At 36.5% G+C, this 72,089-nt stretch overlaps 2 protein-coding genes and 1 long non-coding RNA gene across 3 annotated transcripts in view; all 3 read right to left on the reverse strand.

The window, feature by feature from the left end:
• Positions 1-6,161: 6,161 nt before the first annotated feature.
• LOC110458355 lies at positions 6,162-11,655 on the reverse strand. The gene is made up of 2 exons (XR_002463787.1): positions 7,446-11,655; positions 6,162-7,412 (listed from the first exon to the last, which is right to left on the reverse strand). It is a non-coding gene; the product is annotated as an uncharacterized LOC110458355 (long non-coding RNA).
• Positions 11,656-13,500: 1,845 nt separating this feature from the next.
• LOC110458363 (long-chain-fatty-acid--CoA ligase 4-like) lies at positions 13,501-47,826 on the reverse strand. Its single transcript, XM_021510026.1, has 17 exons — positions 47,739-47,826; positions 39,543-39,711; positions 38,294-38,506; positions 35,371-35,548; positions 32,609-32,715; positions 29,322-29,463; positions 28,739-28,819; positions 26,164-26,233; positions 25,700-25,758; positions 25,043-25,107; positions 24,171-24,242; positions 22,359-22,498; positions 19,900-20,072; positions 19,216-19,290; positions 16,969-17,157; positions 14,940-15,215; positions 13,501-14,389 (listed from the first exon to the last, which is right to left on the reverse strand). Exons 2-17 carry the CDS (start codon positions 39,675-39,677, stop codon positions 14,235-14,237), a joined length of 2,130 nt encoding a protein of 709 aa, XP_021365701.1. The 5' UTR covers positions 39,678-39,711; positions 47,739-47,826; the 3' UTR covers positions 13,501-14,234.
• A 20,271-nt stretch (positions 47,827-68,097) lies between these two features.
• Positions 68,098-72,089, reverse strand: part of LOC110458351 — a 5,357-nt gene continuing 1,365 nt past the window's right edge. The window contains exons 2-4 of the mRNA XM_021510009.1: positions 70,261-70,309; positions 69,639-69,695; positions 68,098-68,559 (exon numbers count right to left, since the gene is read on the reverse strand). Coding sequence (XP_021365684.1) covers positions 68,171-68,559; positions 69,639-69,695; positions 70,261-70,309 — 495 coding nt within the window. The 3' untranslated portion in view covers positions 68,098-68,170. The remainder of the gene's footprint in view (positions 68,560-69,638; positions 69,696-70,260; positions 70,310-72,089) is intronic.

Below are 72,089 nucleotides of genomic sequence, written 5' to 3' on the forward strand. Positions count from 1 at the left end.
TAAATAATCTTGTATCGCATTATGATTTGTCTTCCAGAATAAATAACTGGGAAAACCAAAGTCATGAGACATTGTATTGTATGTGACGGGAACACGAACACGACCCCTCTTTTTCACATATTTTTCATTAAGAGACAAGTATTCAGAAACAGGTATCTCCTTATTCGGTATGTCGATCCATCCTTTTTGACGAAGGAACTGTATATTTGATTTAAACTGACTGAACGGTTCTCTCACGATTCCAATATACACGGTGTCGTTAGGCAGCATTTCCTGGAAGTCGTCTCTGTCGAATCTTACGTGTGTACAGAAAATATCGATAGTTGCATTTTTCGGTATGGAAAGGATTGCATTTTTTGTTAATGATGAAACACCAGCAGGATCTCTACCTGCTGGAAGCGCAAACACAAGATTATGCTCATATCCGTAGCGTAGAAATATATTTTGGACGGTGGTGCTAGCTGCTTTGTGGACTTTTATGAATGCTATGTGTTGGACGGGGTCGCCTTTCACGCTGTATTGAACCTTTTTGGTCGGTTCCCTTTTCCCAAAGGTAATTTGCTTCTCTGACAGTGCCGTTAAAAGAACGTTTAATGTATTAACGTAGTATAAGATATTGAAATAGATCACCAAAGTAGGCAGACAGCAAAACCCAATGACCATCATCCTGTAACATAGAATACACCTGACCTAATTATAACTAGTTAACACTATTTTGTGTTCGATTGAAGATTTACATGTGTTGTTCTTGTTAAAGGATTTACTGTCTATGCATATACATTTTTACGACTCATGATTGTTTGGATGACATCATCTACCCACGGGTCTATTGAGAGATTACAAATGGGTGTTTCATACATAATGTATGATGGAGGGTTTATAACAGTATACTGAATAAAAGCAGTATGTTTAATGTCTGAAAAATCCTCAGTCGGCACAAATTGCATATTTATTCAACACATCAACACTTTTTCACTGCAGTATATCCTCTCTGTCTTAAAACGGGTTGAAAAATAGTTTCTGGTGAAGGAATTGATTTTAACATGAATAGCGCACTTGCCTTTTACCAAGGCGACCGGGGTTCGATTCCCCACTCGAACGTTTAAAGGTACAAGGTCACTTGCCCGACCACGTGGGTTTTCTCCGAATACCTCGGTTTCCTTCCACATTAAGACCCCCCGCGCGCTAACATCTGAGCCAACAAGAGTGATTAATATAATTTGAGATAACTTGTTTCATTATTGTTGTAAAATAAATAAAGTTTCACTGAGTAATTATGCTGTTACATAATTGAATTCAATACAAGCTGTATTTGAACAGCGACGCTGAACGGACTTAAACGGGAAATCATTTCGAAGACAAACGCAGTTTTTGAAGATAAATCCAAGGTCACCATCTATATGCATAAGTGTCTGTGTCTGCCAGGTATCCAATTATAGCGAAATAATCTTTAATTAGGAATGCTGTACCGATTAATCGTAAAACAACATGTTCCAAGTTATCAGTTAGGAGTTTTTTGCTGGTATCCCATGTATATACTAGTATACAATTATATATATCCCTTTATATTTACAGCAGGCTTGAACTCCACGATTGGATATTTTGTTGTTCGTTTTTATTTATTTGAACTGGTTAAGGCTAGTATTTGACACGACTGTTTTTCTGAATGTCTGTTTCAGATTTTGAGAGTATCGTTACTTTACATCGAAATAACGATATAAAAAAGATATATTGGTTCGCAAAAATGCTGCGATAGGCAATGCAGATAAGTTTTGATCTTAATACAGGACTTAACTTTAATATTTTTCTGAAACCGTTAGTACATATATGCTCTTATTACATTCAATCTCTCATCAGGACGTTCAGAACTTCTTCAATAATTAAAATAATCATTAAATTTAAAAGCATGCACATTATTGATTAACAGAGGTGAAGACCTATACATGCCAAATCAATAGTACATTTGTCCAAGAAATATTGACACCTAAATAAGGTCGTGAGTGTCTCCCTTCGGATTTTTTTTTTTTTTTTTTTTATTAAGTCAGTAAATCCTTTCTTAAAAAATCTTAAAAGAAGTTATAACTATGTTTTTTTCTTTAAAAGAACATGTTTAAATGTTTCAAATTCAATAAAAAAAAAAAAAAAAAAGATTGACTGAGTATTCCAGGTCAATCCATATATCATCATAAATAAATGCAAATAAACAAATAACTTATGTTTTCATTGGTTTTTTCTTTGAATTTTCAATTTTACAAAGACTATTTTGATTCAAGATTATGTTGATGCGTACATTCTACAGTGGAAATAATTGGTGCGGTGTGAACATGTCTGCGTGTTTCGCGTTGAGTAAACTAGAGTGAAAATAACCACACGCGAATAATTATTTAAAGACAATAGCTAAATAGAAAACACGAGTCCAAGATTTCAGAGTCATGCCAAAGTGAACATTGCCACACTGCGATCAGTTTAAAAGGTCACAACGCGATTATTTCCACACACGAAAATTTCAACTTTTACAGTACCCCAATAATCTTATTTCCACATATACTGTTTGAAATATTGAATTTTAACTTTGACTTTAAATAAACATATTTTATTAACCAGAAATGGAAAATAGGATTTGGCACAAGTTATTACAACTTTGAGGCCATCTCCTTACAACAATAATTCAAAACAACAGATGATGATATAGACTGTCAATTACAAACCATAGTACGTAGTATGAAGCGATTTTTAAAGTAACACATACACATCCATACCCCCCCCCAAAAAAAACACATATCTAAAGTCAAGTTCATAATCGAAACATGTTGAAATATTTCACTGGATCTAATACAAGTGTGCAGTTGTTTGAATACATCACAATTTGTTCCAAAACCACATTTTCATTTCCAAACAGTAATAATCTCAGCGTTAAATGTACATTTAAATGATTTATTTGGTCAAAAAGTACAGTACGAGCATTTGTGTAAGGTTGACATTCAAAGAAGAAGTGATAGGCATTTTCGCAATGGCTATCACTTCTTCTTTGTATGTCAACCTTACCAATGCTCGTACTGTACTTTTTGATCATATAAATCATTTAACATTTGATCCTGCTTTTTATTTAACCGTTGGAAGCACGGTGCAACTACAAACAGAACACGTTACATCTCCAGCACACACGCAGGCATACACACAAAGGGAGATATTAGCCAGGTGGCATAGGACTAGTAGTTAGCGCCTGATAAGGCAGCTCCTGCGAATTCCTCAAAATTGTATTGATTAATGTGTATGTTAATTGAATAAGTTGTATATCTATGCACTTTGTACTGTAAAGCGCTTTAAAGTGACTTTAATTAGCTAGATAGGGCGCTATATCAAATGCTGTATACTATTATTTATTATTATTATTAACTAATGAAACAATGTACAACAAGATGCATCTGATGTACTCACGTGCGTTACAAAATAATTCGTTCGAACGAGAGCTTTTAAGACTACAAGATACAAGACACTTTATGTAACGTCGCGTACATGTAAACAAGTAACATTAGCTCTTGAGAGCTATAATTGCGACAAACATATGACTGAAGTGAAATTATGATACTAGCAGTAAAGTATGGAATGAGAAATGCATTAATACAAGTTTAAAGCGCATACAAATACTTACCATTTAAATCTGTAACGCATAATGGCTACCATTTAGTTCAGTGTCCTAGGAACAGCTGTAAGGGAGATTTCGCCTAATGTGTCACTACTGTGGTGTATCCGCACTCAGCTTGTCGCGTCACGTGACCTAACAACTCCCGTTACACGTGTCACTCTGGAATAAAAAAAAAGGTATTCTCTGTTTTTGGAAAAAAAGGGTATTCTTCTTGACAAAATATGGACCCTGTCTAACCCGTTAAAACAGGAAAATTTGTGCTTTATATATAAACAATGGTTTTTAAAGAAATGTTGACATTGTGATTTTGCGGAGAATCAATGCCGTTAAATGGTATTATACTCATCTCTTTGCAAAATACACTATAAATCAATTTGTAGTTTTTTTTGAGGATTAAAGTGGCCCTTCATTTATGTTTGAACATTCAAAATACCTATTTCAATGCCAAGGGGTAATTTTCATTTTGACTTCTGCACATTTGTGTTTTTGTTATCATTTATAGATTACATTTACTAAATCAAAATTACATTAAAATTGGAGATATTCGTATCACTGTTGCTGCTCGCTATACACTATTATAACTAGTGTGCACTAACGCAACAACTAAATATTTAGTTTGCTGACAGGAGAAGGCGACCTAGATAGTCGCATTATTTAAATTAGTCTCTTCAATTACGGTTGTAAACATTTATCACGTTTTCTGGACCTAGAGCCATGGTTTTGTAACGTACTACTTGGATGAGGATGTGTGATGAAATATTCAGATAAGTACATGCGCACTGGTAACCACATACGACTAAGCAAATTCGTTCAAGACAATCACGTGGAAGAACATAAATAATTGTCCAATATTGCATATAGTACATATATATGTAGGTATGCAATAATAAAATATTTCGTTACATCGCCGACGAGGTGGAAATTAAATTATCAAATATGTCATTGCAATGTGTGCTTAACAGGTAGTGTTCGAGAACATTTATTTTATATAAACCGATGTAAAACACGCATTAAATCATCATCAACAGTATCGATTTGTTTTGTTATGCAAAACGGTGCAGGTATGGTGTTATATGAAAGTGCATACTTTCCTGCATTTTACGGGCAACATCCGAACAGATGCAAAATGTGGTCACTGTCTGATTTCGGCTTCGCGACTAGTGATGTTTTCCGTTTTGTTTTGGTGTTTCCTCGTTTGCCGTTGTTTATTTTAATTGAACTTCACTTCCATTCTGACCTTGTGTCGATTTCGTGTTAAATATCCCTTTCTGCCCGACCTCAAGTTAAAAGATTTTTATTAAGCGTTTTACTTTGTATCATCCTCGATATCCAGGGGTTTCGCTCACTTTCGCTCTCTACAACCCTGGAATATGTCATGGCAAAATTGAAGGCACGAAGATAATTGTTTGATTGGTAAAAAAACTGACCAATCGCTAGGCTGATACCTCTCCTTTGAAGATTACAAAGGAGAGATGCCCAACTTCAAAGCCTGTCAATTTTTACCGTTACATGACCGCGAGATTCTTTTGATGTACATCAAAGGATCGAACTTGTCTCATCAACAAGGTGGTGTGCACCGAGCCTTCAATTTTGCCATGACATATTCCAGGGGTGTAGAGAGCGAAAGTGAGCGTAACTCCTGGATATCGAGGATGACTTTGTATATGTGTGAATATATCAGACATCAATTAACATAAGTTTAGTATCGCGTTTATTATGAATATTGATATGATTTGTTTATAAAGAAAAGGTGATAAAAGACAGCAAGTGGAATCGAGAAGACACTACCTCGAGTAAAAGACATATAATGAACCCCACCAAGTGGTAAGACATTACAGCATTCGAAACAACAAGAGAATACCAAAGTGTCGACAAAACCATAATTTGAACTCAAAATCGATAAAACTAGGGCAAAATGCAATCAAAGGACAGGTTAACGCCGAGACTCTTGAAAAAAACCCAAGGAGAATAAGACCAGGAGTTCCGCAGGGTAAGCGTCTTCTGCTTCATCCACGACACCCTCCGTGTAAATCTTTGTCGAATCCAAGTAATGTTACAAGTGAACGTCCTCACATTGGGCACTCGGGTAGTGGCAACAGAACTACAATACATTCTAATGAGTATAACCAAAACCATCGACCTTCAAATCACACAAAAAAATAGCTTATTTCACTACGATATCCTGACGCCGACCCTAAAACATGTCCATAGTGTACATCAAACAGCATCTTTGGAAACCCTGTGTTGTAAGTTTGCCCGTCAGCAGTCCGATGCAAGCTTTTGAGTATCGAATCAACCGAGACGTACAAACAGCGTAGGAAGGGAAGCAAGGATGTAACTATCAAGGAAGGGAATGTTCGCGATAGGAAAAAATAACGAACAAGTTTTCTTTTCTCTTGGTAACATTTAGCATAGTAAAATCAATAAATAAATCACCATATGGTAATGGTGGGCTTAAAAGTTAACCATCACTTCAACGTTTGTTTCGTTGATGAATCAACACAAAAACAATGAATTTCAAAAGAATATCTTTATTTCACTCATTGAAAGCACCGACAATTTAAATGCAATGTACCAAGCTTTGGAATGTCCTAAATACAGGTACATTTTATTACAAAACATGCTATATTGCTACGTAAATGCTTACGTTAATATTGCATTTTGATCACAAGCAAAGCTTTTGAACAACATTTCTGAAATGCATTTTTTTTAATCATAGAGGAAATTAGGTTAAGTATATGCATAATATTCAAAGTTAACCTAAGTCGAACCTCGTTTGTCGAACAGAAAAAAAGGAATATTAAATACTCCAGATTAATAAAACGGGGCCAAGATCTACATACATATTGTACTGTAGGTCTTTGATAAGGAGCAGTTGCTTAACTTAAAGTGAAACATGAATGTATTTAGGAGAACTATTCTTTTCAGTTGAATTTAACGAAGTTCCACCACTGCAAGTTCCTGTCTTTATTTTAACCTGCCTGATTGTGCAGATAGGCTCATCTCATTGTCTAGAATACTGTCGTTTGTGTATGTAGTATTCGAGTGATGTCTTAAAAAGAGTAGATAAAATAATGTAACTCTCTAAACATTCATTACTAACGTTTCATTAAGAAAAGAATCAATGATAAATCAATTGGATACAGTCTAAACCTGACTCAAAATGTACACATTAACATCAGTATACTTTCTTTCAAATTTGCAGTTACACTCATGTAATCTACCAAGTGTAAGTGACATTCTTCTTTTAAGGTAATACTTCTTATTTTGTTTTCCTTATAAATGTAAAATCTCAAAAATGGAGGTCTTATTTAGTAGTACAACTTATTACAATGCTACTATAGTCTAACCATGTTTTATGATTTATTACAAATATCATGAAGTCAATCCATTGTGTGTAACTTAAAACAATTCTACTCTAGTTAAAACCGTACTTTATTTCAATTCTACTCCAGTTAAAATCGTACTTTATTACAATTCTACTCCAGTTCAAACCGTACTTTATTACAATTCTACTCCAGTTCAAACAGTACTTTATTATTTAAAACAATTCTACTCCAGTTAAAACCGTACTTTATTTCAATTCTACTCCAGTTCAAACCGTACTTTATTACAATTCTACTCCAGTTCAAACCGTACTTTATTACTGATAACAAGTCTACTCTAGTTCAAACCGTACTTTATTATTTATAACAATTCTACTCCAGTTCAAACCATACTTTATTACTGATAACAATTCTACTCCAGTTAAAACCGTACTTTATTACTGATAACAATTCTACTCCAGTTCAAACCGTACTTTATTACAATTCTACTCCAGTTCAAACCATACTTTATTACTGATAACAAGTCTACTCCAGTTAAAACCGTTCTTTATTACTGATAACAATTCTACTCCAGTTCAAACCATACTTTATTACTGATAACAAGTCTACTCCAGTTAAAACCGTTCTTTATTACTGATAACAATTCTACTCCAGTTCAAACCATACTTTATTACTGATAACAAGTCTACTCCAGTTAAAACCGTTCTTTATTACTGATAACAATTCTACTCCAGTTCAAACCATACTTTATTACTGATAACAAGTCTACTCCAGTTAAAACCGTTCTTTATTACTGATAACAATTCTACTCCAGTTCAAACCATACTTTATTACTGATAACAAGTCTACTCCAGTTAAAACCGTTCTTTATTACTGATAACAATTCTACTCCAGTTCAAACCATACTTTATTACTGATAACAAGTCTACTCCAGTTAAAACCGTTCTTTATTACTGATAACAATTCTACTCCAGTTCAAACCATACTTTATTACTGATAACAAGTCTACTCCAGTTAAAACCGTTCTTTATTACTGATAACAATTCTACTCCAGTTCAAACCATACTTTATTACTGATAACAAGTCTACTCCAGTTAAAACCGTTCTTTATTACTGATAACAATTCTACTCCAGTTCAAACCATACTTTATTACTGATAACAAGTCTACTCCAGTTAAAACCGTTCTTTATTACTTGTTACAATTCTACACACACTACTCCCTGGAATATTTCGTGTCAAATCAAAATGCTCTTTATGCCACAGCTTGCGGATGTATCAAATTGCACATAACCAATTGATAATCAATTATGATTGTTATTTTTTAAAGCTAATTTACATTTTCTTGTTAAAAAAAGTAACAGATTTTGAATTAATCAATCTTAAGTAGGTTGAAGCTTTGAATCTGTATATCAACAACTCTTTCTATTAGTTAATTACTGAACACACTGGTCACAAAGGAGTGATTATATAAGCCTTTAATTTCTAGTCGTGGAGTTGCAACTTGCCTCTAAATAAACCATATTAGTTAAAATTCATAAGAATTACACTAGATTTTTTTTTTAGATAAAACAAGCTTAAGCCTATTCATGCAGATGATGCCGTGTCATTCCTAACCTGACGTAACAATAAATCTTATTTCCCCCCATTTTGACATCAATTAATTAGTTATATTTTTTTACGACTAGTTTTCAATTATTGTTGAATCATAATATCATGTTCTAAGTTTTAACCACAGTTTATGACTTATTACCATTCTCCTGTAGTCGGACCATAGTTTATTTGCCACTTACATTACAATTCCACTTCGGTCATAGTGTATGACTTATTACATTTCTACTCTAATCAAACTGTAGTTTTTCGTATTATAATTATGCTCTAGTCAATCCACTGTGTATGAACTACAACAATTCTACTCTAGTTCCAATCATACTTTTTACTTCAGTTAGCATAGAATCAAGCGAAGAGATGACAGTGGCAGCTGGGATTTATCAGCAACTGTACTTCAATGCTTACAGGTGTAAACATATAGCTACAGATGTAAGATTTGGGCTGCTGATATACTCTAGTTGATGTCGTTGATGTCATATATGTATTCATGTTATGGCCGGCATAGTAAATTTCCTTCAGTAATCCGTTGATTTAGGGTCGCTATGATTTACTAAAGCTATTTACCGTATGTTGGGGTGGCTATGATTTACTGAAGCTATTTTCTGAATGTTGGGGTGGCTATGATTTACTGGAGCTATTAACCGTACATATGTATGTTGGGGTGGCTATGATTTACTGGAGCTATTAACCGTATGTTGGGGTGGCTATGATTTACTGAAGCTATTTACCGTATGTTGGGGTGGCTATGATTTACTGAAGCTATTTACCCTATGTTGGGGTCGCTATGATTTACTGAAGCTATTTACCGTATGTTGGGGTGGCTGTGATTTACTGGAGCTATTAACCGTATGTTATATCTTACACACCATAAATTGTTTAAATATTTCACAAATGAAATGTTCTCATTGCATCAATTTAAATCCAACAGATGTGAAGACAGAATTCCAATCAAATTTCAACTAACAGGTAAGTCTCATTTAATTTTTGAATTAATCAACAATGTCTAAATAATGCTCCGACAATTACTATGATTTTCTAATTTTGAAGTTAAATGTAACATGGCATAGTAAAGTAACATATATATTCTAAAGAACGTTCTCAATAATATTTCTTGTAAAACCATTATTCTTAATCTACGAAACTAGAGTCTGCTTTCCCTTTCATTAAGGGCAAAGATCTAAACAGGTTTTAAACTATCCTCTAAAATATGTCTTTGATATTCACCGGAGGATCAAAATGACTACCATTCATTCGGAGAGAATAGACTAGTATTATCAGTAAAAAAGGAGAAAAGGTTCAAACAATAAAACTATGAGTAAACTGTCAGGCGTTAATCGATCACAATAAAAAAAAATTTAAAAAAAAAGTTAAAACATAAAGTATGCCTTCTAGAGTCCGACTCGTTCATATTAAAATTTAATATACACTTACAAAATGAGAATAAGTGATTAATAATCTTATCAATGCAAAAAAAATATGCATCCAGGTTTGACTTCATTAAACTTAAGAATTTTAACAAATATAACGTCTTACACATATAAAGCTTTAGTCAACAAGCAATGAATTCTATAAAACTGTAATGGTTTAGTACCAAGTATACATATAGTATAAAACTGTAACGGTTTAGTACCGAGTATACATATAGTATAAAACTGTAACGGTTTAGTACCGAGTATACATATAGTATAAAACTGTAACGGTTTAGTACCCAGTATACATATAGTATAAAACTGTAACGGTTTAGTACCGAGTATAACTAGGGTATAAAACTGTAACGGTTTAGTACCGAGTATACATATAGTATAAAACTATGTCATGTTAATTAACTGTAAAGTGATCATTCTAATCAGACGCAGATATTATTTCCAAAAACTACAACCTCTTTCCCCCACAAAATCAAAACAAGAATATGCTTCCATATAGCAAATAATTAAAACCTTATTGAAATATAACACACAATATGAACATCAACGAGAAAAATAGTTTTTTTAATAATTTATAACTTTAGAGTATAAAAATATAGTTTGGTGAATTTAGCAACTTAAAGAATAGGCAAAAGTACCATGTAAGCACTCGTCGTTGTGAGCATATATATTTCTATTGGTAAATATGGAATTTTCATTGTGGAACATTGGTAAAACACAGATATTTCAAAAAGAACATTTTTTGAAGACAAAATTTTACTTTAATTGTTTATTGACATAGAGTCAAACTGGACAGTCCTGAGCGTGCAGACTTGAAATAAGTTTAAAGGTTGATTTTTCAACATGGTTTCTTGTTTCAAAACAATTATTTTTTCGTAAAATGTTAATCCTGAAATCAGATCACTTATATTTTTGTTTTCATTATGTGAGCTTGAATGCTTGTATATTTAAATGTAAATGTGAGGTAAACATGTTTATGACTTGAACACACTTCTGTTACAAAGTTTACTAGCATATATTTATATTGTATATATGTATACAATGTATTACAGTTTTCACACAAAAGAGACAGAAAATTGAACACAATCAACAGTTAATATGGACATAGCCATGGAAGAAAACACAAGCCAATAATATATTAATTATGTAGATTAAATAATTATATGGGGGACACCTGGTCCATTAAACTGTATAGCAGGTTATTTCTGTGGGTGATCCACAGAATAATATTACAAGCAGAAAAACAAGCTGCGATAATAAACTTCATGACCATAATGTTGTCATGGAATAGCAAGTATATGGTTGTAACAAATAACTAGATTATTTCACACATCTAATATTTTGGTGTGGATTTGTTTACAAAATATGCGTACATGTTATTGCTCAATATCCTATAATAAATTGACTATTTAACCCTTTATGTGCCAGATGTCCCGTTTCTGTGCTTAAACAATGTGAAAAATTCGTTTCTTCACCTGTCTTTATCGCGAAATTATAGCCTGACAGGTGTAAATTTAATTTTGGTCAAATTCACGAAAAAATTAAGCCGGTGACAATAACCTGTTAAACATTATTCTGTATTTACGTATTGCAGAGTTATCTTCTCTTGGGAGCAGGTATTGATTGTTACGTCACTTGTTTGTGAGAGTAACGTCATCAATTTTTGAGAAAACGACGTAATTTGTTCACACAAACCAATGACATAACAATCAATTCCTGCTCCCAAGAGAAGATAACTCTGCAATACGCAAAGACAGAATACCGGTACATTGACATTATATGATTTACAAGGCAGAAACCTATCACTGTACATGTATAGCGCTTTAAATTTCCAGGGTCAATTAATAATATTAAATTTTGCTGTGCACCCGAATCCCATGTGTCGTTTAGAGTATTTTGAGTGTCATCATGTAAGCGTTAAACCTCGAAATACAGGGAAACTGTATGAAAACTGTGATCTGCCAGTGACTTCACTCAAAATCAAACATGTCCCTTTGAAGGAGTAAACAGTTATCAATTAATCATCTATTGTGTACACATAAATACGTTGTGGCCACTTATACATTATGTAAGTGTTGTTTTCACATGGACTGCCCAGTTGTCCGGTGATAATCTGATTGGAGTTCATTTAGGCTTGCATAAAAGCGTTGGGTTATAAGTATTTTTCAACATGTTTTGATAAGGTCTGTAAAAGTGGTTAACGTTTTCGATTTATTCGCTGGTGTTTAGAATTCGCGGATATTAGTCAAAGCGTGAATATAGCGAAATTAAAACCCCTGCAAAATATAACTGCTATACAGTATACATCTGTACTGTGTAATTACGTAATTACAACGTTTATAACGTGGAAAATATATATATTACATATGGCTGCAACATCATAAGCATACATGTACATTTTTGTATACACATAAGGCTGTCGGAAAGATACCAAATGTCACAACATTAAGAAAATGTAAAGTGGAGATCAAAATTAGAGGTAAAACAGGTTGGAATATCTGGCCCTGATTTCTTTAAAATAGAAAATCATATTTACACTTTTATTTATTATAATTTTTTATCATTTATCATAGAATTCATTTCAAATATAAAGTATAAATGGATAGGTTATGTTTCTTCATTTCAATCCAAATTTAACTGTTGGTTACTGTCTTCAAATTGTCTATGATGATTATAAAATCGATCTTGATTAAAAAATGGCATCAAAATCTTTGTTTTTTCTTGATTTCTGAAAATATTTTGCCTGAAACTTTAATTTTATCAAAATTGAATTAAGTCCTTAAAACATGATTTACTCTAAAATGATAGATAATGAACATGCAACTGCTTTAAGAGCTAACTTTATGAAAACAGATATTGAGCTTACTTTTCATGTCAAGCTATCAGGGCCTGGTGAATAAACACTCTATCATTGACATTTATAGAGCTGGCAAAATTATGGAAGTTTCTTTATAAGTGAGTGGAACACATACACTCAATAAATTATAAACGAATGTGTAGCAAGTAAGAATGAGCTGTGATCTCATCATTCACATCCGTATTTCGGCAATTGGATTTGACTGTTTTTTTTCTTTCTATTTCTAAAATTACAACACAAAGAAAATTGTCTAGAGCACTGACCAACAATAGCGCCATGGAATTGTGCGGAAGAATAGGAGGTCAGTTTAGATAACCAACCTTGGCAGACTGCACACAACACAAGCCTGTATGGTTTTTTACAATGATTAAAGTGATTTTTGTTCGAAGCCATGGCCCTTAAATAAAAAAAAAAACTTTTTTTCAAAACACATAGTCTTATCCTTTATCCTTAACTACCCAGGGGGCTGCCAGCGGTGGCCAAGTGTTTAAGGCGTCCGACATTCTGCTACCACTAGCCCTCCACCACTGGGTCGCAGACTCGAGGCCTACGTGGGGCAGTCGCCAGTAAAAGCGCAGGTCGGTGGTTTTTCTCCGGCTTTCCTCCACCACCAAGACCTGTATAAGTACTAAATTTTCTTCAAGTGTAGGTCATTGAAGACCACGAAAACATCGAAAATGAAATCATTTAATATGTTTTCTAAACTGTTACCCTTCACAATAAAAACTGCATATACAGAGATTTAAAGGATTGTTTAAACTCAGCAATCCGACACCCGAGTTTTGGTGTCCTATTGATATACTTTAGTACCATCATTCAAGTATGGTATCACAATTTATAATGTGTTTACAGAGGCAGTTTTAGAAATACAAGATGTTACAAATCTTAGAAAAATACATTGTAGAAAATCACAGTTACCTCCCTTACTTAGCTATTCATCAGTTAGCTATATTAAAAATAAGCTATTGAAATTATTTGATTAAGACATTAATTTATATTTATCACTGTTTATTATACTGATATTTCCAATCACATTTCTTTTGCCTTTTTTCCTTTTTTGTGTGTGTGTGTGTGTGTGTGTGTGTGTGAGATGAATAAGAAAGCCTATTTTTCACTCATCTTTGACTGTTTGCCATCATAACATCCTCCCTCCCCCCATCTCAACTATAGAACAACCTTCTTTTATCAAGGGCCCCCCCCCCATCAAGGTGGCTTGCAGTCACCTGTCCAACCTGCAGCTGGGGTATTTTCCCCTCAAATGAAAAAAGGGTAGTAGTAGCCTTGCAACCCCCAACTCTCTCTACCACAAAGTACATCCTTCATGTCAGACGTGCCGTGCCCTCCTACTGCCAGTCCAGTAGGCAGTGCCCCTTTATCGCCGGTACATCCTTGCTATGTCAGCTTTGTAATGGTTCTCCATTGCTTTTCGCTTCAATTTGAAGGAGTCCGTGACGAGCCCAGAGTCAGGCATCCAAGGTTCTGGGACCAATGTGATGGCCTGTGGTAGACAGTACTTCTCAACACCGGCTGGAAATAAAGAAAGGAGACATAATTTACTGATATAAATAACATCCTTCTCTGGTTATAAACTATTGACAGACTTTCCCACACTCAAACTGTGTGAATCTGTGCACATAGGATTCTTACAAAAGTCAACACTTCTTTTTCATAATTTCCGTAATTTTGATATTAAATCCAAAAATTCCTGTCAATACATGTTTAAAGTATATGGTTTACTGTTTATTTGTTCATTCTCTCTATATATATATCATCATTCTAACTATTGTCAACATTCTTTCACACAGACACGACTAATGAGAAATGAGCTTTGAAAACAAAATCTGTGAACATCTGACTGATCTATCAACAATGCGAGACTACAATCAGACTCTATCCTGTCACTAAACATTGAGTAATTGTTGTAAAATTATACAATTTAATAGGCAGTCTATAGAGTGGGTCTCTCTAGCTTAATAACTTCACTGCGCAAACTTTGAAAACAGGATGTCAGAATATAAAAAGTTCCAATTTTTTCCAATAATTCGTTTTCAATATCAACAAAAACAAATCCATTTACCTTTTACACCATACTCATTCAACTTCTTCAGGAACTCCTTCGAGAGTTTTTCATTCCGGCACAATTTATCAACATCCTCTTCCTCAATTTTCATTTCTTTTGCTAAACATTTCAGATTCTTTTGATTGGGTACAACCAGGCTTACAGTACAACTATGGCGGCTGTCACCTACTACACAGATCTGTTCTACTAGCGGAGACATCTTGAGGCTCGTCTCCACCTGACTCAAAGCTACATATTCTCCAGCTTGTAGTTTTACCAGATCTTTCTTCCTGTCTGAAATATTGTAGAAAAAGTCTTAAAATGTCAGCTGTTTGTCAAGTGAGTGCAATGGTTTTCAATATAAACAATGTCTATCAGATGGTATTGTAAAGCCTTGGCTAGCTGTGAGCGCCGAAATGGCAGCTCTGGCTGTATGCTCCCCAGGGAGTTGAATAAGAAATTGGCTAGTTGCAATGGCCCTATAACCACGGATAATAATTTGTGAACAGCTTTGAGACGACATACAAACAACTTGTGATAAAGCGGTATATAAGAACCAAGAATTATTATTATTATAATTATAAAGAGTTTATTTGTAAAGGGGAAAAAGAGAAATGCACACCAGGATTTGAACCAGGGACCCTCCGATAGCGAACTCTAGACGGACTCTCTAACCAGTTCAGCTACCTGGTCGCCAGCAAACAACCAATTCAGCTACCTGGTCGCCGTTAACCAACCAATTCAGCTACCTGGCCGCGAGCAAACACCCAGTTCAGCTCCCTGGTCGCCGGCAACCACCCAGTCAAGCTACCTGGTCCCCGGCAAACAACCAGTGCAGCTACCTGGTCGACGGCAAACAACCAATACAGCTACCCGGTCGCCAGTAACCAACCAGTTCAGCTCCCTGGTCGCCGGCAACCACCCAGTTCAGCTACCTGGTCGCCGGCAAACAACCAGTTCAGCTACCTGGTCGCCAGTAAACAACCAGTTCAGCTACCTGGTCGCCAGCAAACAACCAGTTCAGCTACCTGGTCGCCGGCAAACAACCAGTTCAGCTACCTGGTCCCGGCAAACAACCAATTCAGCTACCTGGTCGCCGGTAAACAACCAATTCAGCTACCTGGTCGCCAGTAAACAACCAATCCAGCTACCTGGTCGACGGCAAACGGCAAACAACCAGTTCCGCTACATATGGAACATTTGTAATACATGTATCACATTTTCATGGCGACGTTTTAATAAAAAGAACAAACATGACATATCAAGCCTTGTTACTCAATCTACGACCACGATTTTGGTCACAGACTTTTCTTTATCTTCTTATAAGAGCATTGGTCCACAAGACGATTCACCATTCACCCAAAGTCAGCAGGACAAAAATAAATATTTTTGTGAAATTATTTATTTATCATGTCATGAGAAGTCAATGCAGACTTGAATGGAGCTTGCTAAAACAAAGTGTGTGAGATAACATTCAGAAGTTGCTTCTCTCCTTTGTTATTTTCTGTGCTTATTTATCATAAGAGGGCTGCTGTTTACCACCACATGTAGATATCCTCCTGAAATCTAGATGATCATGAAGGACTGTGATCTGAATATAGAGGCAAATGTATATGCCTGCGTTCAGAATAATCTAGATGATCAATATGAACATACCGGGGGTACTTCAATACATATGGACATTGGTTCTTTCCCCGGCATCAATTCCAGTTTGTGAAAAGAAGAGATACATCCAGACACAGAGATACAGAAGAAAAAGAGACCGATACAGCAGGAGGGTGACAGGGACATAAAGATGTAGGGTGAAGGTCATTGTGACCTCATTAATATGCAATAAAAACCTGATACTGGTAATACTTCTGTTTTTTACCAAAATATCTTCAACGGTTTATAACTCATGGCACACACAAAATGCTTTTTGATTGAAGTAGAACAAGCATTAGTAATTAAGACCTAATAAAAAACAGTGAAGAACTCTCACAGACATAAACCATCCTGGACCTATATCGGAGAAAACCAGTGTTAACTAAACACACTTGGTATTTACCTATGATTCTGAGACATCCATCTTCCTCAAACTGACCAATATCTCCGGTACAGAAATAGCGGATACCCTCTATCTCTGTAAAGTCCTCCAGAGTCTTTTCTTCCATCTTATGGTACCCCTGTACAATATTGCCCCCACCCATTAAGATCTCGCCCCGGGGGTGGGGCTTGTCCTGGTCTGTGTACTTTCCTGTAACATGAGTGAAGGTCACAAGATTAAGCAAAGTAAACACTAACTATTGATTTGGACATTTATCTCAAAGATACTTTACTTGCATGATCACTCTAAACTTCAATACAATGATGTATATAATAATAATAATAATAATAATAATAATAATAGTATACAACATTTGATATAGCACCCTGTCTAGCTAACATAAGCCACTCTAAAGCGCCTAACAGTACATAGATATACAATTAATACAATTAGCATATACATATACATTAATCAATACAGTTTTTGAGGAATTCACAGGAGCCTCCTTATCATGAATAACTACTGGTCCTATGCCACCTGGCTAATATCTACCTATGTGTGTATGCCTGCGTGTGTGCTGGAGATGTGATGTGTTCTGTTTGTAGTGGGACCGTGCTTCCAACATCATCATTTATAGTGCCACCTCACTTGAATGCTACAGCACAGATATTGTAACATCCACCCCAGACCAATTTATACTCCACCTGGGTTGTTGCTCGACCAATCCGCCCATATTCTTTTGTTTTAATTTTACAATGTGAAACAATATTATGAAGCATGATGTCACAATACTTTAACATTCCATCTTATATAAACCCTTTGTGTTGGTATTGAGAAACAGAGAAAGTAGTGGTTTTTTTATACATGAATTACAAGAAAACTTATAATATTTCAAAGTAAAGGCAGATGGCTATTGAAATTTTGGAACTAACAGTACATAGACGTTGGGTCTCACTTACTTTTTAATAGCATCTTAATTTACTAATTTGTGACAAACTATTCTGATTGTATCCAACCTCATTAATTATCCGTCATAATCGACTCACAACCGCTCATCGATTATACTAGCCATTAGCCATCATATAGAATATATTTCATCTGCTGGATAACTATACTACTCTGTCGTGAACTTGACCTAAAACCACTAAACAAACAAAACAGGATGTATTGAGTGATACTCGTGATAGCATTAGCTATCTATATCTACATTTCCTCTACAAGGTCTTTTATGAGCATCACCAGAAGAAATATCATTCATACAGCTATGAACGCAATTCAATCAGCATCATTTTGAAGCTTCTCCTTCCACCTCGAATAACATGTGACAATCTGTTAGAAGCAAACATTTTGGTGCATTTGGCTGTTCCAGGAATATCGTTTACACTGACACTTCAATATTGAAAATATAAGAGAATATTTATATTCAGGTCAATGATAACTAAACATTTAGAATGTAAATATAACGATTGAATGGCATGCCGGTGTCATGCATAAAATGTACCTCCTGCTTAAATAGTATCCGNTTGGTTATACACATATTTATGTATATACATGGAGTATGTATGTATAATCAATTTGCATTCATACCAACATGAAATTGAAAATAAATATGTCGTTCAATCTTTATATGATGGTAAGAGCTGGATGGGGATTCGCGGTGGCCAAGTGGTTCATGCATCCGACATTCTGCTACCTCACTAGCCCTCCACCACTGGGTCGCAGGTTCCAAGCCTACGTGGGGCAGTCCCCAGGTACTGGCCATAGTATAGGTAGGTGGTTTTTCTATGGGAACTTGGGCTTTCCTCGCCAATCAAAACCTGGCACTTTCTTAAATGACCCTAGCTGTTATAGTATAGGTAGGTGGTTTTTCTATGGGAACTTGGGCTTTCCTCGACAATCAAAACCTGGCACGTTCTTAAATGACCCTAGCTGTTATAGTATAGGTAGGTGGTTTTTCTATGGGAACTTGGGCTTTCCTCGACAATCAAAACCTGGCACGTTCTTAAATGACCCTAGCTGTTATAGTATAGGTAGGTGGTTTTTCTATGGGAACTTGGGCTTTCCTCGACAATCAAAACCTGGCACGTTCTTAAATGACCCTAGCTGTTATAGTATAGGTAGGTGGTTTTTCTATGGGAACTTGGGCTTTCCTCGACAATCAAAACCTGGCACTTTCTTAAATGACCCTAGCTGTTAATAGGACATAAAACACAAACAGACCAAACTTTATATGATGGTAAGAGCTTGATGTGAATTCAATGTACAAACCTTCGGGCCAGTCCCGTAGTCTCACTTCACCACAGAACAGGGGTGCACCCACCTTCCCTGTACTTAAGTCTCCCACTGTAACAGTTAACATTTAATCAACAAAAGTAATGCAGGGCGGAACAAGTTATGCCCCTACCATGTCAATCTGACCTTCTTAAAATCCTTCTGATGAAAATATGGAAATGTCGAGAAGAACAGCATTTGTACTGTGTACTACAACTCATTGAAGTTGAGAACTAATTCAGAAATAATGTGTCATACTGTACTTGACCAACTTAAACTGAAGTAATATTTATATTTCATATATCCTTTATGACCTATAAAAAAATATTTTCAAAGGAATTGTCTCCCTTGTATAAATTTCAAACAGGTCAATTTATATCAAACATCAACAGGTCAACAACACATGTACAGTGGGCATTATCTCCAGTTTGGGAAAACATTCGCCACCTAGGACTAGTTTGATATGTATACAATGTCAACAAAGATAATATATAACGGAAAAAGATATTGGATGACATGTTAAACTCATTCACCCCTGAACACACATTTGAACTCTTCCAATTCAAAGGTTGGAATAGTTCATTATGAAATTTCAGGGGTGAATGAGTTAAGTAGCTGTTTATAGGACTCCGAACTGCTAATTTATAATAGATTGTACATAAATGTACCAGAAAGTCCTACCTTCTGTAATGGTCCCGGCACCACAAGTCTCAGTTAGGCCGTATCCCTGTAGTACAGGGCAACAGAAACAGACATTCATGAATCGCTGTGTCTGTTCTGACAGAGGAGCTCCACCACTCAGCATCATACGGATGTTCCCACCCAACAGCTCTCGTATCTTCTGGAAAATTAGTCTGGAAAAAGAGATCATAACAAAATCTTATAATCACCATTAGACCAAGATGTACAAGACCTTATTGGGAATATCAGTCTAAAACAAAGATTACAATAAGTACAAAGCCTGAATGCTAAAGATTTTTCAATGTCACCATTCTATAAGATTGGAGGAACGTCAAAAATCCTTGTTAAGTTCAAAAATATTTTCTGAAAATTAAGTGAAGTAGTATTACCGGTAATCTGGAACCTAATATCTGAATTTCTGGGCAGGACTAATGATCATCTTTTTAATATCAATCATTCTTTATACTGTCTTCTATTTTGGAAACCAACTTCTACCTGTGTTCATTAACATGTTTACAAAAAGAGGCTCAGAGGGCCTGTATCGCTCACCTGGCTACCTAAGCGATCATGGCAAAACATTCTCCATATAAGATCCCAGGGAGAGGGCCAGACCTCAAGGCCAATCCTTGTAGCATATCTGTATTACATTTTTCATTAATTCTAATATCATGACTGCGTTCATCTCTTTATGCCCAGCAATTGCATATTTAGTTTTGGGATGGGGATTTCAACAGTTTCAAAGTTATGACTCAGGGACTAAGTCTCAAAAGGTTGAGCCAGACCCCCGGGCCATCCAGGAAGCATATGTACATTCATCTCTTTCTACTCAGCAATTGTATATATGGTTATAGGGTGGGGATCTAAACCATTTCCAAGTACAGTAAAACCCCACTTATTCGAACTCGCATAACTAAAATACCCGCTACTCCTCGAAAAGTTTGCTTGGTCCCGACCAGTATATACATTGTACCAATATATTCTTTGTAAATTAACCTCAGATTACTTGAACAGCCGTTGCTTGAATACCCTGTATTCCTCGAACTCTAATTTATCCCCGACCACTCAAATCCTTAGTATTTTACCTTAAACCTTAGTATTTTACCTAAAACCTTAGTATTTTACCTAAATCCTTAGTATTTTACCTAAAACCTTAGTATTTTACCTAAATCCTTAGTATTTTACCTAAAACCTTAGAATTTTACCTAAATCCTTAGTATTTTACCTAAATCCTTATATTTTTACCTAAAACCTTAGTATTTTACCTAAATCCTTAGTATTTTACCTTAAACCTTAGTATTTTACCTATCCATTTGTCGAACAGGTAGACACACCTGGGTGTATAGCCGCCTTCATTGACATGCCTCGAGGCACAGGCTGCAGTCCACGCTCATAGTACTAATAGAGATGTCGGCCGAACATCAGATTATTAGAGGATTATATAATTAACGGCAGTGTCATTAAGTAACTGTACCGTTACCCTGTTGTAGTTATTATCATTTTGTGTGCACATTTATTATTTCCAGACGATGTTTTGACATCGATGTCTTGGCAGAAGTGTAAATTTTACAGTGTGTGTAAAACCATATTTTGGCATAACAGTATTAAGCGGAAACCACAAAGCAGATTCTCAACCATCTTTAAAGACGTTTAAACTTGAAAACGTCATGATTGTTAATTTTGTTATCAATCAACATTTTGATATAATAGGCATTCCAGATTTTCTACATTATTAAAATTTTAATAAAGATTTCCGCTTGTTTTGATAGTTTGTAAAGTTAACGTAGCCGATTATATATATAATTACACTATGGCAGATTACATCAAAACCAGTACATGTACGTTAAACATGCAGATTATTTTAAAAAAAATCCTTTCTTTATAACCATGACCATACATTTCATTGTCCAGCTATTTTATATCTCATTAAATGTTGTCATCTGTATTAAACTTTTTACTTCCGCATAGTTCTAGAGAAGTCGTTTATAATAACATAGCCAAACTGCCCCCTTTGGCCCCACCCCTCAGTACCCTAGGGGGTCAGCCCAACCACTTTAGTGAAATTCCAATCAGTGGTTAAAAAGAAGAAGTTGTTTGAAGAAATTGTTGACGTACAGACGACGGATGACGGATGCCACGGTATGGCATGAGCTCACCTTAATTGGTCCTTCGGACCCGATGAGCTAATAAATTAATTTGAAAACAATTGTCTATATACAGATGTTTCTTCTAATGAGGCAAATAAATCAACATACCCTGATTCCAACATACATACATACATAACACACATGAAGGCACATTCTTAAATGACCGTAACTGTTTAAGGATGTTAAACATGTTAACTCATTCAACCCTTAACACACATTTGAACTCTTCCAATTCAAAGTTTGGAAGAGTTCATTATAAAATTTTAGGGGTGAATGAAATAAACAAACTAAAACCAGACCAAACTAATGACTTACTTATTCAAAATAGGTGTGTCGTATCCTCGTAGAAGATTGTTGAGCTTGTATTCGTAGGCAAACTTAAACACAGCCTTAAATACAGGTCCCCGGGATTGGACTTTTTCCTCCACACCTTTGTACAGACGGTCCATTATAACCTACAGCCAAGGTTTAAATAATCTTATACTTAAGCCGTTTTAATTTGTGATGTTACAATCAAGTTAGGCAGAATTTACATATTACAAAATCAACGAAGTAGTGTATATATCAGCAAAACTCTCCATGATTGGTGGGCTGGATTAGGTTACAAGTATCATCAACTGGTTACCAGTATCATCACCTGGTTACTAGTATCATCAACTGGTTACAAGTGTCATCAACTGGTTACAAGTGTCATCAACTGGTTACAAGTATCATCAACTGGTTACTAGTATCGACAACTGGTTACAAGTATCATCAACTGGTTACCAGTATCATCAACTGGTTACAAGTATCATCAACTGGTTACAAGTGTCATCAACTGGTTACAAGTGTCATCAACTGGTTACAAGTATCATCAACTGGTTACTAGTATCGACAACTGGTTACAAGTATCATCAACTGGTTACCAGTATCATCAACTGGTTACAAGTATCATCAACTGGTTACAAGTGTCATCAACTGGTTACAAGTGTCATCAACTGGTTACAAGTGTCATCAACTGGTTACAAGTATCATCAACTGGTTACTAGTATCATCAACTGGTTACAAGTGTCATCAACTGGTTACAAGTGTCATCAACTGGTTACCAGTATCAACAACTGGTTACCAGTATCAATAACTGGTTACAAGTATCATCAACTGGTTACAAGTGTCATCAACTGGTTACAAGTATCATCAACTGGTTACCAGTATCATCAACTGGTTACCAGTGTTATCAACTGGTTACAAGTGTAATCAACTGGTTACCAGTATCATCAACTGGTTACCAGTGTCATCAACTGGTTACCAGTGTCATCAACTGGTTACCGGTATCATCAACTGGTTACAAGTGTCATCTACTGGTTACAAGTATCATCAACTGGTTACAAGTATCATCTACTGGTTACAAGTGTCATCTACTGGTTACAAGTGTCATTAACTGGTTACAAGTATCATCAACTGGTTACTAGTATCATAAAGTAGCTTCAAGTATCACCAACTGGTTACTAGTAGCATCTACTGGTTACCAGTATCATCAACTGGTTACTAGTATCGACAACTGGTTACAAGTATCATCTACTGGTTACCAGTACAATCAACTGGTTACCAGTATCATCAACTGGTTACTAGTATCGACAACTAGTTACAGGTATCATCAACTGGTTACCAGTATCATCAACTGGTTACTAGTATCATCAACTGGTTACCAGTATCGACAACTGGTTACCAGTATCGACAACTGGTTACCAGTATCGACAACTGGTTACAAGTATCATCAACTGGTTACAAGTATCATCAACTGGTTACAAGTATCATCAACTGGTTACAAGTATCATCAACTGGTTACAAGTGTCATCAACTGGTAATTAGTATCATAAACTAGCTTCAAGTATCATCAACTGGTTACAAGTATAATCAACTGGTAACAAGTATTTCTAACTGCACTTTTTCATTTATGACATACAAAAACATTTTTGTGGTAATTTTTGTGGTAATTATTTTTTCCAATCTTTACAACATCTACAAGCACCACTCTTCTTTTTATAATTCTATTCAAGTAGCATCAATAAAGATATTTTCACAGAAGCACTAATGTAACACTTGTACACTGTGTAGTAGAGTAACTATCAACAGGACAAGGTGACTTACAGGCACGGCAGCCATTAGTGAGGGTTTCAGGATGGACAAGTCACCTTTACTTCCTTTCTTGATCTTACTGGACTGTGAATAAAAACAACCAAGAATGTAACGGACAATACTGGGTGATAATATCAGGAATGTAACAGACAATACAGGGTGATAATATCAGGAATTTAACAGACAATACAGGGTGNGGGAATGTAACAGACAATACAGGGTGATAGTATCAGGAATGTAACAGATAATACAGGGTGATAATATCAGGAATGTAACAGACAATACAGGGTGATAGTATCAGGAATGTAACAGACAATACAGGGTGAGAATCATCATCATGTTTATCGTACTAGACTGGGAGTAAACCAATCATGGATGTAATAGATAATACAGGGTGAGGTTCACCAACACTGCTATTTTCTTGTATAATTTAAATTACTTTATTTTCAAGAAAGATCCATTCTCAATGAAACCAATTGTAAATTAAAACTTATGTGACCATCAATTCCATGGATACTTACTAGCAGTAATGAAATAACACACTCAGAATTGAAAATTAAAGTACATGTATTCGTAAATAAATTCTACAAGCATAATTTGCAAAATACAGTACACACAAAAATATAGTGATAGAGTAAAGGCTGGGTGCTTGTTAATAATATATAGCATTACCTATTACAGAAATGGTAAAACCTGGTTAAGTAAATTATGGATGAGTTAAATAATTCTATCTGAAGTAGCTATATAGGTTGTCTGGTCCCAACCATTTTCCAATATAAATGTAAGTAACTTGGCCCACAAGTGTCTAACACTAATGACTGGAAAAGTGCAGTCCTGACCCAATTTCATCATAATTTCTTCTCAAACTGCTAGTTCAAACCCACCTGGTCTGTCAATGTAAGTGGTGAGGAATAGCCAATACAGGAACCACATGCCACACAGGACAACTCTGCCAAAACAAAATACATCAACATTAACAGCAGCCCTATCATAATACATCAACATTAACAGCAGCCCTATCATAATATATCAACATTAACAGCAGCCCTATCATAATATAACAATCAGTAGAATGTCAACATAACAGTGAAGTTCAGTTTTTCTATTAAAAGTAAGTGTTGAAATTACACATGGGAAATTAATTAAAAAAACAAAGTTCATGTGCATCTTTCACCAGATTTTCTTGTTTACAATGGTATGCTAACATAATTATATTGAAAACGATACACTAGATATTGATCTATACCGTAACTGAAAAGTTATTTGATCAAAAGGTCATCTTTACATATCCCAGATTAGGACATAAGCCAATGGGAGATAAGTAAATGTATATTTTGTGAAAAGTTCATACCTGCAGTCAGAACTAAGTTTAAACTTATTTTATTGTGTAAAGGTACAAATGGATTGGATTGAACTAAGCCATGGACCAAAGGGAGATAACTAAAATATATTTTGTGACAAGTTCAAGCTCACAGTCAGAACCGAGACATTGGCCAAGGAGAGATAAGTAAAAACGGTAATTCACTGTGACAACGACATACCTGCACTCAGCTCGAGTACATGGGCCAAGGGGAGATAACCCACATAGGTATCACCGGGGCTGAAATAAGAAATCAAATATGTGCATGTACGTGGTAAGACTACATCAATTACACAAATAATTGAATATCTATATCAAATAAAAAAGGGACATGTGCTGGTTTTATCCACAACAAGGTTGTAGAGTCGTCAAGTATGCAAGCAGAGCACTAAAAGCAAAGTATATTGTTGTCTTTATCCAATCACACCATTAAACTTTAAACAGTCAATTTATTTCAAACATTCAAAGGAACGATCATTCAATATGCATGTATTTGAATATCATATACACTATTTGAAGTGGGTTTTTTTTTACAATTATATCAAATTACCGGTAGACAAAGCAATTTTTTTTTTCGTAATTTTTCGTGAATCTGTTTATGATTTGATGGGTGTACCTGTAGTATTGCTATGATAATTGCCCTACCTGAGTCCAGCTATCTTTTGCACCTGTCCTGCCATTCCACACATGAGGTTGCCATGGCTAATCAACACACCTGCAGAAAAATAGTGTACATATGGATTTGCTTTGGCAAAATCAATTAATCTCATTATTAATATTTAAATCATATCTAGCCAAAGTTCTCAAAACAAAGAAAACGAAAATTTGCCAAAATAGGTGATCTCGTTTAAAATAAAATAAAAATGTTAATATTCAATTGAACTACAAAGTTTGTTTAAAATTAGATTCCAAAAGTTATGTATAAAATTATGTTAATTACATCCTGGGGAAGAGGTGGTATTTCTTCCATTATTAATGTAAAATGTAATAGGTCAATACACCTAAACTTATGATACAGGACTTGTTAAAACCTAGCTATGGGAGGAAATAATATCTAACGATTGAAAAAGATATTACTTTGCATCTATGTGAAACATTATAGGAACTGAGCGGTATTTGTTACTTGTTAGGAGCAATGTGGGACAGCTGATGTAATCTGACCTGTAAGCTAGTTTTTAGGACACTTATAAACCTGCTCATTGTCATTAACTAGCTAGTGTTACTTGTTAGGAGCAATGTGGGACAGCTGATGTAATCTGACCTGTTGGCTAGTTTTTAGGACACTTATGAACCTGCTCATTGTCATTAACTAGCTAGTGTTACTTGTTAGGAGCAATGTGGGACAGCTGATGTAATCTGACCTGTTGGCTAGTTTTTAGGACACTTATGAACCTGCTCATTGTCATTAACTAGCTAGTGTTACTTGTTAGGAGCAATGTGGGACAGCTGATGTAATCTGACCTGTTGGCTAGTTTTTAGGACACTTATGAACCTGCTCATTGTCATTAACTAGCTAGTGTTACTTGTTAGGAGCAATGTGGGACAGCTGATGTAATCTGACCTGTTGGCTAGTTTTTAGGACACTTATGAACCTGCTCATTGTCATTAACTAGCTAGTGTTACTTGTTAGGAGCAATGTGGGACAGCTGATGTAATCTGACCTGTTGGCTAGTTTTTAGGACACTTATGAACCTGCTCATTGTCATTAACTAGCTAGTGTTACTTGTTAGGAGCAATGTGGGACAGCTGATGTAATCTGACCTGTTGGCTAGTTTTTAGGACACTTATGAACCTGCTCATTGTCATTAACTAGCTAGTGTTACTTGTTAGGAGCAATGTGGGACAGCTGATGTAATCTGACCTGTTGGCTAGTTTTTAGGACACTTATGAACCTGCTCATTGTCATTAACTAGCTAGTGTTACTTGTTAGGAGCAATGTGGGACAGCTGATGTAATCTGACCTGTTGGCTAGTTTTTAGGACACTTATGAACCTGCTCATTGTCATTAACTAGCTAGTGTTACTTGTTAGGAGCAATGTGGGACAGCTGATGTAATCTGACCTGTTGGCTAGTTTTTAGGACACTTATGAACCTGCTCATTGTCATTAACTAGCTAGTGTTACTTGTTAGGAGCAATGTGGGACAGCTGATGTAATCTGACCTGTTGGCTAGTTTTTAGGACACTTATGAACCTGCTCATTGTCATTAACTAGCTAGTGTTACTTGTTAGGAGCAATGTGGGACAGCTGATGTAATCTGACCTGTTGGCTAGTTTTTAGGACACTTATGAACCTGCTCATTGTCATTAACTAGCTAGTGTTACTTGTTAGGAGCAATGTGGGACAGCTGATGTAATCTGACCTGTTGGCTAGTTTTTAGGACACTTATGAACCTGCTCATTGTCATTAACTAGCTAGTGTTACTTGTTAGGAGCAATGTGGGACAGCTGATGTAATCTGACCTGTTGGCTAGTTTTTAGGACACTTATGAACCTGCTCATTGTCATTAACTAGCTAGTGTTACTTGTTAGGAGCAATGTGGGACAGCTGATGTAATCTGACCTGTTGGCTAGTTTTTAGGACACTTATGAACCTGCTCATTGTCATTAACTAGCTAGTGTTACTTGTTAGGAGCAATGTGGGACAGCTGATGTAATCTGACCTGTTGGCTAGTTTTTAGGACACTTATGAACCTGCTCATTGTCATTAACTAGCTAGTGTTACTTGTTAGGAGCAATGTGGGACAGCTGATGTAATCTGACCTGTTGGCTAGTTTTTAGGACACTTATAAACCTGCTCATTGTCATTAACTAGCTAGTGTTACTTGACCTTTTTTTTACTTACCTTATAGCTGCAGTTGTATAACAGCCGATGGACTGAATTGCTTATGTAACTTGATATATGGGTGTTCACAACTGGATTCCTGTAGATTACACTTTTACCTTATAGATACCTTAAAGGTAATCTTACCTGTCTTTTTTTTTACATTCAGGAATCTGTGTTGACCACGACAAAGGACAATTAACTTGTCTTTCACCTTTTGGGACTCCTGTGGACCCGCTTGTGTACAACTTGTCTTTTACCTTTTGGGACTCCTGTGGACCCACTTGTGTACAACTTGTCTTTTACCTTTTGGGACTCCTGTGGACCCGCTTGCGTATAACTTCTCTTTTACCTTTTGGGACTCCTGTGGACCCGCTTGTGTACAACTTGTCTTTTACCTTTTGGGACTCCTGTGGACCCACTTGTGTACATGATCACTGCAATGTCTTCTCGTTTTGGTTGAGTCACTGGTGTCTGGACTGCAAAGTAATAGACATACAATGCCATCTGATTTTAATAATACTGACAAATGTTCGCTGCTTTTATATAACATATACCACACTACATCTGTGTAAGTCATCAGCTCCCTAGGAAAGACAAGTACTATATAGTCACTACACAGGATGTCTAGTATCACTAGGGTGACGATAAAATGATTCAGAGCAAAGTTACAGACAAAATTTAACGGCCTACATAGAACCTCCCTCTCTCTCTCTCTACAATTTCATGGCCATTACAATATTAAGAGCAATTTCATAGGCATTAAGCATGCCACATTTTAAAGGGAATTTTAATGCTATTTTAATGCGATATTTAATGAAATTTAAATAAGAATTTAATGAAAACACTTTTTAATCCAGTTTTAATGACCATGCATGCAGTAGAGTAAGTCTGCCCTATGAACTCCTCCTACCTCCTCCCCCCAAATACCCCTAACCCATCCCAGCCCTTTCTGTCTGTTGACCCCGAAGTAAAACTCACTGTTTTCTGGCATGGCTCCCATAGTCTCTACCTCAGCCATTGATAGCACCTTCACATGGCTAGGGAAGTCACTGATCTGTGGGGTGCGGTTACCACCAATGTAAATTAGATGACTAAGCTTCGGCATTTTGTGGATGATACCCTGGGAATGACAACAATTTCAAATGAATGGTGCTACATTATAATAAAAGCATTAATTAAATCACACTCTAGAAAATTATAGTTGAAACTTACGGCGCTGTCCCACCGTAACCTATAGCACCAGAGTATGACACTTTTTTCGAACACACTGGCATGTACCCTAGTGTACACTGATATTCAGTTCAGGGTACATTATGCATAAGTTATATAGGGTAACAGCACAGTGTCACACGCTGGCCTGTACCCTAGTGTACACTGATATTCAGTTCAGGGGACGTTATGCATAAGTTATATAGGGTAACAGCACGTTCTCACACGCTGGCATGTACCCTAGTGTACACTGATATTCAGGTCAGGGTTCGTTATGCATAAGTTATATAGGGTAACAGCACAGTGGCACACGCTGGCATGTACGCTAGTGTACACTGATATTCAGTTCAGGGTACGTTCTGCATAAGTTATATAGGGTAACAGCACAGTGTCACACGCTGGCCTGTACCCTAGTGTACACTGATATTCAGTTCAGGGGACGTTATGCATAAGTTATATAGGGTAACAGCACATTGTAACACGCTGGCATGTACGCTAGTGTACACTGATATTCAGTTCAGGGTACGTTATGCTTAAGTTATATAGGGTAACAGCACAGTGTCACACGCTGACATGTACCCTAGTGTACACTGATATTCAGTTCAGGGGACGTTATGCATAAGTTATATAGGGTAACAGCACAGGGTCACACGCTGGCATGTACCCTAGTGTACACTGATATTCAGTTCAGGGTACGTTGTGCATAAGTTATATAGGGTAACAGCACAGTGTCACACGCTGACATGTACCCTAGTGTACACTGATATTCAGTTCAGGGTACATTATGCATAAGTTATCTAGGGTAACAGCACAGTGTCACACGCTGGCATGTACGCTAGTGTACACTGATATTCAGTTCAGGGTACGTTATGCATAAGTTATATAGGTTAACAGCACAGTGTCACACGCTGGCATGTACCCTAGCGTACACTGATATTCAGTTCAGGGTACGTTATGCTTAAGTTATATAGGGTAACAGCACAGTGTCACACGCTGACATGTACCCTAGTGTACACTGATATTCAGTTCAGGGGACGTTATGCATAAGTTATATAGGGTAACAGCACATTGTAACACGCTGGCATGTACGCTAGTGTACACTGATATTCAGTTCAGGGTACGTTCTGCATAAGTTATATAGGGTAACAGCACAGTGTCACAAGCTGGCATGTACGCTAGTGTACACTGATATTCAGTTCAGGGTACGCTATGCATAAGTTATATAGGGTAACAGCACAGTGTCACACGCTGGCATGCGTAAAGTCCCAAAAGTTTGTTGTGCATGCACAACATTTTTCAACATATGGAATGTATGCTTCATACGTTACTCATACATTATGGATATGTTAGATGTATGTTGACATATGCTGACATACAGGTAGGTTATAGGTATATTACTCATAAGTCGAGATACGTTGGAGATTCGTCAGCTGAATGTCTCATACTTGTAACTTACTTCTTACCTATATGTCTAACGTATCTGCAACGCATATGGACGCATAATTAACTTATGAGTAATGTATTAAAACGTGTTTCTAGCGTACAGCTAGCCTATTATTGGCGTAAATGGTGTTTCTGCATATATAGGGTTCTGGTTAGTAGCTCATCATCACTGCTCAACCCACCCTCAAGGAAGATGGAGGATCCTGAGAGGCTGCAACAAGAATAACAGATAGTCGTTCTCCAACATCAACAGAACCTCATCGAATTGGCGATTTACCAGTTCCATGCCAATAGGAGAATGAGAAGATTGGAACGGAGGTGATCTTGGTCAGACCATGGATCCAGAGGTGACGGCAGTTTGGCCTGTATGACCAGCTTCTGGCGTAACTCCATAACAAGGACGAGACATCTTTCAGGAGCCCATCGAGCCTAGCCTGAAGTTTGCCCTCACTTTGCGTTACCTTGCCTCTGGGAGCAAGTATGTCTGGATGAAGTTTAGGTAGAGGGTCCCTCACAACACCCAGTCACTTTTTGTTCGAAAAAAAAAAAAAGGATATAGTGGCATGTGACTGTCTCGAGGAAGCTAAAATTGGCTCTAATCCAAATGTTCCTCTCGGGTCATCCCAGGTGGAGCTCCATCCCTACTCTTCGGCATGCGAGTGTACGTTTCTTGCAAGGACTTGAACCAGCCCTGGAGATGAGCACTGATCTTGCCCATGCGCGTGGCCTGGTCCTCCCAGATCTTGCTCAATCCTCCGGAAGTCGCTCATCTTGACATTCCGAAAGGTTTTCATTGTCATGCAGAAAGCATGGTTTCATCATCATATATAGACAGGAGACAAGCAGTCTTCTTGGCCCTCTTCTTCTTGCTTGTCTTAAAGGCGTTGAAGCCACAGAACCAGAAACTGATCCACTAAGGGAGCTACAGTCAGGGGATGGAGACAGAGTGGCAAACGGCAGCAGGAAAATCAGCAGCTTGGTCAGACGTATTGCTAATCGTCACACTCGCCATGTTCTTCTTCTTAGGAGGCATCTTCACAGGTCAGTGTCTACTGCCGGCACGATGAGCAGCGCATGATTGATTGAGTGGTCTTATGTCTGTTTCACTACTAAGTAGTTCGGTTATCCAGCAGACGAAACGTATTGCGAACGTCAAGTGATCGTTGTGTATGCACTAAGCACGCTGCTCATACGCTACTCATACGCTGGGTATAAGTTCTATACGCTAGTCACACGCTGTGATACGCTCTAATAAGTTACATATAAGTTACTGATACGGCACTCAAACGGCTGTCGATTTTTCTAGCATGTGCGGGCGTATTAATCTACTATCAATATGTTTTATACCCTATGCATACGCTTGTGCTATACGTTATGGTGTGACATCGCCATTAATAACTTCTAAGAATTATTAAAGAATTATAAGTCTTAATTTTCAGAAGGAATGATAATGAGTTCTTTATCTTATCCTCGAACCTGATCAATGGTCAATGTTAACAACGATTAGAGAATTGATGTAAGTCCAGATACCTGATGAGTATTAATATGCTATTATCAGATGAATGAGGCAATATTTTTCTCTTTCATTAAGTGCATATTTTTCAATAACATACTTTAAATTTGGGTAGAAGGGCAGAGCTTGTGATGACATAGGACACTTCTGATTGGTTGACACCATGGACGATGGAATCCAATCCCAGCGTAGCATAGAGTGTCACCACTACAATCATCAAACAGAACTACATCATCAGAACACACCAAAAAGAAAAGTAGACTTTGTAACACGTAACGCAACAATAGATGTTTACATGTATGGGTACGTACATATATACTTGTATTAATGAAAATCAAGGACATATACCTTGGAATTTCATGTCTTAAATATAATTACTAAAACGTTTACCTGAAATGTTTTACATCTTGCAGTCCCTAACTACTAACCTGGGAAGTTATACTTCAGACATGCCTGTGTAACCCTTGCAGTCCCTGGCTACTAGCCTGGGAAGTTATACTTCAGACATGCTTGTGTATCCCTTGTAGTCCCTAACTACTAACCTAGGAAGTTATACTTCAGACATGCTTGTGTATCCCTTGCAGTCCCTGGCTACTAACCGGGGAAGTTATACTTCAGAGATGCTTGTGTATCCCTTGCAGTCCCTAATTACTAACCTAGGAAGTTATACTTCAGACATGCTTGTGTATCCCTTGTAGGGGAAGTTATACTTCAGACATGCTTGTGTATCCCTTGTAGGGGAAGTTATACTTCAGACATGCTTGTGTATCCCTTGTAGGGGAAGTTATACTTCAGACATGCTTGTGTATCCCTTGCAGTCCATGGCTACTAACCTGGGAAGTTATACTTCAGACATGCTTTTGTATCCCTTGCAGTCCCTGACTACTAACCTGGGAAGTTATACTTCAGACATGATTGTGTATCCCTTGCAGTCCCTGGCTACTAGCCTGGGAAGTTATACTTCAGACATGCTTGTGTACCCCTTGCAGTCCCTAACTACTAACCTGGGAAGTTATACTTCAGACATGCTTTTGTATCCCTTGCAGTCCCTGACTACTAACCTGGGAAGTTATACTTCAGACATGATTGTGTATCCCTTGCAGTCCCTGGCTACTAGCCTGGGAAGTTATACTTCAGACATGCTTGTGTAACCCTTGCAGTCCCTGGCTACTAACCGGGGAAGTTATACTTCAGGCATACGTGTGTATCCCTTGCAGACCCTTACTACTTACCTGGGAAGTTATACTTCAGACATGCTTGTGTATCCCTTGCATTCCCTAACTACTAACCTGGGAAGTTATACTTCAGACATGCTTTTGTATCCCTTGCAGTCCCTGACTACTAACCTGGGAAGTTATACTTCAGACATGCTTTTGTATCCCTTGCAGTCCCTGACTACTAACCTGGGAAGTTATACTTCAGTCATGCTTGTGTAACCCTTGCAGTCCCTGGCTACTAACCGGGGAAGTTATCCTTCAGACATGCTTGTGTATCCCTTGCAGTCCCTAGCTACTAACCTGGGAAGTTATACTTCAGACATGCTTTTGTATCCCTTGCAGTCCCTGACTACTAACCTGGGAAGTTATACCTCAGACATGCTTGTGTATCCCTTAAAGCCCCTGACTACTAACCTGAGAAGTTATACTTCAGACATGCTTTTGTATCCCTTGCAGTCCCTGACTACTAACCTGGGAAGTTATACCTCAGACATGCTTGTGTATCCTTTAAAGCCCCTGACTACTAACCTGAGAAGTTATACTTCAGACATGCTTTTGTATCCCTTGCAGTCCCTGACTACTAACCTGGGAAGTTATACCTCAGACATGCTTGTGTATCCTTTAAAGCCCCTGACTACTAACCTGAGAAGTTATACTTCAGACATGCTTTTGTATCCCTTGCAGTCCCTGACTACTAACCTGGGAAGTTATACCTCAGACATGCTTGTGTATCCCTTAAAGCCCCTGACTACTAACCTGGGAAGTTATACTTCAGACATGCTTTTGTATCCCTTGCAGTCCCTGACTACTAACCTGGGAAGTTATACTTCAGTCATGCTTGTGTAACCCTTGCAGTCCCTGGCTACTAACCTGGGAAGTTATACTTCAGACATGCTTTTGTATCCCTTGCAGTCCCTGACTACTAACCTGGGAAGTTATACTTCAGACATGCTTGTGTATCCCTTGCAGTCCCTGGCTACTTACCGGGGAAGGTATACTTCATAGATGCTTGTGTATCCCTTGCAGTCCCTAACCACTAACCTGGAAAGTTATACTTCAGACATGCTTGTGTATCCCTTGTAGTCCCTAACTACTAACCTAGGAAGTTATACTTTAGACATGCTTGTGTATCCCTTGCAGTCCCTGGCTACTTACCGGGGAAGGTATACTTGCAGTCCCTAACTACTAACCTGGGAAGTTATACTTCAGACATGCTTGTGTAACCCTTGCAGTCCCTGGCTACTAACCGGGGAAGTTATACTTCAGACATGCTTGTGTATCCCTTAAAGCCCCTGACTACTAACCTGGGAAGTTATACTTCAGACATGCTTGTGTATCCCTTGCAGTCCCTAATTACTAACCTGTGAAGTTATACTTCAGACATGCATGTGAATCCCTTACAGTCCCTAACTATAACCTGGGAAGTTATACTTCAGACATGCTTGTGTATCCCTTGCAGTCCCTAACTACTAACCTGGGAAGTTATACTTCAGACATGCTTTTGTATCCCTTGCGGTCCCTGACTACTAACCTGGGAAGTTATACTTCAGACATGCTTTTGTATCCCTTGCAGTCCCTGACTACTAACCTGGGAAGTTATACTTCAGACATGCTTGTGTATCCCTTGCAGTCCCTGGCTACTAACCTGGGAAGTTATATTTCAGACAAGCTTGTGCTGCAATCATCCATTCGGCCCTCGTATCAGAGAATATCATTGTATTTTTACGAGGTTTCTGTCCAAGGGCGAGTAATCCACTTCCAAAGTTGGTGGCCCTTGCGAAGGCTTCCTCGTAGGTTATCCAGTGGTAATCTCCCATCAGAACCTACAACATACATGTAGCTGTTAGAGTAATGCTGCTGTTCCAGCTTGTCTATACATAAAACATGCTAGTGTCCATGAGTTAGCCTGCAGACTCAACATGTAATTTGTAACTACAAGTACTGGTAATCTTATTTTCATAAGACCAGATAATTAAGAAAATCAAACTGTTTTCTTACGACAACAAGATTTTACACCTTTTCCTGTCTGCATCCCTCCAGAATTTGATCATCAAAGAATAAGATGCCAAACAGGTCAATATAAAAGGAAACCTGCTTCAAATACATGTTTACCCGACAGTTTATTGATCCTCTTCATTATTTATGTTATAATATTCTTGAAAATACATTTTAGGAAATTCATTTTGTTGCAAACTACAAGGGTAATGATAAAAATCCCTGACCTAATTGTAAATCACCAGGGCAAATTTTTATTTCACTTTATTTTAAATCCTCTGTGAGATGTTAGATCAACTGTTGATACAAACTAAAACACTGAACGAAACGATGAATTTGGATGAACGGATGATGATAAAAGATGATGAAAACTTTAATTGATATTCGGATGATGATAATGATTGAGATGATGATAAAAGGATTATGATAGGATGATGCAAGATTAATCTGAGATACTTTTGATTTAATGATGATGATGATGATGATGATGATGATGATGATGCTGCTAAAATTTGATGATGTTGATGATAAAAAGATGATGGTAATAATTATCATGATTATGATGATTAAAAGATGATTGCAGCAGAGAGGAAAAATAAAAACAATGAGAAAGTTTGTGTGTATGTGTGTGTGTGCATGTGGATGTATTCTTAAAAATTCTTAAAAAATCACTGACAGGCTGGCAAGAGCCCTGTCATGTTGACCATACCCCCCAGGCCCATGGTCTGTTTTTGATAACAGTGACCTTGATCTTAGAAATTTTTTAAACCCCTGTTGCAATATCTACATGTCACTGTGTATTACCATGTCATTTCCAAAAGATTTGTGTATTGCATTCCAAGATCATATCTGGAAATGAAAGTGTCGATGGACAGAAGGACAAATAGTCAGATGGACAGACGGATGGACACTGTGATTTCTACAGGGCACCTGCTTTTCTGATACAGGGCTCTAACAACAATGACATAGGATGTAAAACCAATACCTTTGTATATTAACCAGAAAAAAACTTTTAACAAACCAGAAACCTATTTTTTGTTTCAATTGCAGTTTACACTTAGGTTATATAGAGAAGGAAATCCAAATATATTGTCATTCCTTGACAATGTCAATAAAAACTGAAGTGTCGGTACAAAAATATAGGTAGGGTCAGGTTAGTGGAAACATATCAAGACTTTTTGGCCTAGGGTTATTTACCTGTCTGCTGGATGTACCAAGAAATATGCTGGGTGATTGGATTCAACGGCTGATAGTTACACATCTGAATAGCTGTTTGAAGGACTCATACAACTAAATCAGCCAATCAGTAAGTGTTTCATACGATTGTAATCCCTGCCTAAAATGTATTCCGGTATACAGTGCCTGTGAGTAATTTAAAGAGGTAATTGTTGACAATTTTACATTGAATGAAATCTACAGATATTGAACTTTAGAAAAATGTATGGTTTTAGTAGATTTTAATATGTGATGGTGGATTGATATGGGGTCAAATGTCAGGGGGTGTTCTCGTCCCACTTCACCGGTTTGGCTTGTAAACCTGCAGTTGTCAAATGCCTGTAGCACTCTTATATATGCCCATAAACTCATCAAAAAATGACTTTTGAAGCCTTTGTCAGGTATGTATCTGTGAATCTAAACAGTTGTCACTAGTGTTGAACTTCAAATATTAAATCTATTACATGTAGCTCAAAAGCTTAGTAAAAACATTTAGTAGTATTAGTAAATGATTTAGTAGTGCGAGTCCTTAAGCATGCCCCACCAGGACCTTGTAGTTACCCGGCCCATACATGTGAAGATTTCAGAACACACAGTGAACAGATATATCTCTCCCACTTGTAAAGAGATAAAGATTTTGGTAGCATACCTGCCATGCTTTTCCACGAGTTAATTAGAGGAACAATTCATGATCATTTATAAGTAGAGTGATTTGGAATGAAAAAAGGTACACTTATTTTCCAAAGTGATTAGACTTTTAGGACTTTCAATTTGCGTCTTCGGACATCTACCATCTTCAGCAATTGCTCTAGATCTACTGTTTACCAAACCAAAAGCAAACAATTGCAAGTAGTAATTGTAATGGGGGACCATTACAGAAGTCCCCCAAACTGCCCCCATAGTCGCAAGGATGCATTTGAAAAGGATCACAATGCCATAAAACACCTACATACTAAATTTGAGTGAAATCGACCAAATTTCGAAATTTTCGAAAACTTGAATGCACAACTACATACATGTATGCCCATTATTAATCATGTGAAGTTTCATCAATATGTGACATGGTTTTCGAAAATATGGTCGGACAAGTCCACGGCGGAAGAAGAAGGAAGAATAATAATAAGAAGAAATGGAAACAGAGCAAACACAATATGTCCCCCACCACTCCTTTTGGGGGACATAATTACTACAGTACCACTACACCAACCTACTGTATACCGCGGTACTGTTCACCCCTACCTGTTATCTGCCAATTGTGGAGTATGTTATAAGATAAAGAATAATTTCCTGAAAAAGAAACACAGATAAGACAGGGGTACCTTTATCAGTTTAGGGACATTGTTGTACAATGTACTGACCTTCTTAAACACTCGTCCATTGGGCTGTTTTTCGTCTTCCTCACTCAGAAGTTCACGTGTGCCTAGACACGGTTTTGCAGCATATAATTGGACGGCACGCACAAACAGGTCATCTACGGTGGAACAATCTGGAAACAGGGACGTGCACAGCTGACCTCCTGGAAGGTCAACAGCTCGATATGGTCCACCAGGCACCCCACCAATGGGTCGGCCCTGTACACATGGAATTGTTATATATGTTTGATTACATTCTACAAATTAAAGGTCAGAATGCTATTATAATTAACACAAGTCCTGAGAGAATACGGTGAGCTCACCTGTCAATAAAGACTGCTCAGGATCACGTAAAAGTTGTCAACATATACAGTTTTGTTGTATAATACAAATTCCTTGCAAAAACCACTCTCAGTCTTAGACTGGTACAGTATATTTCATAACATCTTAGGTAGTTAAACTTTGAAGACACCCTTAGATTATATTTTATCACTGGTATATCAAAAAACTTACATTGTATATCGAATATCGAAAAACTTTTTAACTCAAATAAAATCTATTAAAATATACTTATATTCTTTGCAAAAATGTGAAAGTAAAGAAAGATCAGTATGGGAAATTTAGTGTGCACATACCTGGTAACATCAAAAGTTATCTGTCACTATTCCAATAGCTATTCTAAAGTACAGTAGTACATATAGTGTACATACCTGGTAACACTGCTAAAGTACAGTAGTGCACATACCTGGTAACATCAAAAGTTATCTGTCACTATTCCAATAGCTATTCTAAAGTACAGTAGTACATATAGTGTACATACCTGGTAACACTGCTAAAGTACAGTAGTGCACATACCTGGTAACATCAAAAGTTATCTGTCACTATTCCAATAGCTATTCTAAAGTACAGTAGTACATATAGTGTACATACCTGGTAACACTGCTAAAGTACAGTAGTGCACATACCTGGTAACATCAAAAGTTATCTGTCACTATTCCAATAGCTATTCTAAAGTACAGTAGTACATATAGTGTACATACCTGGTAACACTGCTAAAGTACAGTAGTGCACATACCTGGTAACATCAAAAGTTATCTGTCACTATTCCAATAGCTATTCTAAAGTACAGTAGTGTATGCCCAAGTTTAGAGCTCAATCTACACTAACCTGACCAGCAAACATATACAGTAGCTGTTATGCATCTAAAATGACTTTATGTAGAACCTGGACATTTTATATGAGTTACGTAACTCACCTTGACTCTCCTGGAATATTTTCTTTTGTGGTCAGGACGATTGACAATATAGTAGGGTACAAACGTGATGATGTCGTACATAAGTGCCACCATCTTGAGAACACCCACAAGGGCAGATACCCAGACCTCAGCCATTATGGTTTCCCTGGTCACCTAGTGCATACAGCCTCTGAAATGAATTATCGCATTAACACAACTTTAAAGTATTTTCTTTCAAAAAAGGAAGAAAAGGTGTCATGGGGTTTTGTAAATCTGCTCCCTAGATATCCAGGGTTTCCTGAAGGACTCTTTTTAACTTGATAATGCTGAAAATTCCTACAATATTGTCAGGTGACAGTTATAAAGCTATCCTCTGAAGACTTAGTAGTTTTATCTATTTGACAAAGGCAAATTAATAATAATAAATTAATAATAATTTGAGGTTCTTATATACCTCTTTATCACAACCTAGTTTGTAGGTCATCCCAAAGAGATTCACAAATTATCAATCGTGGTTATAGCTAGCTATAGGGCCTTTGCAACCAGCCAGTATCTTTCTCAACTCCCTGGGGAACATACAGCCAGTGCTGCCATTTTGGTGCTCACAGCTAGCATTCAACGATTCTAGCACTGCCCAACCACGTACTCATTTACAGCTGAGTAGACTGGAACAAGCGGAGTAAAGTATCTTGCTCAAAGATACAACACAATGGTCCATCATTAAGTAAAGGTCTGATACATTACCCACACTGTAAAAAAGAGGTCTTTTGGGCATCAAAAGTGTTGAAATTGAAAATGTTTCTGACAATTTTGAATTGTCACAGATAGAGTACATGCATAAAGTATTTTTAAAGAAAGCATAAAATTATTTACATTAAGTAAGGTCATCATTAAGAATAAACAAAGAGGCCCATGGGCCTTAACGGTCACCTGAGTCCTACAGTATTTATTTTTGTTGTTGAAATACGTACCAATTTGAGTAAAAAATTATTAAGTATAACGTTAACTTAAGTTTGTCAGGACCATATGAGCTGATCATTCCTAGACCGATTTTCAGTTAGATCAGCCGAGCAGAACTTGACTTTAAGTTTGAAATAGTTTGTCAAAATGACTGCCGTGGCTGCCAAATTGGATTTCTGATTGACCCAAAAAATAACAACACTTTGTCAGGACCATGAGTCGATCATTCCTACAAAGTTTCAGTTCAATCGGCCTAGCAGAACTTGACTTTAAGTTTGAAATAGTTTTTCAAAATGGCGGTCATGACGGCCATATTGGATTTCTGATTGACCTGAAAAATAACAACACTTTGTCAGGACCATGAGTTGATCATTCCTACAAAGTTTCTGTTCAATCGGCCTAGCAGAACTTGACTTTTAGTTTGAAAAAGTTTTTCAAAATGGCGGCCGTGGCGGCCATATTGGATTTCTGATTGACCCGAAAAATAACAACACTTTGTCAGGACCATGAGTCAATCATTCAATCATTCCTACCAACTTTCAGTTCAATCAGCCCAGCAGAACTTGACTTTAAGTTTGAAATAGTTTTTCAAAATGGCGGCCATATTGGATTTCTGATCAACCCGAAAAATAACAACACTTGGTCAGGGAGATGTCAGTAACCTCTTTGAACAATGTATATTGTGATGATAACAAAAGCATTATCTTTGTAACTTTTTATTTAGAACTTTAATTGCTTAAATTATTTTTTTTTGTGTTTGTTTGCATCTTCACAAACAACTTAAGAAGATATAGTTCTGCCGAAAAGAGTACATAGGAGAAAAAATCACAAAAAAACAAGTGCAGCAATGATATACATGTACATTGGGGGAATCTTGGCACCCACCATTGTACCATCTTCATTTAAAGTTTGATATTTTCTCTTATCTGTTTGATCAAGTCATGTAAACAGTAAATGCACTGTTTCATATATTTACTAGCACAATTCTTTAAATGTAAAAGAAATAAATCTGATCATTACAATATCAGAAAGATCTCATTAGTACTTCCTGTGGCTATCTTGTTTATATGATCGCTTTCCAAAGGAAACATGTACAACAACAGACCAAGGGGATCCTTATATACAGATCAAATTTGAGAAAGATCCCTCAAGTTCTTCCTGGGAAATAGTAATAACAAACATTCACTGTCAAAATCCAAGATGGCCGTCTGTCAGCCATTTTGTTTAAACGATCAGTCTCAGAATTAAACATGCACAACTACAGACTAAAGGGAACCTATACACAATATTTGAGATAGATCCCTCCAGATTTTCCTGAGAAATAGTGATACCAAACATTAATTCACTGCTAAAATCCAAGATCATCATTATGGGCCAGGCCGCCTCTCATCCATTTTGTTTAAATGATTAGTCTCAAAAGTAAACATGCACACCGACAGACTAAAGGGAACCTGTACATGAAATTTGAGAAAGATCCCTCCTGCACTTTCTGAGAAAATGCGATACAAATCATTCACTGTCAAAATTCAAGATGGATGCATGTCGGCCATTTTGTTTATATGATCAGTCTCAAAAGTAAACATGCATGCACAAATACAGACCAAGGGGAACCTACATATCAAATTTGAGAAAGATCTCTTCTGTACTTTCTGAGAAATAGCGATAAGAAGAATTGTTGAAGGACAGACGACAGATGCACCACAGACGAAGGGTGATTTGAATAGCCCACCATCAGATGATGGTGGGCTAAAAAACAACCCACATTAGTTAACAAATAATCAAACATTATAACTACATGTACTTTGCTAATAATAACACACAGAGGATGTTAATAACGGGACCTCTAGACCTCTTCCCCACCACTACAATCAAATCTTCCCACTCAAAAGTGCAGCAGTCAAATACTTAATTCCGTATCAGGACTAAAAACTTCCTTGTCCGAGTCAACTTTCAGAAATGATTTCACACAGGACAAGTGCTTCTTGACACAGAAAGTTTAACTCAGCAGTCATTATATAACTACGGTTTCAATTGCCAGTCTCTTTCATTTCCAGCTAAAGTGGTTAATTGTTAAATGACTAGCTTACTGGGAAAACTTCAATAGAAAAAACGGAAATCTGTTCCTAAAGCTTTAAACACTGGTTAGATCACAGCTGGACATTAAAACCAAGGCCTGATTAGGCAGAACAATTTATTTTATTTTATCAAAGGTCTACTGTGAACATGGTGGCTTTACTACTGTCCCAACACCTTGAACTGAACAAATGAGTTGCAAACATTTTGCAAACTTCATGTTTTAAACCAACAAATATTTTGAAACCATGGTTTACTGATATGCACCTTTTCTGTGACAAGTTACTCCAACTGTTTGGATATATACAAATGTAAGTTATACCCGATAGAAAATGTATACAAATTATATGTAAGTTAAACCCCATAGAAAATGTATACAAATGTAAGTTATATGCACTGGCCTCATCAAACTTAACAGATTTTAGCACCATTTTTCAGTTGTCGCCACAGGTGTGGACTTGTATTATATAGGCCTCATTACAATTATATAGGCCTTATCACAATTATATAGCCTCATCACAATTATATAGCCTCATCACTATTATATAGGCCTCATCACAATTATATAGCCTCATCACAATTATATAGCCTCATCGCAATTATATAGGCTTCATCACAATTATATAGCATCATAATAATTATACAGCCTCATTAAAATTATATAGCTCAATTATATAGCCTCATCACAATTATATAGGCTTCATCACAATTATATAGCATCATAATAATTATACAGCCTCATTAAAATTATATAGCTCAATTATATAGCCTCATCACAATTATATAGGCCCCATCACAATTATATAGCCACATCACTATTATATAGGCCTCATCACAATTATATAGCCTCATCACAATTATATAGGCTTCATCACAATTATATAGCATCATAATAATTATACAGCCTCATTAAAATTATATAGCTCAATTATATAGCCTCATCACAATTATATAGCCTCATCACAATTATATAGGCCCCATCCCAATTATATAGCCTCATCACTATTATATAGGCCTCATCACAATTATATAGGCCTCATCACAATTATATAGCCTCATCGCAATTATATAGGCTTCATCACAATTATATAGCATCATAATAATTATACAGCCTCATTAAAATTATATAGCTCAATTATATAGCCTCATCACAATTATATAGGCTTCATCACAATTATATAGCATCATAATAATTATACAGCCTCATTAAAATTATATAGCTCAATTATATAGCCTCATCACAATTATATAGGCTTCATCACAATTATATAGCATCATAATAATTATACAGCCTCATTAAAATTATATAGCTCAATTATATAGCCTCATCACAATTATATAGGCTTCATCACAATTATATAGCATCATAATAATTATACAGCCTCATTAAAATTATATAGCTCAATTATATAGCCTCATCACAATTATATAGCCCTCATCACAATTATATAGCCTCATCACAATTATATAGCCTCGTCACAATTATATAGCCTCATCACAATTATATAGGCCCCATCACAATTATATAGCCACATCACTATTATATAGGCCTCATCACAATTATATAGGCCTCAACACTACCCCATAGAAAATGTATACAAATGAAAGTTATACACCATAGAAAATGTATATAAATGTAAGTTATACCCCATAGAAAGTGTATATAAATGTAAGTTATACTCCATAGAAAATGTATACAAATGTAAGTCATACACCATAGAAAATGTATACAAATGGAAGTTAAACCCCATAGAAAATGTATACAAATGCAAGTTATACCCCGATAGAAAATGTATACAAATGTAAGCTATACCCCATAGAAAATGTATACAAATGTAGGTTAAACCCCATAGAAAATGTATACAAATGCAAGTTATACCCCGATAGAAAATGTATACAAATGTAACTTATACCCCATAGAAAATGTATACAAATGTAAGTTAAACCCCATAGAAAATGTATACAAATGTAAGTTATATGCACTGGCCTCATCAAACTTAACAGATTTTAGCACCATTTTTCAGTTGTCGTCACAGGTGTGGACTTGTATTATATAGGCCTCATTACAATTATATAGGCCTTATCACAATTATATAGTATCATCACAATTATATAGCATCATAATAATTATACAGCCTCATTAAAATTATATAGCTCAATTATATAGCCTCATCACAATTAGATAGCCTCATCACAATTATATAGGCTTCATCACAATTATATAGCATCATAATAATTATACAGCCTCATTAAAATTATATAGCTCAATTATATAGCCTCATCACAATTATATAGCCTCATCACAATTATATAGGCCCCATCACAATTATATAGCCTCATCACTATTATATAGGCCTCATCACAATTATATAGGCCTCAACACAATTATATAGGCCTCATCACAATTATATAGGCCTCATCACAATTATATAGGCCTCAACACAATTATATAGGCCTCAACACAATCATATAGGCCTAAACAAAATTATAGGCCTCATCACAACTATATAGGCCCAAGCATAATGGAATTTATCTAAATGATACCCCTTCATATGAATGACGATTGTAGGCCTCATCACTACTGTTAGGCAGCCTTAGAATCACATTTATCAGTAAATATATAGTATACACCATGCCATGATCGTTTGCCTGTAGCTCATATCAACCCTTGTAATCAATATTAGCCTCATTGTAGATTTTGCCACAACCAAATAGGGCTAATTATAAGTTGTCGTCATCAATGTAGGTCTGTTATTACAATTACAATAGATACAGTGTAAGACGTAGGGGAGGACCTAAATGCCAGACACATTATATATATAAATATTGTAAAGGAGATAAAATTTAGCCTACACATTCATAGTATTGATGTTTATACTATTGCATGAACTGAGATCAGACCAAAAGGAATTGCTTAAAAGTAACAGTTCTAGTATAGATTTTGATGGCTAGCTGTTTTCACTCGATAAATTATTCATAACAGTGAAGAAATCAAAAACAACATGGGAATGTAGCATAAAAACCAAAACACCTTTAATGAAAAAAGGTGTTGGTCTAAAGAACTGTACAGCCTACGGCCCCACAAATGAAAGATACAACCTCAGTCAATAAATTACCTATTTAACCCTTTCACCACTATAGACTATAATGGACTCATCCAGATCAATGCATGGTAGGGTTTAGTTAAGTTAAATAGGGGTGAAAGGGTTTAAAACAATGCTGTCACTGAGAGTACTCTTCCTAGTTCCTATACACATGTTTTAATTACATCTACATGAATCACAAAATGTCATATTTATCTTGGCCTTAGCATGACTAATTTTTGACTATATATAAACTACAATTGCATACAGTATATTGATTCTGACTTTTACCATTCCTTTTGTTGCCCCCATTACAAATATTTAGGAGTGACCTTTAATTTCCTGGACTTTGAGTCAGAAAATCAACATTTATGGTTTATTTACCCTTTATGAAGCTATGGCTGCAGCAAGCTGTCTGACAAGTAAACTTCAGGATCAGAAGTCTGTTTACATCACCTCATCTATTCCTTTTTTCAGTATTATGAACTTCACTCCATTTTGAAACTCCTAGCGTATCCCTATTTTGTGTGAGATATCGCCCCTTCCAATTGGCAGTGTGTGTTAACCCACTTTATGTGTATAACCTTTTTTTAAATAGTTATAGGGTCCCTGTTCTAGATGTTTGCACTTTCAAAAAAGATTTGTTGAGGTTCTTTTCCATATTTGAGTCCTTTCATATAAAGATGTTGTCCCTATGTATGCCAGCTGGCACTCTTCATTGTTTGCCTCTCTTGTCCATTTAAGGGTAAAATATAGTCCCTTTTATAACTTCAGGAATATATACCTATATCTAAATGTTGGTGTAATCCCTTTTAGAACATGACTAATTTTGCTTTTGTTAACCTTTTTTTTTAAAAAGGAAGCCTTAATTTCAAATATTAAGGCTGTGTTTTCAAAAATCTAAATCTTCTTATCCTGACGAGCAATAGCTCTATAATACAACGTAGTTTTAATGATTTGGACAAAAAAAGAAAAAAAATGAGTTGTCTGCAAAAAAACAACATAAATTTTATAATTTTTATAAATGAAGGATTTTTTCCTTTAACATATGTTACATTAATTACCAAAGAGTTCTATCAAGTGTACTGATATGAAATTCAGCCTATAAGCCGGCAGAGTTTTTTTTAATTTTTTAATTTTTCACTTCAAAATATTTTATTAAATCCATCAGATTTAATGGGAAATGGGCAACAGGCAAAGCCTATACAAGCCCTCTCCCTGAATTATTGGTGTTTGTGATGTATGTGGTTATACTCGTACTGGTGTATATATTTACACAAGAGATAAGGTACCAGGTAATAAAAACTGTATTGATCAACTCCATTTAACTTTTAACTCAGAATTCCTCCTAGGCGATAACAAAGTAGGTCAAACATTAGTGTTCTATATCTGTTGCTATATACCGGGCCCATACGTGCCAACTTTTTCTAACTTCCATGGGGGAGATTCTGCATGCTCAAATATAAAACATAAATAAAATTAGCTGCGATAACGTAGCTTTCTGACGAAGAGACATTTTTTTTATATATATTGGAGCGTGGCGTAGGCAGGTCATGAATATTCGTTCTAAAATAAAATGTGTGTATATACACCCTCTAGAGACAAAACAATCCTTTCTTATGACATATTTTGAGTTGTTCTTTCAGAAGAATGAGCTTGTTTTTAACTTTTGACTGACACATTATTCCAAGAAATATGAACCATATTTAACTTTTGACTCATTTCCAGCATTACTTTCCTTTCTATTATATAACTGAATCAGTCATATCAAATATACAAGTTCACAAGTGTAAAATATGTGGATTAATTATAATTAGGTTGCCTTACAAGCGTCAGCTGTAGGGAATTTCCCATTAGCTCAATAGTAGAGCATCAGGCTCGTGACCCAAGGGTCGCTGGTTCGAGGAGACAAAATGCTTCATTGTAAGAAATCATCATGACTTTAGAACACAACACTAAATTATTCATCTACTTTCATTTATAAAGACGGATTATGCAAACGTATGACCTTCGTTAACATTGACATTTTAGTAATAGCAAGATTGCACATAACATGTGTACGCAAAATTAGCAAAAGTAGTCAAATAGAATATAAGATTACCTTGAAGTGCTCTAATGATTCACAAAAATGTGTGTACGCTTTTCGTCTGTCTGCTCTTGTCTGGAAAAACCCGGAAATGATTACAAACTGAGTCTCGTTGACGCTTAGTTTACGTTTTATGTTTTCGTTCTAGCACGGAACAATCTAAGTCTGTGGTTCTAGACAATATCAAAATCCTTCATATGGGATATTTGTGTATAAAATATAATAAAAAGGTATTTAAAGTTTAATTTGGGACATAGGTATTTGGGAAAAAATATCGAAAAGTTATTTCCGGCGTTTGCTTTATTCCTCGCGTTCACGCTGCATTAAAGCGTTGTTATGATTACGATTATCATAAACATTCTACACGTGTTCTACGTACGTAGATATGATTGACGAAGCCGACTACTGGTTATTTGATTCCATAGCATTGTAAATATTTTATGGTGTCACTTTTCACTTCCTGATATGAACAAAAGTATACTTAAATTGGTATCATCGTGGATACGTGGATAAATCATATTCAGACTCACTAGGTCCAGCGTTGCATAATTATTAAAGAAAAACAAAAAGTATGAGAGTGAGAAAAAAATCGTCACCTCTTCAGGTACGTTAGCAATTTGAGCGGAGTTAACAGTGTATTTTACAATAGAGGTGATCAACAAAACAAATAATTGAAGTGTCGACAAGTACAGCTCCGGACATGTATACAGGGACGTAACCAGGCGGACGCACGGACGCACGGGCTTCCACGTAATTTTTCAAGTATACTTTTAGCAAGGATCACATCGTAGAACTGTATGTGATAAACTTAACAACTCATATAATGCTGGGTCCTCAGTGAATTCATTATCTCATTGATATTGTTTCTTTTATTGACTATTGACTATTTATTAAGAGTTGAGTATAAGTTATGAAGTTATTAAAATTTGGTTATCATAATGTCATTCCAATGTTTCATGTGTTATGACATCGCAATGTCATATATATAAATGAAAAAATAACACAGATACAAATTTATTATATATATAATATATAATTCTCTGAACAACCTTTTTTGATAAAATAAAACAGAGACATGTTGGAACCTCGGCCTGGCAATTTATATGTATATATAATTTAGTCCGATCCTGCCCCGTTCCTATAATTGCAATTCTTTTATCAAATATATATTATACCCGATAATGGTACTTAAATGTAACAAATATATACATCTTATACCCGATAAAAATATATGATACTATAAATGTAGGTATCATAAGTAATATCGACATGAATGTATATATATAATTTAGTCCGATTCTGCCCCGATCATGTAATTGCAATCCTTTTATCAAATTTATCTTACTCCGTCTTTGCGTATTGCAGAGTTATCTTCTCTTGGGAGCAGGTATTGATTGTTACGTCATTGGTTTTTGAGAGTTACGTCATCAATTTTTGAGAAAACGACGTAATTTTCTCACACAAACCAATGACGTAACAATCAATACCTGCTCCCAAGAGAAGATAACTCTGCAATACGCAAAGTCGGAATACCCGATAATGATACTTAAATGTATATAATATATATATTCATAAATGTATATAATAATTAATAGATTCCTGCCCGTTTCTGTCCGTTTCTGCCCGTTCCTGCCCGTTCCTGCTCGTTTCTGTAAATCGTCGAACCCACGAAAATGTTCCTTGTTCATAAGGAACTAATTATTACGCTTTTGATAAAAAATACTACAAGCCAAATATGAAAATAATAGATATTTTATGTCTCATACTGCACCAGAATGGGTTCCGGATTCAAAAAAAATCTCGGGGGGTGGGGGGGGGCTTAAACCCCCCCTGGAACCCCACACACAGGAGGGGGTTAACCTCCCGAACACACACCCTACTCCGCGCTTCGCGCTTACTCATAGCACGGACTTAGATAACTATAATCTAATTCCGTGCTCATAGATAGTCCTGGTTACGTCTCTGGTATATATGCAAACGGTTGTAAAACCAGGGCAGATTGGCATTTATGTCACGGAGGATAACCATTTGAGAAATGGTATCCAGATAAGGTAATATAAAACAACGGATTGATCATCGAAGAGACGATCGTATACGTATAATACAGTACTATATGTACTCGTGTGGAAAGTGATGAAGGGGAGGTAACCGAGTAGGGTAAGAATGGTCGATTGGTGCATAACTAGCAGGAAAAGAAAAAAGTTAAGGCACGGATTTAGAAAGTAATCTAATTCCTCGGTTAAGGCGATAAAGGAGATTAACGTAATGATGGTCATTGATACCATCACAAACAGTCAGGTCGCTCATGCATATAATATGTTTAAATTACAACTAATTCTATATGTATGAACAATGGAATGCTAAATACATATATATATATATATAATTGTTGGTGAGTGGTGACAAAAATTTGATTACAAAACCAATGGAAAATAAAATGTACACAGTACAAGTCATACATTTCTATTTATTCTTTCGTCAATAGTAGAACTTGTTTTTAACCGGTAAACAACAGGTGTAGATATACATGATATTATACAAATGTAGTACGTGATCTAAAAAAAGTACGAAGTGATGCATGTTGGAATGGCATTATAATAATTTATCAATATTACCCGTTTCGCAAGACAATTTAATAGTCTATGAGGGAACTTAGTAATGGAAACTTACACGAAAATAAACAGAGAGCTCGCCGACTATATTTACATTTTAATTAGATTACTTCTAATATAAACTTCCAGTTTCATCGTGGAACTGTATAAAGAGGTACAGTATGTGGGGATAAAATTTCAAACTCAGATCAAGGATTGTGTAGAGAACTTTCAAGGATGGGTGGGGATATAACAAGATATAGATTTCCAATATGTTTTTTGATATAATAGTCGTCTTTAGACCATTATTTGAGAAAAACAAAACACAAGCATGTGCAATACACTGAAAGGGCGCAGGGTCCGAATTTGGTCTGAGATATGTATAAGTAGGTGAGAGGTGACAGAATTTTTTTTTAAAAAAAGATAACAAAATCGGGCTGATATAATTCGTTACCGTATAAAGTGTGAAACCAATGCAAACTTAAAAACACAGAGTACCAGTCATACATTCTTGTTGATACATCAATAGTTGTACTTGTCATACACAGTAAGCAATATGCATCGATATATACGTGTTAATAATGCATGCGAAACTGACGTCTGTATGGTCGTTTAAGTAAGGGATACTTACAGGAGAGAAAAAAAAATCATTCGAAGCCCAAGTCACTAATACCATCATGAAACTCTAGAGGAATCAATTAATGTACTTATGAGTGAGGAGAGGGGAAAGCAACTACAAGCAATTTGAACATTTCAGTTTCATCGTAAAGATACGGTTTGTGGTAATCAAGTTTAAAAATCAGATTTAGATTGTGTAAGGAAGTTACATGTACGAGGGTTGGTATGAGATATAACAAAATAAAGGTTTTCATTATGTTATGGACATCAAGTTCACCTTAAGACTATTACATTAGAAACCAATATGAACATGTACAAAGAGGTAAGAGGGGGAACCCTTCTAAGCTACTGCAGCAAAAATCTAAATAATATATAAACACAAATCAATAATGATAAAAAACCAAATGGAGGCTTGTACATTTCATATACATGTACAAAAGGAAAAAACCCAACTAAAACACTAATACGAGGTACACACTGAAAGGACGCGCGCCCGGATGTGGCCCGGGATATACACACACACACACATATATATATATATATATATAATATATATGTGTGTGTGTGTATTTCTAAACATTTTCTTCAGGTTGGTAAGTATGGATTATGAGAAGTTCTTTTTACACAACCAATAACATTTTCTATGTGACGTTCGATGGCTAGTACGATATGTACACTTTCACCTTCATCAGGCAAATGACCAATGAAGCGTATGCACACAAAGGTGTAAAATGTGTACGAGTTGTCCATAAAATCGATGTCGATTTCGGCTGCGCAAGAAGCGTATGTACAATAGTTGTTATATATGTACCGAAATGACTCAATTCAGCTACGCTTTGTTAACACTTGGTCATAGATGACCAACCCTAAGGTGTAAAAGGCGTCTCATAACCCTACTATCAAACTTAAAACAAGAGATCAAGATTACCGAGGGCCAATACAGATATATGTATCCCACAGCAGAGAACACTCCTATAATGTACTGCACACCCAAGATCCACAAGTAGGGAAACCCACTGAGGCCTATTGTGGACTACACTGGATCCATTGGTTACAATGTTTCCAGATCATTAGCAGACATTCTTGAACGCTAGTGGATAAATCGGAACACCTTGTAAAGAATTCAAAACATCTAGCGGAAGCTATGTCTACAATCATGATTCAGGAAGACGAAAAATTCATTTCACATGATGTTGTCTCTCTCTTTACTAACACACCCATTGACGACACACTTAGAATCATTCGGAAACGCTTAAAATTAGACAGATCCTGGCGCAAAAACACAAACCTTCAGATTTAGGACATCATGGATTTATTGGAGTTTGTGCTCACAACAACATATTTTAGTTTCAGGAACAACATCTATCAACAACGCTTCGGCACTGCTATGGGTAGTCCAGTGTCTCCAATCGTTGCCAATTTGTTCATGGAACATCTGGAGCAAGAAGCAATAGCCACTGCCCCAATAGAATGCAAGCCTAGCGTATGGAAACGTTATGTTGACGACATACTTGAGATAATCAAGAAGGGGCCACAGAAATATTTGACCACATATCAACACCATAGATGCCACTAACAACATCAAATTTACATGTGAGGAAGAAACCAATGGCACAATGCCCTTCCTAGACACTCTACTTGTAAAGAAAGAAGACGGAACCGTGAAGGTATTGGTCTATAGAAAAAACCCTCATACGGACCAATACCTCAACTTCAAATCTCACCATCCTTTACACCAGAAGTTAGGCGTCATACGCACATTGCTCAACAGATGTGATACAATAGTCACAAAACAACAGGACAAAACACAAGAGCAGAATCACATCGCTAGGGCAATGAGAACATGTGCATATCCGGAATTGGCCCTAAAACAGGTAAAACAACAGTGTCAAAGTAAGGAGAAGAACAAGAAAAAGCCAATCAAGGATATATAAAAAACAAAGGTCAAGTGGTTATCCCGTATATAAATGGTATATCCCAAACCATCCAGACGATATATCGCGGTCAGGGCATAGCAACAGCCATGAAGCCCCACAAGACGCTTCGCAATATCCTGGTACACCCTAAGGATAAAACACCTAAAAAAAACGTCGCAGAATGCGTATACAAAATCGGATGCAAAAACTGGGGTCCGCCTTGGTGAACACCGGAAAGATACAGAAACCCAAGAAGGTAGGAAATTCACCAGATCTGAAAGAAATCGGAGTCCCAGATAAATAAATCGGAAATCACAGACCATGCCACACAGAAAAACCATGTTATTGACTGGAATAACTCCAAAGTTTTGGACAGAGAGAGCAATCTGTTCCAGCGGCAGATAAAGGAAGCGATCTGGATACGCCGCAATGGGCCAGTTCTAAATAGAGACGAGGGGTCTCAAAGACTCTCGCACATCTATGACCAAGTGTTAACAAAGCGTAGCTGAATTGAGTCATTTCGGTACATATATAACAACTATTGTACATACGTTTCCAGCGTAGCCGAAATCGACATCGATTTTATGGACAACTCGTACACATGTAATTACACCTTTGTGTGGATACGCTTCCTTGGTCATTTGTCTGATGATGGCGACAGTGTACAAATCGTACTAGTCATCAAAACGTCACATAGAAAATTGTATTGGTTGTGTAAAAAGAACTTCTCATAATATATATGTATATGTAGATGAGAGGCGACAGGAAACAATATCAACTGATAAGAAAATCGGACTGATTCAATTTGTTACAATGGGGTGTGTCTAACCAATGTAAACTGAGAGGTACACAGTACAAGTCTGACATTCTGGTTAACTCATCAATACATTGTACTTGTTGTTCTCTACACAGTAAGCTATATGCATAGTTACATACAAATTGACGCCTGTATACGAGCGGCCTTGTATAATCCATCAATAGTCCTCTAGGGAGCAAGTAAGAAACAACTCTTGAAAAAAGGATACACACGGGGGAAAATAGCTGGCAAGCTATTTATATTTTGATTTAAAATTACTTATACCATCATGGAACTCAATATAGTGATTTAGTATGGAGAGGGTGGGGGGAAATACAAACAAAATAGAAACTTAAAAGATAAAGTTTGTAGGAATCAAATTTCAAAATCAGATTAATTGTGTGTGGAACTAAGACTATTATGTTAGAAACGTGTTAGACTATTTACAAAGGGAAGAGAGGGACCCCTTAAAGGACGTACTACAGCTGTAAAACTAAAACCAAAATTTTCAATAAACACAAATCAAGTAATTGAAAATGACGAATGGAGGCTCGTGGCAATTCCATTTGTACATGGAAAGAAAACAAAAACAACACGAGGTACACATAAGGGGCGCATAGCCCGAATGTCGCCCGATATATATATATGTAGCCGGGGAAAACGCCCGTCATCGTCGTTGTGTCGGCCCAGCGACGCCGACACCGACTAAGTGACTAACACGTGACCGAAGGGCTCTTGAAAGTTCAGATTCCCGTTGGATCTGGTGAATTTTAGACGTTTTGTCTTTAATCATTATTTTCCCATGAGTGGTCCACGTTTGAGATATTTGATTGGATTTTACTTAATTCCTCGCGTGAAAAGCAAATTTACCTCGAAGTTTGGTAATATCTTCGTTCACAGAGATTCCCTTCAGTCTCTCGTTATTCCTGAAGCCATGACTTGATTTTAGTAATTTAAACATGTCATCAGTAGAACACAACCTCACGATGATTGGCGGGGTTTCCCAGATCCTTGGATCAGGCTTTCCGACTCTGTGTGATCGTTCCAACGCCTTGGGCTGCTTGAATGATGGTGGACGATCGAGGTGTCCTCGCCCTCCTGTTCGGAAAATCCAGAAAAAACGAACAAGAGTTCTCCTCCCGTATTGCTCGAGGTCGTCCAGCTGGTGGCGTAGATGGTCGTTCTCAGCCTCAAGTCTGATAAGCTTGGCAACTTGTGGGGCAATCTGTTGCTGGGCAGTTATCTGTCAAAAGATTGTTCTGGTTGACCTCAGGCATGTCATTATACATATTAAGATGGGCCACAATATGGACAACGAGTCGTACGCTTTGGACACTGCGGCGGATTTCATAGAGGCTGCCAAGCGTGCTGTGACCACGCGACTAAAGATCTATATAGACTGGGTGTTGTATTGGCAAGTTAGGGAGACAAGAGGAAAGAACAATATGTCTTTTCAAACATGTATCGAAATACAGCTCGACATTATCCTGGAGGGGGACATATTGGAAGATCCAGATGTCATGTTTATGTCGGACGACCTGTTCGAGTTATGCGAGGAATGTCGACAGAAAAATACGTTCGTATCTGAGTATCTATTCTCTGAAACTGCCTGTTCTATTCCTCATTGCCATCTTGGTGGCTTCCCCAACATTAACTGGTGGGAAATGCTGGAAACTGCAAGCATCACCACAGACAATGTATCTTTAATGAACACCACAGAAAATACACCTGTTACTAACACATCAGAGACTTTATCGAATGTGACCAAAGACTCGAATGATCTCGGAATGGAAAATGGGGCATCAACTTGTACAGCTACGTCAACGTTGGATGTCGTATTGGTTGGTCTGTCACTCGTGGCGTTCACGGTCCTTTTCCCGCCACATACATATCACCACTGACGAGTAGATTCATTGGTCATAAAGGCTATTGTTTTTCGAAAGGACAAAATACAACAATGTAAGCCATGTATTTAAAGTATACATACAACTTGAAATGTATGTCAAACAGGAATATATAAATGAAGGACAAAACACAACAAAATAAGCCATGTACATAATTTAAACAAGCCTGTACCAGTACAATATGTATAAGTGTGTATATATTAGATTTCGAAATAAACACTAGTCCTGTGTCACCTGGCTAATATCTACCTATGTGTGTATGCCTGCATGTGTGCTGGAGATGCGATGTGTTCTGTTTGTAGTGGGACCGTGCTTCCAACGGCATCATTTAAAGCGACACCTCACTTGAATGCTACAGCACAGATACCGCAAAGCCACCCAGACCAATTTATACTCCACCTGGGTTGTAAGAGGAATGTCGGCAGGAGAAAAAACACTTTCTCTGAATATCCATGCGTACGACGACTTCTGGGATCGAACCCAGGCCGCCTGCTTGGAATGTTAACCACTTGACCAATCCGCCCATAAAATTGTAATTTATTTGGAAATATTCTATTTACATGAACGATATGGATATTGATTTATTGTATTGTACTCATTAGTGAGACTCGTGGTTTGGTTTTCTCTAATCCGGTTATAATTTTGAGGACGTGACATTATTTGGATTTGATAAATATGTAAATAGAAAGTGCTGTAGCTAAAACAGAAGGCGCTTATTCCTTCAGAACACATTGAATTTTATCCTAGTATTTTGTTAATTGTCTCCATGTAAATCTTTACCCGTAAACCCTTTGTTAGTAGTTTATTTTCTCGATAAAATTCGGTTTCTCATGTGTACATGTAAAAGTTCAGGCTTAACCATGACAGTTATGCACGCAATATTAAACTGACGACAGATGAACACAACTGTCGCCCTGTTTCTTATGTTTATATGTACATTTGAAGTAATCTGTTTGTTTTGCATATTAGAATGCACACTGTAACTAGAATGAAATTCACTGTATGCTTTCAGAGAACCACAGATGTACAACGAGAAGTCAAAAAAACATTATGACGTACCGTATAACGGGTTATTTAACTTTGGTATATCCGGGTCTGGGAACAGAACCCATTGTTTTTTACTTGAGAAAAACCTGTGGGTAACAACCGGTATATTTCATTCTCATTCGACAGCATGTAGTAAGTCAGACAATTTTGAAAGAAATACTTAAAGCTGATGTATTATCAGCTAAGCTTATTATGAACGATGAGAAGGACTATGCATAAGTACAAAAGTACTTGTTTCCCAATCATCACAATGAAACGTATTTTGTAATTGTACATGTTAATTGACACAATAAAATGTGGTTTAAACTAAACTAAATATTTAAAGAAAGATTTAAACTCGTACATATAATGTGGTTTATTCACATCTTCATCTGCCAAATGATGGGTTTCTCTTTGGGTTTGTCTTTCGTATGTGTCACTGACCTCAAAAAGACGCATACAATTAAAATACAGTTTCCTTAATGTTAAAGCAAACTTTGATATAGGGCTTAAGTAAAAATAAAAATAAAAAAGGAAAATGAAATTCATCCAATAATAATGATACACCGCTTCGTCACAACCTAGTTCGTAGGTCGTCTCAAGGCGGTTCACAAATAATTATCCGTGGTTATAGGGCCTAATTTGCAACCAGCCAGTATCGTTCTCAATTCCATGGGGAGCATACCGCCGGTGCTGCAATTTGGGCGCTCACAGCTAGCATTCAACAATACTAGCACTGCCCAATCACATACTCGTTTACAGCTGAATAGACTGGAACAAGCGGAAAAAATATCTTGCTCAAGGATACAACACAGTGCCGTGCGGTGACTCGAACCCACAACCCCTCGGTCACGAGCCCGGCGTCCTACCACTAGACTACAGTGTCTCAATACTAACAATAAATAACTTAGAGGGAGAAATACATTAAAATATGCTTAAAGATAGACAGGCAAGACTAAAGCGCTTGAAGAACCCTCGTATGATCTGACCCGGACTACCTACCAAACGTTTACTATTTTGATAGACAGGTATTAGTGATATTGTACCTGTACTGTAGCACTCCACTTATCTGGATTGGAAGTTGAGCTCCATTTTTAAAAACAGGTTTTGCCAACTTCCTGCTAGAGCATTCGTGTGACCCGAACTAGTCTGTAGACCAGCTGTTCATGGAAATATAACCCTTTGTTTCAGTATAGGTTATATGCTGATGACACTTCTCTGTATGTAATTATAGATAATAACCCAGCAAAGGCCGCACAATCTCTCAACACTTATCTTACTAACATAGGTGAATGGGCAACAACTTGGGACATTACATTCAGTCCAAGTAAAACAAAATCACTCATATTTTCTAGAAAACAAGACACCCATCACATCCCACTATTTTTCCAAAATAGCCAAACCATAGACACATCATCACATCAACACTTAGGACTTACACTTCAAGATGATGCAACATAGAAACAGCACATACAAAATATATACACAAAAAGCTTACAATAAACTTAATATTCTTCGCCATGTCAAAACTAAAGTCAATAGAAAATCATTAATTAAAATATATATGGGATTTATTAGGCCAATTTTGGAATATGCAGATATTATTTGGGATAATTGTACACAACAGGCAAAATATGTTCTTGAATCATAACAGGTCTTCGTTCTGTGGTATCACACGACAAACTATATAATGAACTAGGTTGGGAAACACTATCTGTAAGACGAAATAAACACACAAACATGTAATGATGTACAAAATTATGCATGGGCATACACCTCAATACTTACAAAATGTTTTAAATCCCTTTATAAATAATCAAAATGATACCCCCTACACTCTCAGACAAACTATGCTTTTCAACCCACTGTTATGTAGAACTAATAACTATTTCGACAGTGTTTTCCCTCAAATGTGCCGCACAATTAACATTGCAAATTCGGATCTTCTTAATTCTCCCTCTCCTGTAGCATTAAAAAATATTTGAATAAAGATATTATTTCTGATAGTGAATCTGTTTAAATTTTCAAAACAGAAGGTAACCGAAGAGCAAGTATTATTCTATGTCGACTTCGAAAATCTTGCAGTAATTTAAATTATGATTTACACCATGACCATCTTACTAATAGTCCTGCTTGTACCTGCTCTGCTGAACCTGAGACAGTATCTCATTACTTTTTGGAATGTCCTATTTTTAATAATCAAAGAACAACTTTGTTCACTTCTCTTAATAGTTATGGAAACCACAACCACATTGATAAAAACATTCCTCTCCAGGGCTGTTCTGATTGTGACGGGCTTACAAATAGAAGAATACTTGATGATGAGCATATTTTTATTGGAAAATCCCGTCGTTTTAATTTTTATATGACTTAAAGCCATGATGTTAAACAAAAATATACTATATATTCTATATTTCATCCAGGAGATTCTAGTTGAGCATGACTACTGTCTATTACGTGTACTTATCTTGACATTGTAAATAATTACACTCCATATGTTTTAAATGAATTCATTATTTTTAATTGTAACAGTTGTTGGTAGCAGTGACCTGTGCAATATATATATGCACATGGACTTTTGGTCTAAGCCTGCCGTTTCCTTCATGAGTTACTTCCCCTTAGCCTTGTGTTAATATGAATTATTTTGTGTTAATTTTTTCATTTGCAACATGTCTAAAATATTATGTCTCCTTGTTTATTCCACTTCGGCCATTTGACGGAGAAAATTTATATAGGCTTTGTCGTTATTCAATCCAATTGATTACGACATCTTGTCAATAAAATTTGATGAAATGAAAATAAAATATTTATACAATTTATTGTTTTTTTCTTTTTATTTTAAAATCGCCAATGAAGAATTCTAAGCTTGTCTGAAATGGTCACACCTCAACCTAAACTGTTCAATCACTATATGAGGCACCTACTGAAAATTGAAACCGGAGAAAGACCGGATTTAAGGGTCAAGATGGTTGGTTGCACAGGATTGAATAACCCATCAATATCTAAAGTCATGTAAGGACGTGCCTCCGTGTGTGTTGCGTATGTGTACTGGAAGCGGTATGATTTCGCGGATCTGATGCCGACTTTATAGTGCTATGTCACTGCAATATCATGCTGAAGGCTTTCATCACAATATTCCGCCCGGTCGTACATTATACTGACAAAAGGCGAACCAGTTGTTGCCACTACTGTAAATGCTGAACGTTGTGTAGGGTATGACTACTTCCATTTATAAAGACTTTGGTATGTCCCGGCATGTGAACAGAACCCATTGCCTTCCTCACCTGGGCGAGTGTGTCAACATTCAAGCCAAAGTAAGGTATTGCCAAGTAATGCGCTAGGAAACAAAAGAGGTAGTGAGAAGAGAGAAATTTAAAGATCAAAATATTGCAAGGAGTACAGCAGATATATTTTGATCGCTTTTATGTTTCACACAAATGTCAGTAAAATTCCAAATAGGCAGAAGTCTGCCACATTAGTCGCCTCTTACGATCATGTAGTGGGTAAGAGCAGGTGTATCTTTTCTTTTTCCACAACGTACAGGGGATGAAAGGCTCCAGAATTAAAACTGTTTCAATAACTGTGAATACAAAGCTGTTTCATAACGTGTAATCTGTCATAAACAGACGCGACAGGACGGTTCACAATACGTCGTCAAACATATTGCTTTTAAATTGAGGGGTAAAATGTCCGTTCCTCGCGAAAAAAACCCAGGATATTCATTTCTATTAATCTAAGAATACACCTATTTATGATATACACGCGCTCTGTCCAGCATACGGAAATCAGTTCTATATGCTATAGCATGAACGCTCGTGGTTTGATTTGAAATAGGAGCGTACATAGAAATGCGCTTGTGTGAATTGTTGTGAAATAGTACTGAAATACGTGTCAACAATGGGTTCACGTCATAAAATATAGTATATATCCCGTCTACTATTACGTTACCCTGCCGGTTATTATTATGCCAAATGACACCCAGTGTTTACGTAAAACACATCGGCAAAGCCTATTTAAATCCAGGGTGATCTATTCTATCTTTGATTGGTCTATTTCATTATCTCAGCTATTGGCTAGAATATTTGCACGAGGTTCTACTCATATTAAAAAGTTCAATGTTGTACAGGCCAATTATAGAAAACCGCAACTGTAAAAGAAAGTTGGTAACAGGGAGCTATTTCACTCATTTTCTCATTACAGCTTACATGAACTTTGTTGAAAAGATGAACATGTTGTGTTTATTAGTCGTGCTTAGGTTATGCTTCACACGGGACGTCTTTCTGTCCGCTTGACTGCGGCGGCGTCCTGCAAGAAGACGTTTGTTTCCAAAATGCCAACCGCAGTAAGTCATATTGCTTGTGTTCAATAGATAATGTTTGCAAACGTTTCACAGAATGTGATAATATGGCAGGTGACGTCATTAATAATGAACATCATTTGGGGCAACACTTATTATCTGTCTGCTTTATGCGGGATTCACAGATATAAAAACTCGAGCTCTCTGCGAAACACCAACCGAGGACCAGGTTCATTATGATATGTTTCCTATACTCGTTAAAGAAAAAGTATATCCCAATTTGATCTTTAAGAATAAATATTGTGCCATATGCAATGGGATATTGAATTATACTGTCTGGGATATTGCTGTTGATCTTGACACATTGGATGTGCTTGACATAGAAACTTATCTGGCATCCAGTGAACCTGTAAACCCGTTGGTGTCTCTATCACAGATACAAGGCTGTCGCGTGTTCCCTTTAGAGAGTGTCCGAAATCTTTGTAGGATTGCCAGAGTTATCAGCCCTTTTTAACTACAGGCAAACTACGGAGTTGAAAATCGCCGAAGAGTCGAAGGAAACTACATGTGAAAACAATAAGGTATTTACAATTAATAGGAATGTCAGATATCAGCTCCGAAACTTAAATATTACTATCTAAGTATAATAATATTTCTCATCTGTTGCTCATGAATCTAATCCTGTTTGTTGCAACAGTTGTCAATATTCAAAGGGGACCAAAAGTGGGAAATGAGATAAGAACCAGCCGTACATTTTTCTGTATTTATACTTAGTTCTCTTATGGGGTTTACATGGATATGTGCGTACGTTGCAGAACTTGCAGGCGTCGATTGGCTTGATACACTTTCAATTATTATCAATGGTCTACAGGGCGTGTTTATTTGTGTTTCATTTGTTTGGAACAAACGTGTGTATAAATGGATTCACAGGTTGGTATACCCTCAGTCCAACTACACATCGTGATGGCATGCCATTAACAAACACATTCCGTTTAATTTACATATTTAAATGTCTGTAGATTGTGCAAAATTAACTTATTCACAGATTATCTGACATTTATTGCGGCAGTAGTTAAGACCAATTTTCATTTTTTGGCCCCTAGCTATCAACTATCAGCATCTTAAGCAAAAATCAAATAAATAAATATTCTTAAATACTTACGTATAAGTCATCATCATTGGCCTTACGCACCAATCAACGTTTGCAGCATATACATTTCATTTTTTTTTAAAATATACGTATGTTTTGTTTACATTTTATCTGCAATGTCTAATTCCGACTAGGTACTTCTATAGAATGAATTTCCATACACGTCAGTCCGTTACATTTAAAACATTTAAGGATCCCCGTACTACTGACATAAACTGTTACTTAGTGTTTGAAACATTTTTTTCTGGCATGACTATAGATTCGACCAATCATTTCCGAAAAGAAAACCATACAATGTGGGATTCTAGGAGAAACAACAAAGACGATTGTATATATATATATATATAATCAATAATAGTGTTCCGGGTGTAAAACCATCAACGGGATGAAACCAAGATTCGAACCCTGGACTTCAGTTTGATGTACCATTTCTCTTACTGATTTATCTTCGAGGTGAACAGAAGAGTCCTGGCCCAACTATGCTACAGTTATATCCTAACGGAAGTTAAGGTACTGTAACACAAAAAACCACAGTGCAGTTGGACGGGGATCCTTCAAGTGATACATTATAAGCTAAAATTGTATACTTATCCTATTTGTGGGTTGTGTAACTTAGATTTGTATCACGTCATTATAAATGCAGAACTGTAGCAGATGTACCTGTGTCCCATTAAGTACATATCACTTTTCTTTTTAGTGATACTTCCCGGTTATCTCTTAGTTTAAACATGTTCTATTAACATCATATTGACCAAGTGATTAGTCGGTAAGTTTTTCCCACTTATTAAGTGACTTCTCCCGTCAGGGTGTTACAATGTAGATAGTGTTATCTCTTGTAATAGTCCGAATTATTCTGACGTGTTATCGACTTTTTTTATATCGGTCTGGTGTCGATTAACGTCAGAACTCCGGCCCTCTATAATATGCGGGAAATAAGCGACCCGCGCCCGGGTCGCACTTCAAACTGATATTTTAGAAACAAATCGTCACTTTCACACGCATGTCGCACACGGATCGAAAGATCGTCAGAATAATTCGGACTACTCTTGTAAATAATGTCCGCATCTAGTAATTCTTACTTTTCCTTTCGGTGATGCCATTTTAACCGGTCCAAGTTTGACCTTTCAGTGAGACTATAGCGTTCTGGATTCGTCACCATCGTTGTATTACTAACAATTGTTGTGTTTATGCCGTTGAATGAATTACATTTGTTAGTAAGGAGGTACGGTAGTCTTGTAGTAGGACGCCGGGATCGTGACCGAAGGGTTGCGGGTTCGAGTCACGCACGGCACTGTGTTGTATATTTGAGCAAGATACGTCACTCCTCTTGTTCCAGTCTACTCAGCTGTAAATGAGTACGTGGTTGGACAGTACTATAATTGTTGAATGCTCAGCTGTTATCGCCGAAATGGCAGCAACGGCTGTATGCTCCCCGGGGAGTTGAGAAAGGTATTGGCTGGTTACGAAGGCCCTATAAACCACGGATAATTATTTGTGAACTGCTTGGAGACGACCTACGAACTAGGTTGTGATAAAGCGGTACACAAGAACCTCGAATTATCATTATTATTTGTGTTATGCTTTTTATTTTTATTTTAACAACATTTCATTTTTTGAAACTTAACATTCTTTTGAAAGAACTATTATATAAAGATTAATCATTTGTTTCCACATGTTGAATTGATGTTAATAGTAAAGCCTTGTTTAACTTATGTCGTGTGACTACCATCAATACATAATGTTTACGTTTATTTTTCGTATGTTGTCTTCGCATCGAACATAATTATATAGGGATCAACAAGGTCAGTACAATAATTCTAGCATCTGAAATTTATTGTTGCACTGTTTACAAAAGATACACGTTTAAGTACATGTATACAATATCTATTGTATCTTTGATAAGATTCATCAGTTTCGAAATATGTAAGATCGAAGTTTTACTTTCTACACAAACATTGTTCGTAATAAACGTATCGCAACGTTTCAAGACCGAATGGTCCCTTTGTCAAGCTAAGACCGAATGGTCCCTTTGTCAAGCTAACTCAAACTGGTCGGTCTTGAAACGTTGCGATACGTTTAATACGTGCATTGTTTGTGTAGAAAGTAAAACTTTCATATTATCTGTTGCATCAAAATTTTGTAACGATTTTGAACTTATGTCAGGAAAGCCTTGATGTTTTTGTTTAAGCTGTGTTATGAGTCTACCATCAACAAAGTTTAAATATGTGTCTTACATAGGTCTCAATATAGCCAGTAAAATACCACTAGCATCAATACTTTTCCTGGCCCCTTTTCATGTGAAGTCATTTTTCAGTATAAAAGATCTGTTGTAACGCTATATAGGGCTATATGAATGTTGTGCCTTACATTGTCCTTCTAAATATGTTTTGGGCCTCTCCATATATGGATTTCAAGTCTTTAGATCTTTGTTACCACTGATTTAACCTGAATGGACGAAATAGCATTTGGCACGATAAACCTGTACCGCTCTTTGTATGAACTGACTATTGTTAGTGTGTGTTTGTTTGTGTGCTATATTTTCGGGTTTTTTTCTTTTTTCCTCTTTTTTTCTTTTTTTTCTTTCTTCTGTTTTAAAACTTTTTTCAACTTTTTTTTAAAAGATGCATCCTTCTTTGCATATCTAATGATACTTTTAATATCAGTACCATAACTATTGCTACTGATGTTAAAAGGGTTTGTAATTTCCAAAATGTGTATCGTGCTTGAATATGCAAGCAATACGATTCGACTTAGTGGGTTACTAGTATGATTAAACTGAATAGGTAAAAGATTTATAAACCTTAATATGTAACTTATATTAGATATATAAGGATTGAATGGATTTTATTTCATGTACATTGCGGCAATGAATAGCAGTAGCTGATCTACATATCCGGTAATGAATAGCAGTAGCTGATCTACATATCCGGTAATGAATAGCAGTAGCTGATCTACATATCCGGTAATGAATAGCAGTAGCTGATCTACATATCCGGTAATGAATAGCAGTAGCTGATCTACATATCCGGTAATGAATAGCAGTAGCTGATCTACATATCCGGTAATGAATAGCAGTAGCTGATCTACATATCCGGTAATGAATAGCAGTAGCTGATCTACATATCCGGTAATGAATAGCAGTAGCTGATCTACATATCCTGTGGAGTGAGTGCGTTAGTGCTCCTCAGAAGATATGAAGGTCAGCTCAAAGAGCTCATTTGGAGTTAAATGTACAGCCGTTGAATATCATGTTTGCTAAAAAAGACTGCAGATGTAAAATATGATAATTTGATGGATGAAGTGCCCTGTGTCATTACAAAGTTCTCTGGGATTAATGTGCATGTTGATGTCACGGGGATTACCCATGCAGCCGGACGTTTGGTGTTGGAAAGTTCGTTACCACGAGGAACCGATTGCGAGTCGGAAGTCCGTATTTGATACGACAATGTTATAAATACTTATTTTTTGAATTTTAAATTAAAAGAAATAATAATTATAGCACAATGGTACACCATTTATGATTTTTGAAATGTTGATTATCCAACCACGTTATCTCAGAGAAGGGGAGATAACTCTTCTCAGAAACAGTACTGATTTGTCATTATGTGTGAAATCAGCTGACCGCTTGCACGACAATCGTTGTATTTAAAGTGTATTCATGGTTTAATGGCAGTTGTTTTCAGTTGGTAGATTAATATGCAGAACAAACATCAAGAATGTAAATATAGCTTGATGACTGGATTTCATTCATCTATTGGTAATTCTTAAGATCTTTTCATGCTATGCGTACATGTATATCTAAAAGATTTGTTTGAATGAATATTAAAACAAAGTATATGAGTATGTATTGTTATGCATTTTTACATTGTATGCCTTAAGCGGAAATATTACATGCAGTTTTTCCTTTACTGATATGGTTTAAGAATCCCCGTACCTCTACCAAAAGCTGTAATAATGCATTAGAGAATGTATCTTTCGCATGACTATAGCTTTAATAAATCAGTTCTGAAAAAACTATATTCCAGGATAAGAAGAAATAAACAAAGTATAGGCAACATCGGAGTTACATGCGTACCTGGTGAACAGGTATCCTGGCCCAACATCGGAGATACATGTGTACCTGGTGAACAGGTATCCTGGCCCGACATCGGAGTTACATGTGTACCTGGTGAACAGGTATCTTGGCCCAACATCGGAGATACATGTGCACCTTGTGAACAGGTATCCTGGTCCAACATCTGAGTTACATGTGTACCTGGTGAACAGGTATCCTGGCCCAACATCGGAGTTACATGTGTATCTGGTGAACAGGTACCCTGGCCCAACATCGGAGTTACATGTGTACCTGGTGAACAGGTATCCTTGCCCGACATCGGAGTTACATGTGTACCATGCGAACAGGTATCCTGTCCCAACATCGGAGTTACATGTGTACCTGGTGAACAGGTACCCTGGCCCAACATCGGAGTTACATGTGTACCTGGTGAACAGGTATCCTGGCCCAACATCGGAGTACCTTGTGTACCTTGTGAACAGGTATCCTAGCCCAACATCGGAGTACCTTGTGTACCTTAAGCTTGTGAACAGGTATCCTGGCCCAACATCGGAGTTACATGTGTACCTAAACAGGTATCCTGGCCCAATATCGGAGTTAAATGTGTACCTTGTGAACAGGTATCCTGGCCCAACATCGGAGTTACATGTATACCTGGTGAACAGGTATCCTGGCCCAACATCGGAGATACATGTGTACCTGGTGAACAGGTATCCTGGCCCAACATCGGAGTTACATGTGTACCTGGTGAACAGGTATCCTGGTCAAACATCGGAGTTACATGTGTACCTGGTGAACATGTGTCCTGGCCCAACATCGGAGTTACATGCGTACCTGGTGAACAGGTATCCTGGTCAAACATCGGAGTTACATGTGTACCTGGTGAACAGGTATCCTGGTCAAACATCGGAGTTACATGTGTACCTGGTGAACAGGTATCCTGGTCAAACATCGGAGTTACATGTGTACCTGGTGAACAGGTATCCTGGTCAAACATCGGAGTTACATGTGTACCTGGTGAACAGGTATCCTGGTCAAACATCGGAGTTACATGTGTACCTGGTGAACAGGTATCCTGGTCAAACATCGGAGTTACATGTGTACCTGGTGAACAGGTATCCTGGTCAAACATCGGAGTTACATGTGTACCTGGTGAACAGGTATCCTGGTCAAACATCGGAGTTACATGTGTACCTGGTGAACAGGTATCCTGGTCAAACATCGGAGTTACATGTGTACCACGCGAACAGGTATCCTGGCCCAACTGTACTAAATTTAATCCGAAACGAAACTAAGGAGAAGTTACTGTAGTATTACACAGTACAGTGGGAACGGGAACATTTTCATTAAAAACATTAAATACTTTCAAACGATTCCTAATATAGTTTGTATGCATATATACTTTATTATTGAATATACTTTATTATTGAATATACTTATTATTGAATATACTTGCGCTTTGGTATATATTTTTTTATATGTTTTTTTTTTAAATAAATGTTGTAAACGATAAAGGCGTATTCATCTTTTAATATCTTAAAGATTTAAGTAGCATTGGTCATAATATTGCAATTAATGTACTGGTAAGTTATCGATGGAACTGAAATGTACATCTAAACTTTATCAGAAACGTCAACTCGACAAAGTGATTAAAATTTCTCCAACAAACGTTTGATTTGTCATTGATATAATAACGACCTTTGATTGTTATAAAATAGTTGGAATGAAATTTGGCACAAACTATCACGATAGTATAACATTGCTTTTATCAGTATATTACACAACCTCTCGTAGGGTTTTTGATGTTTGACATGGAAACGTAAGTAAATATCACGAAAGAGAGAGAGAGAGACGGAGACAGAGAGACCAGGAAAGACAGAGACAGAGACATACAGGGTACTGAATGATATCATGGAAACGTACATATTTTAACGGAGTTTTATTTTAGCGCTTTTCGCACTTTATTCTGTTAAAATTTGATTTGAAACTTTTTTACAGTACTATATAACTAGCTGCAGGAACACCTTCTCCTGCATATGTTGTATACATCAAAAAGTAACAATAACACACACGTTAGTAAATCTTTTGAGCGCATTTAGTGAATACGGTGAATTTCTATGAGAGACACTTTTGGGTCGTCATAGATACAGTCAGGATTGCTATTTACAAATGACACGGTATTTCCTGCTTCCATGGAAAGAGCAGGAACTATTATATATAAAGTACGAACCCACCACTCGGCAGAGGACATCGGGAAAGATTCCTTTATACATTTAACAAGTTTATGTTCGTGTTGAATACATAGTCTTATTGAAATATAATTTGAATTGCGAATACTTCTGCACATCCGTCCCATTACTTGGAATGATGCCAATATGTTGTACTCGCCGGATATTGGTACTCGGAAACGTATGGACGATTGAGTAAGCTGTATCGTAGCTGAACCGTTATTGGTGGACATGGATCTCCATAGTATCTGGTATTCTAAAAAAAGAAAAGAGACGACAAAATGTCAGTCTGTTAATTATGCAACCATAGTATTCAAAATTTCATAACATTTATTCACTGTCATATTCTTTATTTCAGTATGTCCAATGAGGCTAATAAAGTATTATTGATAATCGCGCACTACTATCAATTGCATAATAAACTGTAATTATAAACAGAATCTGAAGTGCTTTTTGTAAACCAGCGTCGTATCCTCCTAGTTATATACTTTATTTTGGAATTATCAAACAGGAACATCAAGATGGAAATCGTGCACGGATATTCCTACCATTCCTACCAACCCACGAAGGTTCAGGAAAACATAACAGGCCTTCTGTATCCCACTTTTGCATGATCGTAAGAGGCGACTAAATTTGGGACCTTATCTCTTCTCTCCTTTCTAAATAACTTTCTTCTTCCTAATGTCTCCCTTGACAATGCTTCACTTTTGGCCATTTGTTGAGCGTTCGCCCCTGTGAGGAAGGCTTTGGGTTCTGTCCCTTAGCCGAGACATACCAAAGTCTTTAAAAATGGTAGTTTCTACTCCTGCTTAACGCTCAGCAAATTAGGAGTGGGACGACTGGTTCGCCCGTTGTCAGTATAATGTGACCGGGTGGGGCGTCCTGCTGGGTGTCTTCGGCAGTATGTTTCAGTGAGGTAGCACTATAAAGTCGGCATCAGTTCCGCGCTATCACAAGGAGACAAACACGAACATATCGCAGCCTCCCAAAATACACACACATACACTACACGCATGCATCTTGCACACAGGGGAGGCCGTCCTTAAATGACCTTAGCTGTTAATAGGACGTTAAACAAAATCAAACAAACAAACAAACAAATCCCACTTTATATCGTTTGTTGCTACTAACGAGGGTCCCCTGACGAAATCGGAGTTTTCTTCTATGTCTTCTGCTTAGGGGGCTTTGACAAAGCCAAAGTTGAACTGCTGCCCCACTTGCAACACTTTAGAACTCTATGGTTTCTTCTAGAGCAAGTTCCCAACTTTTTCTTTTCGGAGGTGTTTTTTAAGAATACGTCTTCATATGACATTGACAAACAATCACCATTCTTACCAGAATTGGTTGATATATACTCTGCTTTCATCCAAAGCTTGATCGTGGTGTCATCAGCTTAAAGACAAAAAAAAGTAAACCTTAAACGAAACACAAACATCTGCAAAAAAAATAATAAAAAAAATATGATGTATTATTCAAAGAGTGTAATAACTTCTGTCATAACGATACCATATTTGAAAACCAATTTGATTCCTTCATGCCATATCTATACCAACTTGACAAATCGATGACACTCCATGATCTGACGATATGGTGCTCTGTTTTGACATTCATGTGCTATTTTTTTTACATCAATGTGCTTTGTTCTGACATCAATGTGCTATTTTCTAACATTAATATGCTATAGTCTGACATCAATATGCTCTTTTCTGACATTTATGTGTTATTTTCTGACGTCAATGTGCTTATTTTGACAATTAAATATGTTATGTTCTAACAGCAACTTATATGTCTGACAACAAAAGCAATTTGTTTTGAAGAGTTTTTAAAGAGTTCTTAAGGACTTTTTTAACAATTGGAACACCCACCTCAGGTGTTATGCATTTATTAACTTTGTGTTTGCAAAACAAGAATGACACATAGGAAATAAGCAAGTTGGGAGACAACATTTACGAATTACCTTGCGAAAGCGCCTGATACTGGGGTCTGCGTTGTGTATCGGTGGCATTCTGTAACATCAAAATTGCTGGACTTAAAAATAGTGCGAATTATTAAAAAAATCTACGAGCGTATTTAAGTAAAACTAACCATGCTTACGTTTAACCTGCAATTAATGAACACAAAGGAAATCACAACTGTTTAAAACTAATCCTAAAATGGTTAGTTTTAAGGCACAGAATCAATCAAAATACCTTCCGGTTTTTAGATGCTTCATGTCAGCTCGTTCTCAAAATAAATGTGTCTTATATTCAAATATTTTGAACGGATGATGTACTATATTGAATGAGCTTAAATCAATCGTAATCAAGAAAAGTTGTCAGCCTGTTTTCTCGTCATCACAATATAATCGTTTAAAGACATATGGAAGTGAAGATGTATATTCAGGAAATCAATTCAGTGTAACGGTACAATGTTAACTGTAAAATGTTGATATAAAACACTCAGGCCCCAGTTGCTTAAAGGTTGGTAAATTTTACCAATAGGTTAGTGAAAAAAGTCATATTGAACCAAACAGAAGAAAATGCTTCAAATCAAAATAAATCCTCAAAACGCACCAATCTTATTTGTCCCAACCAATCTATGGCAATAAAATGAAATCGCATGCTTTTAATTGTGTTCGCTTCATATCTAACATTTCCCTAACTTACAAGCTTTCAGCAACCGGGCATAGGTGTTCATCTTACTCTTGTACATTTGTATTATCTTATATTCATCTTCAGCTATATACCAATGTTGTCTATATCATTATAAACGGTTTAATTGAAATGGAATATACATGTAGATAAAATGTCGGTTATAAATAATATGAGTAAGATTACTTTCGGCGCAGGAGTGAGTACATTGTAAATTTGACTTAATTAAATGGGACCAAATACGCACTGATTGTCTTTCGAGACCATGATTACCAATGGAAACAAAATCCGAAACAATATCTGTTATGGCATCAAGGTCAAAGTCACAGTGGGAGCAACATGTAAACTACTAGATTTACACAAAACTAACCATACTTAAAGGAAGTGTAGTTGGGTCGTAACTATGTATGTCGAGTATTGATTAATATTTATTTCAAACACAGACAATTGAACATGTTTTTAAATGAGTCCTGCAAAGCAAACATTACAACACCATGTATGATATTTGTATTTTATATGTTTGATAGAAATGCATACTAAAAAATATTTCATACTCATTAATAAACACTACAAGTTTTTTTTTTTTAATTTTTGTATCGCATTGTTCACCCCATATCCATTTATATTTTTAACTCGGGTAATCCAATTTCTAACTCGGTGAACACACCAAACATTTAAATCGTCTAGTATGATCGGAATGTCTTCATTGGAGCGAAATAAAATCTACATTAATATGCATTCAAACTTGCTAAGCGTAGACTTTTAAAACTGCGTTGGTGTTATAGTAAAAATTTTCAGTTTATTAATAGAAACGCGAAACAGGATAAACGTCCATCGGCTGTAAAGATAACAGTAACACTATCGATATGATTTTGCTCTTCGACGTCAATCATTTAAACTATATACTGACAAAAATGCCAGATAGAATAAAAAATAAATAATATTGTACGCCTTTGGTAATAAGAGTAAGCGTTAGTGTTTATTACACCTTGTTTCTGTAGTTACCGTCGTAACAGTCAGTGTTAATAACAACTTTGTAACTCCAGTATTTATAGTAACATCTAGTGTAAGTAACATTCAGTGTTAGTAATAACTTTGTTACTTCAGTAGTTATAGAAACATGCAGTGTTAGTAACATTCAGTGTTATTAACAACT

Source organism: Mizuhopecten yessoensis, unplaced genomic scaffold (genome assembly GCF_002113885.1).
Source record: "Mizuhopecten yessoensis strain PY_sf001 unplaced genomic scaffold, ASM211388v2 scaffold9561, whole genome shotgun sequence".
NCBI classification, from domain to species: Eukaryota; Metazoa; Mollusca; class Bivalvia; order Pectinida; family Pectinidae; genus Mizuhopecten; species Mizuhopecten yessoensis.

What these genes read in the sequence shown, in the direction of transcription:
- LOC110458363 (XM_021510026.1), bottom strand. Translation starts at nt 39,677, where the DNA reads ATGGCTGAGGTCTGGGTATCTGCCCTTGTGGGTGTTCTCAAGATGGTG. An exon ending in CAAAAGATAGCTGGACTCAG is followed by an intron (nt 25,759 to 26,163) that starts GTAGGGCAATTA and finishes TTCTTATTTCAG; the next exon opens with CCCCGGTGATACCTATGTGG. An exon ending in CACTTACATTGACAGACCAG is followed by an intron (nt 24,243 to 25,042) that starts GTGGGTTTGAAC and finishes TTTTATTCACAG; the next exon opens with TCCAGTAAGATCAAGAAAGG.